At 35.5% G+C, this 72089-nt stretch overlaps 1 non-coding gene across 1 annotated transcript; it reads left to right on the plus strand.

Annotated features, from left to right (window-relative positions):
- The first annotated feature begins 39463 nt into the window (after window positions 1–39463).
- LOC141722748 (small nucleolar RNA R71) lies at window positions 39464–39570 on the plus strand. The gene has a single exon (XR_012575753.1). It is a non-coding gene; the product is annotated as a small nucleolar RNA R71 (small nucleolar RNA).
- The last annotated feature ends 32519 nt before the right edge of the window (window positions 39571–72089 follow it).

Genomic DNA, 72089 nt, shown 5'->3' on the forward strand with positions numbered 1-72089 from the left:
TCTTTTTCAATACTTTTTCCCTAGTTGTTGAATCGTTGATATTCATCATTGACGACCCCTCAAGTATAAGGATAGTTCTTCTTTTTATAAGAATATCGTAATCCGAATTCTTTGATTGTTGATCGTAGTCTTATTAGTTGGAATCCCTAAAAGATTGATATGATTCTTTCATGCCTTAAGAACTTTTGAAATGTTATTCTTTCTGGCATCTAATTCTTATAAAAATGCAAAGTTTTTAAAAGTTGAATTGCCAAAGGGGCAAAAAAATTTCTTGAGAATTGCCAAAGGGGAATTTTTTTTCTTAACTTAGTGGATTGGACCTAGACGCAAGTCCTTTTCACACTTATTGATAGGATCATACATAGCCTAGGGATCCCATTATATTTGAGAACCCAGCGCGGTTCGGGATTACTTCGCGGCTGATCACCGGCTGAAATCCATAGCGTCATAAAATGATTTTGAGCAATGATTTGGTTAAAAAGTTTTGATTTGAATAATGATGCCATGGTACCATATATCTTGTTCCATGATATTATTTTGCTTTTCTGATATGATTTCTACTATTGAATTGCAATGAATGTCGGCTTTCACCATATCTTGATCCTTGATCCTTGATTCTTGATTCTTGAAAGCCCCAAACCTTTCTTCATAACCTTTGTATAGCCAAAGATATAAATCTGCCACATAGAGATTTATAAGTAGAATGCCTCAGATTTTTCTATTGTTATTATTATTGCTTTATAGAACTGCTATGTAGTTTTTGCTGAGCTTTTGTGCTCATTTATATTTGCTTTGCTCTAACCATGGCAGTTAAGAAAGAAGATGGCCAGACTTAGGCGTTCAGCTCACATGAGCATTCCTGGAAGTCCCTACTATGTCATAGGTTTCCAGATGCCAGAGCAGGTAGCAGTGAGTGTGAGCATTCGTAGTAGATGGAAGGATTCTTTAAGTTGGTTCATATACAATGGGTTATCTGTCGGTTCCATTTAGGAATCGAATGAAATTGAATTCATTAATATTTTGGGTTGTAATATATTTATTTTGGTTGGTAGTTGTAATCTTGTCTCAAACTTAATCCTGTGTAGATCCTGTTAGTAGTTAATCAGAGTTTAATATATCTGTTGATATTATTAGTTTAATGGTGTGTGAGTCCTCATTTCCTAACCCCGAGATTGAGGTCGTCACATGTTTGGTATTAAAGCCACATGATCTAGTCCCTGAGACAAGTGAGGATAAAGGGTATTTGAGATATTATATTACAAGATTGTTCGACTCATATAGAGTTGAGTTAGACTATTAGGTATAGTCTAAGTGAATAGGATAAGAGCGTGAATAGAGTTAGGGCTTTGAGTCAGTTGGAGGTTTATTTAACCATAATGTTTCTCGTGGCTACTATTTTATGTCTTCTTTTAGGACCCTAGTTCAGACGATAACAGTTTTAATTTTAGTTTCTGATTGATGTTGATACTTAGGTTGTTGTTAAATATCAAAAGTGGTATTAATATAGATGATTGATGTTAACTTCAGTATGGGATGTTGTGAGCATCAAAGTTCATATTGATATCTAATTTGATATGACATCAAAATGAGTATTAATATCAAGAGTTGAGAGCTTTGGTGGAGCAGTTTACTGGAGGAGATTGGACGAGGGACCATCCACCAGTGATGCAGATGCTGAGGCTCGGAGGGTTTATAAGATCATTCGTTGGATGTAGTCCGTATTGAGAGATATATTGGATAGTTAGATGGTGATGACCATATAGGACTCTTGGTGGAGCAGTAGTTATCGATGTTGTTGTATTATGTTTGGTTTTTTATGGTTGTAGTCAGTAGAGGCTAGGTAGAAGTTGAAGGTAGGAAGGGGGATGTTTTCCAGTTTTTCCTCTATTTTATCCTATTGTATCACTGTACCTTATGCCCAAACTTATTGTACCTAAACTTCTTTATTATGCACAGTTGAAGCCTTATATAAATCTTTTGCCTTGTAAACCCTGCAAATCTTTATCAACTCTTTTATATACCATGTTTCTAAATACCTTGTAAATCATATCTTGTACCATGTGAGGACCATAATTGAGGAGCGAATTATGTAGTAATAGGATTGCATGTGCAAGTGGTTAAATCTTAAAACCCATAAATGGTTTCAAAAAGAATCTTTATTGTTATATATGCCATGTTATCGTATTACTAAATAATTGCTCAATCAGAATTGTAAAGAATGGTCACATCACCAAACCACCAATCAAAAACTCAAACCCAAGACCAAGAACCAAAATACTCCTATGATGAACCGACTTGTTCAACTTTTGGAACAACATGTAGCCCCTAAAGTCGGAAACTTTAAACATTTTCAGTCCGTGCATCCCCCATAGTTTGTAGGATTTCCAGAACCGATTAAAGCTCAGTCGTGGTTGAGAGAAATGGAAAAGAGTTTGAGTTAGTGGAAGTTAAGGATGAGAAAAAGGTGCATTACGCAGTTTATTACCTTTAGGTTGAGGCAAGTTATAGGTACAAATCTTCAAAGGCGCTGCTTGAAGGAAAAGTTATAATCCGGGAGAAGTTTACGGAGATGTTTTAGAGAAGTATTTTCCAAATTATATGCAAGACCGGTTGGAGATGAGGTTTTTGAATCTGAGACAAGAAGACGTGATTTGTTTTAAGTACAATCAAGAAGGTCATTATTCGACGGAATGCCCAAGTGAAGCACGGAAGCCAGAAATGACTTATTTTAAATATGGAAAGGTGGGCCATATGGCAAGGAACTGTAAGGAGCCTGTTTAGAAGGTGAATATGCTTAGGATTACTGGACCATTGCCCTCTGCAGCACTAGCAGCTCAGCCAAGGGCAAGAACGTTCAACATGACAATGAAAGATGTTGTGCAAAATGTGGATGTGGTGGCAGGTATGCTTGATATAAACTCAGTAGAAGTTAAAGTGTTAATGGATTCTGGAGAAAGTAGATCCTTTATTGTTGAAAGTGTTATTGCTAGATTAAAGTGTGTTGCATACCCTCTCAAACCTAATTTGATTAGAGAAGTAGCGAATCAAGAAAGAGTTACTACCAAGAGAATCTGTCCCATTTGTGATAGGATTATAGAAGGTCGGCACTTTTCCACTGACTTAATTCTTTTAAAGTTAGGAGAATTTGACATTCTATTAGGGATGGATTGGTTTTCAAACCACTATGTGCAAATCGAATGTAGAAGCAAGAAAGTGAAAGAGATATGTCCTAAGTCCAATCATGTATGAGGATTTAGAAATAACTTTTATGTAATCTGTTTTGATTTCGTTGATATTAATAAAAGACTTGTTTTATTTTTATTGCGGGCTCTATCTATTTAAGTGTTTAAATAAGATATACCACAGTTTAGAGTAAAGCTTTTTATGGATTGTGATGAGATCATAATAATGAGACCTAAAAGATGATAACTCTAAACTTAAATAGTTCCTGGTCGTAGGATTACTAACTGGTAATCAATAATCCGCAAATATCGGTACATACTATGCTTCCTTCATTATGAAGGATGTCTGTTCTCATAGATATTTGTGTGGTGACACTATAGCTAGTATGTAGGTGTTTATTATAGAATAAGTTCACTGAACATGACTCACACAGTTGAACAACTGATGGAGTTCACTCACGTGTCAGCAGTTGTTCACATAGTGATAGTTGTACAAGTATCCTTAGACTTGAGGTCATCATAGTCATCTTGTGTACACTGAACTATGCTTTGGTTTAGTTCTTAGTCTCTAGGGATAATTATAAGGGCTCTACTGGGTATAGAAATTTGTACACGAAGATAGTGTTTGATCAATAAAGGATCTACCCCTTCCAGTGAAGGAAGCAAATGTTCAATGCTGATCCACTTATGCTAGTTCAGGAATCTCTGGCCAGAGTGAATGAAATTAGAAAGGAGTTTCTAATTTACATTAAATAAAACAAAGCATAGTGAATGGGAAAGCAAGTGATTAAATAAGATAGGCTTGACACAAGTTCCATGCCTTATATTTAATGTGACATTGCAGGGTAGAAGGAATTAATTGTACGGTAACTATTCACTGAATAGGTTCTTGGTATTCTAAGCAGTGAATTCGTATTATCCGGATAGTCGCAATATGCTGAGAAGTATCCCTTACGATGTAGAATAAATATGATTAATTAATTAATCATATTTAATGAATTAGAGAATTTATATAAATAATGATAAAATAGTTTTATTATTATTTACTTCTACTACCGGCTTAATATTGAACCTACATGGTCACACCATAAAAGAGAATGATTTAATGGTGGAGGAATTAATTAATAATGGCTGATAATTATTTATTTATGAAATAAATAATTAATTGGCAAATTTAATAATTGATTAAATGAGATTCAATTGATTATAAATTATTTAAGAAAAAGTTCTTAATATTATTAATTAAGAATTTAATTTTTGGAAATTAAATCAAGTGAGAGAATTATTTCGAAAGTGTTTAGGAAAAGGATTAATAATTAAAAGGTGTTTTAATTATTAATGAGAATAATAAAGGGTTAATAATAATAATATTTTATGGGAAAATTTTCAGCTGAAAATTTTGCCTATAAATATACTATTATAAACCCTATTTTTGCCACAACCCAAAGATTTACAAAACCCTAATTCTCTCCACCTCATCCTCCTTCATTACATCGTTTTCTTAGTGGATACCGGTGGAGTGCTTCACACTTGAGGAGCAGCTGCTAAGGATCGTCGCTCTTTATTCTTGGATCGCTTTTATAGGTTAGAAATCGATCCCTCGATTTTATTTACGAACTGTATGCATATTATATGGATTTTATATGTGTAAATTTTTTTTACGATGCTTCCATGATAGATAAAATCCTACAATGGTATCAGAGCATAGGTTGTATGCATATAGATCTGTGGTAAAAATTTCAGAATTATATGTGCTTGTATGAATTAATTATGATTTTTACAAGTTATATCATGGATTAATTATGACTGATTAGAAATTGTTTCTCAGAATTATTTTGACTGTAGATCTGGGTTCTACAAGTGTTGTAGATCGTCTGGGTATTTTTTTCATAATTTTATGATGTACAGATTAATTGTTATGAATTTTTGAAGTTGTTTTAATTAAATTCGTAATTAAATATATATATATATATAATCTGTAAAGTATATACATATATATATTTTGGCTGCTGTGCAAAAGCACTGTTATGGTGTACTGTTATGGTGCACGGGAAAAGAGATAACGGTAGAAAAGGTACGATGATTGTCAGAAAAAGCAACGGCGGTGGCAACTGTCAGAACAGGGGGAGGAGCGCGCGTCTAACGTGCGCGCGTGGGGCACACGCGCTCGTGTGTCACGCGCGGCGCGTGTCAGACACGCGCGGGTCAATGGTCAGCGTATTACTAATGTCATGCTGATATCAGCAGATGACGTCATGCTGGCGTCAGCTTAGGGTTTAGGGCGCATGAAGCGCGCACGCGAGGGGGCGCGTGGAGGACAGTCACACACGCGCCTGACAGCGCGTAGGGGCGCGTGGATTTGCTTCTTTCGGCACGTGCGGGCGCGTGCTTTGTCAGAATGAGGCGTTTTTGGTGCCGTTGGATTCGTCTTTTCGAGACGCATCTAATGGTATATTATATGATATTTTCTGAAATAGTTTCGAACTGTTTATAGGTAACAATAGTGTTTTAAAGCTGTTTTTGACTGTTTTAATTGCTTTTAAATGCCTCATGTGATACATAGAGATGTATAATGCTTAGACCAATATGCTACATGATGTAACATGCTTACCTTGATATTTATTAATGCTTATATATGTGATATATGCTTAGTTTATCATACGATGATAGATTTAGGTGAACTTAATTAATATAAGGCGTTTGTTAGACAATCTAGTATAGTGAAATTGTTTCATGACCTTAATATAAATATTATGAATACAATCATGAGATTCTTGTGTTTATGAAACACGTAATTGAATATGAATTTTCAATATTGAGAGAAAGGATGGTTCTGTCAACAACAGATTTCTATCTGTAAGAAAGGGTTATTAAGTGACGCCTCTTGACAATGCTCCACCCGATCTGGGAATCATCTGATTATCGATTATTGATTTGAAATATTTAATTTAAAAGGAAGAATCTCTTTATTATATGATTATGATTGTAACGTAATATAATCCCTCTAAAATTAAATAATATCAAGTAGTAATTGGCCAATGACACAACGGGCTTGTGTCGGTCATAGCCTTCCAACATGATAGAAAGTGGTTCTTATTTTTAAATCATTGTCGTTTCGTGCTACAGCCGAGGGCTTTGATTTTGAAATAAGAAATACTTGTCTATTACATAGAGATGTGTACATTGAATTAGAATCTAAAGGTCGTTACGTGCTACAGCCGTGGGCTGTTGGAGACTGATTCAATTGTACGAAATGTTGGGTTAGACTTGACTTAGAATATTGAGTTTGTCGTGCCACAGTCGTGACTCAATTATTCAAGAGGCTAAAGTTATATTAGGGAATAACATAAGATGTAATTGACAAGAGTTGTCTACCTATTGAACATCACATGACGTTTCGTGCCACAGCCGAGGTTGCGTGATGGAATGTAGGATCCCTATTCCCACTAGCATTATGAATGCTTAATTTTCACTTAGGGGTTGAATAAATTAGATAAACTAGTGGGAGACACTTATGAATAAAGACCCGATTTATATAGTGTTTTGAAATGAAATTGAATATTTGCTAAGTGTTGTTATGTGTTTATCATTTACAGATTTACTATATTCGTCATGTCTTCTGCACTATCACTCCGAAGCATACTAGATGCTCACAAGTTGACTGGTCCTAATTTAGCTGTTTGCTTTCACTGAAACAAAATGGGGCACTGGAAGAGGAACTGCAAGGTTTACCTTGCAGAATTGAATAAGAAGAAGGGTAGTGAGACTACCGCTTCTGATTCAGGCACGTTAATGATCGAAGTTAATATGTCACTAGGTCAAATTTCAACTTGGGTATTAGATACCGCCAGTGGTTCTCATATTTGCAATTCGTTGCAAGGACTAAAGGGAAGTAGGACTTTTGAAAGTGATGAGGTGATTCTACGTATGGGCAATGGAGCAAGGGTTGCGGCCATATCTGTAGGATCATTTAGTTTACATATGCCTACGGGCAAGACTATTATTTTGAATAATTGTTATTACGTTCCCACTATTGTGAGGAATATTATTTATATTCCTATGTTGGATTTGGATGGTTTTTCATTTATTATTAAGAATAATGAATGTTCCATTCTTAGAGATAATATTCTTTATAGACGTGGTATTTTAAATTATGGTCTGTATGTATGTGACGTAGAGCATGATTTACTTCAGATTGAACAAACTAATAAAAGAAAACGAGATGAAGAAAATCTGGCCTATTTATGGCACTATAGGCTAGGTCATATTAGTGAAAATAGACTGCAGATATTGCATAAGGAAGGGTTACTTGACCCCTTTGATTTTGAATCATATCCTACATGCGAGTCTTGTCTATTGGGTAAAATGACCAAATCTCCATTTAGTGGACATGGAGAGAGGGCTGCAGATTTGCTATGATTGGTACACACAGATTTATGTGGACCAATGTCTAAGCAAGTCATGGGTGGATTTTCATACTTCATTACTTTCATAGATTATAGTTCTAGATTCGGATATGTGTATTTGATGAAACACAAGTCTGAAGCCTTTGAAAAGTTCAAAGAATATAAGTATGAAGTGGAGAAACAAACCAAACAAAGTATTATAACTCTTCAATCAGATCGAGGTGGTGAATACTTGAATGGAGAGTTTCTAGATTATCTCAAAGAAAATGGTATAGTCTCCCAGTGGACTCCTCCATATACTCCACAGTTAAATGGGGTATCTGAAAGGAGAAATAGAACTTTGTTAGACATGGTTCGGTCCATGATGAGCTATGCGAATCTTCTAGTATTCCTATGGGGTTATGCATTGGAAACCTCAGCATATTTACTGAATAAGGTGCCTTCCAAATCTGTTCCTCAAACTCCATATGAGATATGGAAAGAAAGGAAACCGAGTCTTAAACACGTTAAGATTTGGGGATGTCCAGCTTATATCAAGAAAGTTAACCCAGATAAGCTGGAATCTCGATCCGTAAAATGTAATTTGTGGGATATCCTAAAGAGACTGGGGATTACTTTTACACCGATCATTGGGTGTTTGTCTCCAGACATGCTACCTTCTTGGAAAAGCAGTTTATCCTTGAAGGAAACAGTGGGAGCAAAATTGAACTTGATGAAGTTCAAGAAGCACAAACTACTACGGATCAAGTGGAAACACCTGTTCAGACTGAACAACCTTCTGTGGAACAGCCCATTCGTAGGACAGGGAGAGTGTCTCGCCAACCTGAGAGGTATTATGGCCTCGTCATTGAGAATGGCAATGAGTTGTCAATCATTGATGATGACGACCCTGTGACCTATAATGAGGCTATGAGTAGTGTTGACTCAGAGAAATGGCATAGTGCCATGAAATCCAAAATGGAATCTATGTATACCAACCAAGTATGGACTCTGGTTGAGGCGCCTGAAGGTGTTAAGCCTATTGGGTGCAAGTGGGTATACAAAAGAAAGATTGGAACAGATGGCCAGGTGGAGACCTATAAGGCCAGGCTCGTGGTAAAAGGATTTAAACAGAGGCAAGGGATTGACTTTGATGAAACTTTTTCGCCTGTAGCCCTGTTAAAATCAATTCGGATTTTGCTTGCGATAGCTGCTTACTACGACTATGAGATCTGGCAAATAGACGTGAAAACGGCCTTCCTCAATAGGGAACTTGAGGAGGAACTGTATATAACACAACCAGAGGGTTTTCTTTCCAAGGGAAATGAACACCTAGTGTGTAAGCTGCTGCGAACCATATATGGTTTAAGGCAAGCTTCTCGTAGATGGAACATCCGTTTTGATGAGACAATCAAAGAGTTTGGTTTTATCAAAAACATAGATGAACCATGTGTCTACAAGAAGGTTAGTGGGAGCACGGTAACATTTCTTGTATTGTATATGGATGATATACTTCTTATAGGAAATGATATACCGATTCTGCAATCAGTCAAAGTATGGCTATCAAAGAACTTCACCATGAAGGACTTGGGAGAAACATCATACATTCTCGGTATGAAGATCTATAGAGATAGATCTAGAAGAATGATAGGTCTTACCCAGGGTACATACATCCAGGAAGTGCTTAAAAGGTTTAGCATGGAAAACTGCAAAAGAGGTCTCATACGGATGAGCCATGGAGTGTCCCTTTCCGAGAAAATGTCTCCTAAGACACCTGAGGAAAGAGAGCGTATGAGTATAATTCCTTATGCTTCAGCAATAGGATCTATCATGTACACGATGTTATGTACTAGGCCTGATGTTGCTTATTCGATTAGTGTGACGAGCAGATATCAGTCCAATCCAGGTGAAGACCACTGGAAAGCAGTGAAAAACATCCTTAAGTACTTGCGAAGGACTCAGGACATTTTTCTTATTTTTGGTGGTGAATCTGAGTTGAAAATAGAGGGTTATACTGACTCTAGTTTTCAATCAGAAAGTGATAGCAAATCCATGTCAGGGTACGTGTTTACTCTGAATGGTGGTGCGATTAGTTGGAAGAGTTCCAAACAGTCTACAACGGCTGACTCCACAGCGGAAGCAGAATATATTGCTACAAGTGAGGTTGCAAAAGAAGTCGTTTGGATGAGGAAATTTATTTCTGAGTTGGGTGTTGTTCCTAGCGTTGAAGAGCCTATTGTGTTGCATTGTGATAACAACGCAGCAATAGCACAAGCCAAGGAACCTAGCTCTCATAAAAATTCCAATCATGTCCTGCGGCGCTTTCATCTGATTAGGGAGATTGTTGAAAGAGGAGATGTCAACGTTGAGAGAGTTGACACACATAACAACGTAGCATACCCACTCACAAAGCCACTTTCTCAAAGTCACTTTGATCATCATAAAGACAAGATGGGTATTAGATACCAGAGTGATTGGCTTTAGTACAAGTGCGAGATTGAAAGAGATATGTCCTAAGTCCAATCATGTATGAGGATTTAGGAATAACTTTTATGTAATCTGTTTTGATTTCATTGATATTAATAAAAGACTTGTTTTGTTTTTATTGCGGGCTCTATCTATTTAAGTGTTTAAATAAGATATACCACAGTTTAGAGTAAAGCTTTTTATGGATTGTGATGAGATCATAATAATGAGACCTAAAAGATGATAACTCTAAACTTAAATAGTTCCTGGTCGTAGGATTACTAACTGGTAATTAATAATCCGCAAAGATCGGTACATACTATGCTTGCTTTATTATGAAGGATGTATGTTCTCATAGACATTTGTGTGGTGACACTATAGCTAGTATGTAGGTGCTTATTATAGAATAAGTTCACTGAACATGACTCACACAGCTGAACAACTGATGGACTTCACTCACGTGTCAGAAGTTGTTCACATAGTGATAGTTGTACAAGTATCCTTAGACTTGAGGTCATCATAGTCATCTTGTGTACATTGAACTATGCTTTGGTATAGTTCTTAGTCTCCAGGGACAATTATAAGGGCTCTACTAGGTATAGGAATTTGTACACGAAGATAGTGTATGATCAATAAAGGATCTACCCCTTCCAGTGAAGGAAGAGAATTTTCAATGCTGATCCACTTATGTTAGTTCAGGAATCTCTGGCCATAGTGAATGAAATTAGAAAGGAGTTTCTAATTTACATTAAATAGAACTAAGCATAGTGAATGGGAAAGCAAGTGATTAAATAAGATAGGCTTGACACAAGTTCCATGACTTATATTTAATCGTGACATTGCAGGGTATAAGGAATTAATTGTACGGTAACTATTCACTGAATAGGTTCTTGGTATTCTAAGCAGTGAATTCGTATTATCCGGATAGTCGCGATATGCTAAGAAGTATCCCTCACGATGTAGAATAAATATGATTAATTAATTAATCATACTTAATGAATTAGAGAATTTATATAAATAATAATAAAATGGTTTTATTATTATTTATTTCTACTATCGGCTTAATATTGAACCTACAGGGTCACACCATAAAAGAGAATGATTTAATGGTGGAAGAATTAATTAATAATGGCTGATAATTATTTATTTATGAAATAAATAATTAATTGGCAAATTTAATAATTGATTAAATGAGATTAAATTGATTATAAATTAATTAAGAAAAAGTTCTTAATATTATTAATTAAGAATTTAATTTTTGGAAATTAAATCAAGTGAGAGAATTATTTTTAAAGTGTTTAGGAAAAGGATTAATAATTAAAAGGTGTTTTAATTATTAATGAGAATAATAAAGGGTTAATAATAATAATATTTATGGGAAAATTTTCAGCTGAAAATTTTGCCTATAAATATACTATTATAAACCCTATTTTTGCCTCAACCCAAAGATTTACAAAACCCTAATTCTCTCCACCTCCTCCTCCTTCATTACATCGTTTTCTTGGTGGATACCGGTGGAGTGGTTCACACTTGAGGAGCAGCTGCTAAGGATCTCCGCTCGTTGTTCTTGGATCACTTTTAAAGATTAGAAATCGATCCCTCGATTTTATTTACGAACTGTATGCATATTATATCAATTTTATATGTGTAAAATTGTTTTACCATGCTTCCGTGATAGATAAAATCCTACAGAAAGTAAAATTAGAGACCACAGATGGTATTGAAGAGATATTCAAAGGAAAGTAGCAAGAGAAGAAGTTTCTAATGGATATCCAAACGAAGATACTATTACGACATGGGCGTGAAGCGTATTTAGCACATGTGAAGGATGTAGAAAAGTAGTCCTTAAGGATTGAAGATATTCCAGTAGTTAAAGATTTTCCTGATTTGCTTCCAGATGAATTACCTAGACTACGTCCAGATCGAGAGGTCGAGTTCACGATTTATTTGGCTCCTGGAACGGAATCAATATCGAATGCTCCCTATCGAATGGCGCATGTCGAGATAAAAGAGTTAACGATGTAGTTGCAGGAATTGCTGGATAAAGGAGTTATTTGCCTGAGTGTATCCCTGAGGGGTGCACCAGTGCTATTTGTAAATAAGAAAGATGAAAGTCTGAGGCTGTGTATCAATTATCGCGAATTGAATGAGTTGAGGAATAAGAATAAGTATCCTCTACCACGAATCGATGACTTGCTTTGATAAATGGGAAGGAGCTACTTGTTTCTCAAAGATTAACTTAAGATCTGGGTATCATCAGCTAAAGATTAAGCGGACAATATACCCAAGACGGTGTTTGGAACAAGATATGGACACTATGAGTTCTTGTGATGGCGTTTGGATTGACAAATGTGCCAGCTGCATTTATGGATTTCGGGAATAGAGTATTCAAGGAATATTTAGATAATTTCGTGATCGTATTATTTATTGACGATATCTTGATATACTACAAGATGGAGGAAGAATACATGGAACATTTGAGGATTTCTTTGGAGATTTTGAGGAAAGAGAAGTTATATGCAAAGTTTTTGAAGCGTGAGTTTTGGTTAAAGAAAGTTCAATTTCTTGGACATGTAGTTAACAGTAAAGGTATTAAAAGTAGACCCGGCCAAAATAGAAGTTGTGACGAATTGGGATAGGCCTAAGACTCCTATTGAAGTCATAAGCTTTCTTGGATTAACAGGGTATTACAGGAGATTTGTGCAAGATTTTTCTAAGATTGTTGTCCCTTTGACTAAGTTGACAAGGAAGAATGAAAAGTTTTTTTGAACGGATAAGTGTGATGGAAGCTTTCAAAAGTTAAAGAAAAGGTTGGTAACTGCATCAGTGTAGGTTTCACCCGACGAAAAGGTAAGTTTGTGATCTACGTCAATCCTTCGTATAAAGGCCTAGGTTGTGTGTTAATGCAACACGGGGAAGTGATAGTATTTGTGACAAGGAAATTAAAGCCACACGAGCAGAAATATCTTACGCATGATCTAGAATTAGCAGCGATTATATTTGCCCTTAAGATTTGGAGGCCTTATTCGTATGGTGTAAAGTGTGAGATTTATATGGACCACAAAAGCTTAAAGTATATTATTACGTAGAAAGAATTGACTATGTGGCGAAGGATATGGTTGGAATTGATCAAATATTACTACGGTATTATCAGTTATCCTCCCGGAAAGGCGAATGTTGCAGCAGATGCACTAAGCTGTAAAGAAGGGTTGAATGTGTTAAACTTCGTTTGAGGAATTAATCAAGGATTTTGGGAAGATGGAAATAGAAGTGCGAATTCCAGAAATGGGAAGTGAGGTAATGTATGTAATGACTTTTCAGCCGGAAATTTTAGAAAAGATTTGACGTCATCAAGAATAAATGATGAACCACGAGAAGGATAAGTTATCTGGAAAAGAAATTAAGGCTCAAAAGGATAATAAAGGAATATACCAAGTTTCCCACGTATCTGAAATTTTTCATGTTATGGAATTGAAACACGAGATTCTTCATAAAGTGCATAACTCAAGATTATCGATTAATCATAAAAGTTTGTTAGGTCACACAACACTATAGAAGGGGTTAAATATAGTGTTTATACAATCAAATCGATTTCGAACATAAGTATGTAACAGTAATCAAGTATATTCAATATAATAAACTCTGTTACAATAGAACAGTTGTTCTCTCTCAGTGATGAACAATATCAATAAGAGCTGCTAGGTTACAATGTATAATCTTTCTCGTGAATGATAACACATATAGTGTAAACCCTAAGATGTGTTTATATAGTACACAGTTACAAGATATCTTCTAATTGATATGAAATATAATTTCGTCTCCTAAAATATATCAATCATATATTATCTTCTACAAGTCTTGTAGTATTCTAACTCTCCATGCATATCTTTTATTGTTTTAGTCACGATCATTTCATGTAAATCAACTACTTTCCTTATCTGAAGTATCCGCACTTAAGTCCTGATATAAATCCTAACGACCTTAAGTTCTGATATAAGTTCCGACTTCAGTAAGTTCTGATTTCCAGTAAGTCCTGATATTAATTTCTGAAACTAAACACAACATATTAGACATGACATCTCAAATATATCTAACAATCTCCCCCAGCTTGTAAATTATGAAAAATATACAAGTTAATAGATTTGATGATGTCAAAAACATTTAAGTACAAATGCAATGAGAGTTTAATTCGACAACTAACTACAACTTACAGTCCTTGTAACTTTTACCAATTTACTGAGTCAATCTGAATTTAAAGTGATTCTTGACAAAGTTTGATATCAGCTTCTCTTCTGCATTCCTCAGGACTTGAGCTAGTGTAGCTTTGACTTGCTTCAATTCTTCACCCTGACTTCTAATCTGGTAAATTGTAGTCCTAAGTGCTGAGATATGATTTCTTTCTAAACCATCACCAAGTCTGATTACCCTTGGATGAGATGAGTTTTCATTATAGCATAAGCATTTTTCTTTCAGAATAACTTCAAGTTTTGCAGAATCCTTCTTCATTGGAATTTCACTTCCATCATCTTCAACTATATTTGGAATGAATTCTGTAAACCTTGATCCAGAAATTCTTGCTTTATCCATTATGGTCTTCATGATGAAATTTGACCATATTCTAGTAATCTCAGACTTTATCTCCAAAAGATAATGAAAGAATTGAATTTCTTTCAGAGATTTGTTCAACACATCTGATTCTGACATTCTGTATGTTCTTCCATCTTCAAGAAATAGAATCAGCTTTTCTTTGACATTACTTTTATTATGAGCATCCAGTACCACTTGAACAGATATAACCTTATCAAGGTGTTTCTGTGTAACTTCTTCAAGAGGTTTGTCAGTCAATAAGAAATGATCTCTTATAAGTACTTCAACTCATGTCTTGATCGTGGCTTCTTCAGAACCTAATACAGCTATGTCTCTTGCTTCTCTGGCTTTCAATCCAACAGTCATGAAATCAGATAGCAACTGGCTTTTCTTAGGATCTGATGGATTAACATTCTTCCATAGGAGTTTTCTCTTATCAGTAACTGTCATTTTGTTCAAATCAACTTGAGCACTGTCAGAGGTTGATGTCTTGATGACTTAATCAAAATTTGTTGTTTCTTCTATAGCTTGTTGTTCTTCACTCTGAACAACTCGAGCTTTGTCAGAGGTTGTCTTAGATTCTTCAATTATCTTCCTTCTTTTCAGAGTTTCAACAGTTTCATCTTCAGCAGCTGTATCATCAAAAACTTTAACCATTTTGCACACTGGTTTCATCAAGATTTGAGGAATCTTCATCTCCTTTGGCTTTATTGGTTCATCAATCTTTCCTTTCCCTTTATCCTTGGGATCAATTTCAACTTGTGATCTTATCTCGGGCTTTGAAGCCTCAGAGCTTTCCTTGATCACAATGTCTTTTGTCTTAGGCCTTGGAGGTTTCTTTGCATTAGAAGCTTTAGACTTGAGATTTCTCTTCTCAGCTGCAAATCTAGCTTTTTCCTCCTTTAAAGCCTCTAAATCAATTCCATGATTATGCTTGAGAAAAAATCTTCTGGCAATTTCTTCATCAAGTGTGTGAATCTTGGGATCTTTATAATAGACTGTAGTCTCCCTTCCCTTGAGCTTCAGAGTTTGTAAAAACTTTTTTGAATCTTGACCATCACCTTGAATGAGAAGATCAGAACTTGATATCAGACTTTGATCATCAGAACTTACTTTCAGAGTTTGAGCATTTACAGCTTCAGAACTTGTCTTCTTCTATGTTGAAGATTTGTTAGAGTCAGAGTTTAGTTTCCTTGAAGAAACTTTGCTGCTTTGCCCTTGACCTTGACCCTTGCTTGGGTTTCCCTGGTCATCTTCCTTATCATCCTTCTTCTTCAGTACTTGACTAAATGAGCATTTGGACTTCATTACCTTCTCCCCCTTTTTGGCATCATCTGGTAGGAGTAAATATAGAAGAAGTTCTACTGAAGATTGAATTTCATTCAGTTGAGCTTGTTGAGAGGCTTGATTCTGCAGGACCTTAGTCAGTTGGGCATGTTGCTTTTCTTGAACCTTCTCAATAGCCACTACTTTCTCATGAATAGGTCTGATAAACCTGTTCTTGTCCAGCTTGATCATCAGGTCCAGCTTATCAGCATTTTCCTGTAGTTTATCAACCTTGGCATGAGTAATGGAGTGTTGACCTTGAAGGCTTTTAGTACTGAGAGCTGTGACTTTAAGTTGAGCTTTAAAGTCAGAATTTGTCATCAACTCATCTGCTTTAGCAATATGATCTGTCAGAACTTTGGAGCTTGGAATAAAATCAGATTCATTCCACTTCTTGGTCCATTCAACTCTTCTATGAGTTTCTTCCCATGGAACATGAGCATCTTGTTCAACAAACTTTTTAATCAATGCCTCCTTTCCAAGAACTTGAGCTGGTGTGTTAACTGGAGCTGACTCTCCAGAACTTGTAAGAAACTCTTCATCTTCCGACAACACAAGTGTGTGTGTGTGGCTATTGGAGATTCTGGTACAACATCATCTGTTTCAACATCTAGAATGAGAGTATTTGGAACTTCAGCATGTGGATAAACAGGTGGAGTTGTCACTTGTCCTTGTAGAGCTTCCAGAAATAAGACATATGGAATGATCAGCCTATGAAGGTGAATTTCAGGACTTAATCCTGAATCTTCAACTGGAACATTTTCTTTGATTGGAGAGACAGGAGGTGTGATCACTGTGGCTGGAATAGTTTCTTTAGAGTGAGGTGGAGGTGGCAAAGCTTCAATGACTATTGGTCATGTTGAGATCAGAGATTCATGATCCCCTTCCTCAGCTTCTTGAGCATCCTCAAATGGAGGTTGTGCCATATGCCTTCATGATCTCATTTTCTTTGATCTCCTGGATGGTGGAGAAACATGATCTGTATCAGAATTTGCAGATCTTTTCCTTTTCTGAATTTCAGACCCTTCAGTTTCTACTGTCACAGGTTCTGATGCATGAACCTGGACTTGCTGCTCTTCTTCATCAGACTCATCCCTTAGAATCATCCTTCTTCTCCTTGGTGGAGGTTTAGGAACAAATTTTGCTTTTGAAGGTTTGGGTCTTGATGTTGTAACAGATGGTTGTGGGTGAGATGACTGTGCAGGTTGAAAATAAATTCTGATGGTAAGATGTGGTTGAGGTTGAGAGGATTGAGCTGGTTGTGTATTGGTTGTAGGTGTTGATGGAGGTTGAGATGGTGCTACATTATGATATATGGTACTGTATATGAGAGGATCATAATTTACTAAGAACTGTTTGACTGATTGAGGAATTTGGAGGGGTCTTAGTACATTCTTCTTATTATCAGTAGATAATAAGTCAGTAAAAGCCCTTTTGTGTAACTTAAAGGGTTCAATTGTCTCACTAAAGTTTTGTGGTGAATCAGGACAACAAAAATTATAAATAAGTTGACAAAATCTAGAAAAATAGACTATATTTCTATCTTCTTTCATCCTATAACCAATAGACCCTAAAACAACACTTGCATAATCAAAATGTGTTTGATTCAAAAGGGCATACCCGATTTGCTGACTCATTATGGGTATAGCATCAAAGTTTGAGCACTTGTTGGCAAAAGCTTTTGTAATATAGTCAATGAAAAAACTCCACCCCCTCCTGATGTGGGGTCTCTTCAATTGTCCCAGCTTTACCAAAGACTTTTCATAGCCTAGATTTTCCATAATTTGTTGAAGAGCTGGCTCCTCAACTGATGAATTGAAGGTGCAATCTTCTGGCAAATATAGTGTTTGTCGAACAGTTGACAAGGTCACCACATGCTCATCCTCCCCTGTTAGAAAGATAATACTTGGGGACCCAGCTTTTCCACCATCATCATAAACACCAGACCGCCAAAACTTCAGAATATGCTTGCCTGAGAGAACCTGGGGTTGGGTCAGTGCATAGCCTATTTCACTTCGAGCAAGAAGGTCTTGGATGAAATGAAGTTCTGAATGAGCCTCGTCCTTAGAAAGAATAGCCATATATTTATTAGGAACAAACTTGGATCCATCATAGATTAGACCTTTGGGTGCCATTTCTGTAAAGAAATAAGTGAGAAAATGTGTGTTCACAAGGTGTTTGTTAAAATGCCTGTAAGAAAAAGCTTCAGAGAATATTAGAGAGTGAGAGAGAGAATAAGAGAGTTTAGAAAATAATAAAATAGTAGGTAAAAGATTGTAAAATCTTTTAAATCTCTATTTATACACTCCACATGACAACGGTTAATTTTGTGAAGCAGAACAGTCTTTTTACACCTGACAGCATGGAAACAGTTAAAAAGTAATGAGTGGGCACGGTAAACGTGCAGTAATTATTGCTCACATGCTGTTACCAAAACAAACACGCAACCCATAAACCAAATGATTATCACTGTTTTTATCTCACTTAATTATTTTCTGACAAAATATAACTGTTACAGTAAATACTAAAAATAAGCCAAGTAATTAAATAATGTCACGTAAGCATCAGAATTTCCATCAGGATTTACATCAGAACTTGACTATTATCAGAATTTAACGGTCATCAGAACATGGATTCTGTACTCAAAAAGTGAATGTATTTCTCTGTGATTCTTCACATAAATACTGACTGGTTTTTCAGAGTTTAGTCATCAGAACTTTCATCAGAACTTGTCCTTAGAATTTATGCAAATAATACTTAACTATTTGTCAAAAACAACTTAATCACCACAGTAATTTTCATCATTCATATGGAGTGAGAGCGTGTGCATGTGCAAATGATCAGATAATGATTAAAGTCTGATAAACTTCAGATATCTTAGAAATAAAGCATAACTAAGAAAAATGCTTAAAATCTGTCTTTAATTTTGAAGTCTACTATAGAATAAATTTATGCAAGAGTCCACCTCAACAGTTTGTGCTCATTTTATGCATCTTTTGACATTCTTTTTACAGTGGCTTCTCAGTGTAAATGAGTCACAACTGCTATCAGAATTTATGCTATTATCAGAGTATTTCTCCAGTAATTAGAATTTGACAAAGAAGAAGCAATAATCTAGTTTGTGACTTAGTAATAAGATACACAAAGTAAATTTGACTAAGATCAGAATCAGAGTTTGCTTGTGTTATGGATTTCCACATAAATAACTAATTCAAACATGGGATACATAGTGTGTTAAAGACTACTAAGTCAGCATCTAACAAATAATCCTCATTGGATTGAATAGTCACAAAACATTCAAAACACTATCAGAGTATATTAAATCACATCATATAACAATCAATATTTAATATATTACAATTTAAGCACATATTACATTGAGATAACACAATCTGTAAACACTGATCATAAAGTCTGATGCATGAGAACAAAAACTAAGCAGATTTTGAGAAAGAACCTGAAACCTTTCCAAGTTTATTTACCAGTCTTGTAAAAGTAGCTTCACATAGTGGTTTTGTGAAGATATCTGCTAGTTGTTAATCTATTGGAACAAAATGTAATTCCACTATACCTTCCATCACATGTTCCCTTATGAAATGGTACCTAATGCTGATATGCTTTGTCATTGAGTGTTGAACTGGATTACTTGTCATAGAAATATCACTTTGATTATCACAGAAAATAGGTATTTTAGAAAATTCTAACCCATAGTCCAGTAGCTCATTCTTCATCCAAAGAATCTGTGCACAACAGCTTCATGCAGCAATATATTCTGCTTTTGCAGTTGATGTGGAAATTGATTTTTGTTTCTTGCTAAACCAAGAAACCAATCTGCCTTCAAGACACTGACAGCTTCCACTAGTGCTTTTCCTCTCTATTTTGCATCCTGTGAAATCTGCATCTGAGTAACCTATTAGCTTAAAATCTGATTCCCTAGGATATCACAATCCTAGATCAGCTGTACCCTTGAGGTACTTGAAAATTCTTTTTACAACTATTAGATGAGGTTCTCTTGGATCATCCTGAAATCTTGCACAAAGACAGGTAGCATACATGATATCAGGTCTACTTGCAGTTAAATAGAGTAAGGAGCCAATCATACATCTGTAGTTAGTAATATCTACTGATGCTCCAGTATCTTTATCTAACTTGGTTTCAGTGGCCATGGGAGTTGATGCAGTTGAACAGTCTTGCATTCCAAATTTCTTGAGTAAATTTCTGGTGTACTTTGATTTATTTATGAAAGTACCTTCTTCATTTTGCCTGACTTGAAGTCCCAGAAAATAACTAAGTTCTCCCATCATACTCATTTAATATCTTGATTGCATTAGCTTTGCAAACCTTTCATAGAGTTTGGCATTTATAGAACCAAAGATGATATTATCAACATATATCTGTACCAAAAGTAAGTCCTTTCCATGGTTGAGGTAGAACAGTGTTTTATCAATTGTGCCCCTGTTAAATCCACTTTCCAGAAGGAATTGAGCTAAAGTCTCATAACATGCTCTTGGAGCTTGCTTAAGGCCATAAAGTGTTTTGTCTAGTCTATAGACATGATTAGGAAATTTTGGATCTACAAATCCTGGAGGTTGTTCAACATATACCTCTTCTTCCAATTCTCCATTGAGAAAAGCACTTTTCAAATCCATTTGAAAGACTTTAAACTTCTTGTGAGCAGCATAAGCCAAAAAGATTCTTATCACTTCCAATCTAGCAATTAGAGCAAATGTTTCATCATAGTTAATACCCTCCTGTTGAGAGTAACCTTTAGCAACCAGCCTTGCTTTATTTCTTGTAATTATGCCATCACTGTCAGTTTTGTTTGTGAACACCCATTTTGTGCCAACAATGGATCTGTTCTTTGGTCTCGGCACTAGGGTCCAGACTTTATTTCTTTCAAATTCAATTAACTCTTCCTGCATTGCTTGCACCCAATCAGCATCTTGAAGAGCTTCTTCCACTTTCTTTGGTTCAGTCTGAGATAGAAAGGAATGATAGAGACATTCATTTGATGTTGCAGTTCTAGTTCTGACACCTGCTTTAGGATCTCCAATTATTAAGTCAGGTGTATGTGATTTGGTCCACTTCCTTGCAGATGGAAGTTGAACTCTAGAACTGGATCCTCCCCCATGATCCATGTTGTCTCTATCAGCATTTTCTGATGCCCCCTTGAAGTTATGCTCTCTGAAATTTCCGAATTTGAGTTGGATCCTTCAGGAATTGAAGAATCAGAGTTTTCATAATTATCAGAATTTGGCTCATCAGAACTTGATGAATCAGAACTTGAAGAACCATGTCACACCCCCAACTTAAACAGCAAAATAAATATAGCTATTACAACATTTTAAGGGAAGAATACACAACCAACTCCAAGATCTTACAGTTTAGGGTTTGGAACAGCCCAACTCTACCAACTATTACATCTGATTACAACTACTGAGTCCTCACACAAACTATTATTACTTATTCTACCTGAGCTCGAACATAAGCATCAGCATCACAGGTCTTACGGGCAGTCTGCTTGAATCTAACCATAGCTGCTAGCTGTAATATCAGGTTAAAGCAAGAAGTGAGCCAAATGCTCAACAAGTGCTAATAGTACGATACAAACATAAATTGAGATATACCTTTAAGAATGATAATGGAAAGACATAACCAATGATAACGAGAGATAAAACTTATATGAGATGGCATCATTTTGCTTGTATCAAAATAATTTTAAAATCATGTCTTAATTAAAATCATTTTATGACGCTACGGATTACAGCCGGTGATCAGCCGCGAAGTAATCCCGAACCTCGCTGGGTTCTAAAACATTAACGGGAATCCCTAGGCAACTTTTAAGCCTAATATAAGTGTGGAAAGGACTCGCGTCTCAGTCCAGATCCACTATTCAAGGAAAACATTTATCCCCCTTTGGGACTGAAAACCCATATTTTATTTATTTCAAAAACTGATGCCGAATTATAACAAAATCTCTTTTAACAGTAAACATTTTTATTAAGGGATTATAGATCAACTCGAAACACGGGAAATATGGTACTAAATCTCAGGGCCATGATTCACAAAACTTTACTCTATTAGGGTAACCAAAAAGGTTTTCATATGTCAGAAGTTGGACAGGAAAATTTGGTGGGACTAATGGATAATATGAAGGGGTATTGCCAAACTGGGCTTAAAGCAATGGTTTCTCGTCAAGGTTCAAGTGTTGGATCATCAAGGAGGTAAGCTTCATGAATACTAAGGGTGTTAAGGTATGAAGAAATGATTTTTAGCTCAGGATATATCAGAATTGTCAAGCTTTAGAATAAGAAAGAGGGGTATCAATCAATGAGGAATCACTTTGATAAGTATCTGACTTTCAGGGTTCAAGGTAAGGTTCTATAGGGGTTCAAGTATCAGGATGAGATATCAATACTTAGGAATCATCAGCATGTTAATCAAGAGGATCAATCAAGTAATATAATAACTCTTCATTTTATCATGGCATTTAACTATCATGAAAAGACTTTTGAACTACTTGCAATACATACTCGAGGGTTCATGGCATTTCTATATAATTCAAAGATAAACGAAAGATACACTTGATTTAAACATATCAAAATGACTCAGGATAATGGCATCAATAAATATGAACTGTTTATAGTAAATACGAAGGTCAAGTTGAATCACTTGCCTTGAGAAAGGCTGATCTGGTCTGAATGGTAGGAGCAACAACTGGAGCTTCACTCGACCTTTATGGCAAGTTTTCCCTCGTCTCGAGATCCTACATAAATAATAATCCTCATTATAATATATTCTTACCATCTTAACCTGTTTATAACCCGAAATTAAACACAGATGGCACTTAGGCCTATATGCACTTAATTTTATATTCACCTTTAAATTACAAAAGTACACACATAGCCACATATTCTCATATCATATATTAATACCAAATAACACCATATACACCATAATGCGACACTAGGCTTGGATGATCTCGACTCACAACTTAAATCATTTGGTCGCTAAACTAGACAAGGTCTTCTAATTTTAGCTTCCTAACTCGATGTGCCTTTCCTAAATTATCCAAAACCTATTGACCCTCACTTGTGCCTTTTGCTCTACAGACCTTATACTATCTTATAACTATGGTGGTCGACCTAATACTCACTTCTAAGTATTCTAAAACTATGTGATAAGTGAAAGTGCTCACTGGTGCAAATTTCAGAATGACAACTATAGTTTCTTGAGTGCATTAGACACTCTTAAACTACAATTTTTCCTTCAAAACTTTTACACAAGACTCTCCTGACCTAAGGTCATCTCACAAACTTGATGTGGCTCAAGGGCCTGGCTTGGGCCTTCTTGGGCCTAAGCTAAAAGTCCAAGGTTCCCCTATTTTTCTGGGCAAAAAACGCCCCGACTTGAATTAACTTGTGACACATGGTTCTAAACCATATCTTATGAACTATGGTTGGAAAAACTTCTCTGACACTCTCTCAAACTAAGGCCCAATAGGGCCTAATGAGGGCCTACCATTGACATGGTCAAATCTTCCTATTTCTAAGTTACAACAAAACTGTCCTCTGCTGGACAGATTTTGTTATTCTACTTGTGCACCTAACCAAATGGCATGCAAACCTCCAACCAACTCCTAAAACCTTTTATATACTCCCAATACTAACTTCTGGTAGCTTGGGCCTCAAAGTTCACATCAATGACATGGTCAAAACTCATTCTAAACCTCAGGATACTAAACTGATTTTCTGCAGAAACTATAACTCTCATTTTCCCAGGTTTTTGACTTGACAAACTCAACTAACAACAACTCAATACTTAAACCAAGACTTATACATGGTAATCTACTGAACTAACTCCCTTATTCTCAAAATAACCTTGGTTGAGATCATCCTTACCTAAGGTACAATTATGGAAAAACAAAAGAAACTACACTTCACAAATCACAAATCTTCATGCTTTTGAAACAACAAGATATGCATTTTTATAAAAGATAACCACGAATTTTTACCATGCAACAAGAAGCATAAATCAATATTAACACATTATTCCTACTGAAATTAAGGCTTTCTAACAAAATCTTTCCAAATGATCAAAATCTTACAACATTCTAGGAGAAATCCACATGCATGCATGTCCTCGGGTTTTGCAAACCAAAACAACACATTTTCTACTTATATTCTATCATAAAATTGACATAAAAACCTAGCATAAGATATAACTAGATGATCACTTAGCATGCAAAGAGTTTTATCCAATTTTCACCATAAAATTCAAGTTATTATCACAAAAACATGCAAAAATTGAGTTAAGCAACAAGAATAGTCTTAATGACCATTCATTCGGCTCCCATATGGTCATGGCCGAATGAAATGAATGGGAATGGCCATTTAATCATCAAGAGTTTCACTCTCAAGACTTGGCACTTATCCAATCCTTGTAGTCCTCTCAAAAACAACCCTAAACTCAAAAGAATCAAGGTTGTACTTTGAGTTCCAACTAGAACCTTAACATGCAACTTCAAAACTTAAATTTTCTATTCAAAACTCTTTGAAATATGAGTGATCATGGTATGGGAAGTAACATTTACTTGTGTAAAGAGTGGAAGCTTGGTTGAGGATTGAAGAAAAAAAAATGGGGAGGGGTTTTCAGCTTTTAGCCGAGAGTGAGAGGGGAGAGCCGAGAGGAGGGGAAAAAGAAGGAGGGAGGTGTGGAATGGTGGAGTGAAAAATTAAGTGGTAATCATATTTGTTTGGTTTTTATGCTTTTGATTTGACCCCAAGTGAGTGGATCTAAGAAATGACATAAGTATCCTTCTAGCTAAAGTTAGGTAGATTTGCATGCAAGGACAAAGTGGTAACTTGGTTAGTAAAATGAAAGTGAGTGGGGTTGGAAATGTCTTCCTTGCCCCTTAGTTAAATGGAAGAGTATTTGCATGCAAGGATAGCTATGTAATTTGCTAATTATAATAAATAAAATTTGTAAAGATTTATTTTTATAAAATAAAATACAAGTTCAAAAATTATAAAATTTATACCATAAAATAACTTGGATTTTTAGAGACTTTTTAAAATCATTTTTAAAATTTGTGAACAAATCCCTTTTAAAAGAAAATTTTTCCAAGGCTTAGAATATTCCTTATAAATCAAAAATAAAGAATTTAAATAAATTCTTGCTTTAAAAAAATCATATACTACATAAAGCAAATTTATAATGCAGAAATTTTCACTCACACAAGCGTACAATCATTGAATATATTTCATTCGGCTTTAATATTATACCAAATCCACAAATAATATTACACGAAAATACCGGTTGTAACAAACCAGTGACAGGTTCCGATGCTTCTTGAGAGTCTTGAGATGTGGTAGGATCATTAACTTGCTCCCCGTGAACAGGTGCATTTTCCTTTGGAGTAATTACCACATTTTCAATGACATCAGAGTTTAACCAGTCAGAACTTACAGGATCAGGATTTAGGTCATCATAATTTACAAAATCAGAATTTAAATCTTCATTTTTAAATCTCAGCTGATCATGATCATTGAAATCTTCAAGTCCAGTATTCGTTTTATCATCAAACGATACATTGATAGCTTCCATGACAACCCTTGTTCTTAAATTGTAGACTCTGAAGGCTTTTGTGGAAAGTGGATATCCAACAAAAATTTCTTCATCAGCTTTTAAAAAAATTTTGACAGCTGTTCCGGATGAGTCTTAAGAACAAAACACTTGCATCCAAATACATGAAAGTATTTCATATTTGGATTCTTTTTCTTCACCATCTCATATGGTGTTTTTCCATGCTTGTTTATTAGTGTAACATTCTGTGTAAAACAAGCAGTCTGCACAGCTTCAGCCCAAAAGTAGGTTGGAAGCTTTGCTTTATCAAGCATAGTTCATGCAGCTTCAATGAGATTCTTGTTCTTTCTTTCTACAACTCCATTCTGCTGTAGAGTTCCGGGTGCAGAAAATTCCTGCTTTATTCCATGCTCTTTGCAGAACTCTTCCATGATTGAATTCTTGAACTCAGTGCCATTATCACTTCTTATGATTTTAACAGAATCTTTAACCAACTTATCCTGCTGTCTGACATGATCAGTTAGAGTAGATGCAATTTCATTTTTCTTGTGCAAGAAATACAACCAAGTGTATCTTGTGAACTCATCCACTATAACCATAGCATATTTCTTCTTTGCAATAGACATCACATTGACTGGACCAAATAGAGCAACATGCAGTAAGTGATAAGGCTCAAGAATTGAGGATTCAGTTTTGCTCTTAAATGAAGATTTTCTTTCTTTTTCCTTTTGACATGAATCATAAAGGCCATCAGGAGCAAATACTGATTTTGGCAGTCCTCTCACAAGATCTTTCTTTACTAGCTCATTTATGTTGTTAAAATTTAAATGAGAGGGTCTCTTGTACCAATTCCAGCTTTCTTCGACTGATGCTCTGCTTAACAGATAGATTGCAGAACCATCAGAGTTTGTTGAAAGTCTGGCTTCATATATGTTACCATGTTTGTAACCTTTCAGAACCATTTTTCCTGTAGAATTACTTACAACTTCACAGTGTTCTTTAAAGAAATCTACATGATAACCTCTGTCACAGATTTGACTCACACATAGCAGATTGTGTTTAAGTCCTGAGACAAGAGCTACTGATTCAATTATGACATTCCCAAGATTGATATTGCCATATCCCAGAGTTTTTCCCATGTTGCCATCTCCATAAGAAACTCCTGGGCCAGCTTTCTCCATAAAGTCTAATAGCAGGGCTTTATTTCCAGTCATATGTCCTGAACATCCACTGTCCAGAACTAGGATGTTTTTCCTGTTGCCCTGCAATCACAAAGACCACTATTGGTTAGTTTTAAGGACCCAGACTTGCTTGGATCCTTTGGCCTTTTTAAGTTTGTTAGCATTTGTAGCGGATTTAATTTCGGATTTTATGCTAACTTGCTTTTTATCAGACTTTATATCAGACTTTGCAACACAATTAACACTAGAAGGAATTACATTAACTTTCTTCAAAGAAGGTTTTATTTGATAATAATCATAGTACAAACTATGATATTCCTTACAAGTATAAATAGAAAGCCATAAACTACCACAATGAAAACAAGGATTTTATGGTTTAAACCTAATAGACTGACTCTTAACTCCTGATTTAGGAGGTAAAAAGTTTATATCTTTATTTTTCCTGCAAAAAGAAGGAAGATGGTTAGAGTTTCCACAGTTATAGCATTTCTTTCTAGGAGCATTAGGAACAGGCATATAATTATTGCTTTTATTCACACCTTCCTTTCCATTCTTATTTTTCCTAGCTTCTTTTACCTTGTTCACATTTTTAATCTCTTTCAGCTTATGCTTAAGCCGCTTCTTTGTCATTAAACCTATGTTTACTTCAGCTGGTTTATCCTATTTCAATTTGTCAGAAGTTGACTTTTCTTTGACTTCTGTTTTAGAATCATTCATCTTTTCAGATTTTGACACATCAGTTTTTTCTACAAATTTAATAGGATTAACTTTAGGATTTTCAGCTTTCTTGGTAAAGTTTAGTTTAGATGACACGGTTTCCTTTTCTTCTTTATCATTTAGATAACCTAGTTCTTCTTTCCAATTTCCATTTTCTAAGATTTTCTGAGTTGTTCTTCCAGAGTTAGTCCAAGTTTTGATTATCTCCTTTTCCTTTTCAAGTTATGATTTAAGAGATTTATTCAATTTTAGCACTTCATCTCTAACATACAAAGCCTCATCTCTTTCTTTCTGAGTTGATGAAGTATAACTAACTCTTTTTCTAAATAGTCATTTCTGTTTCTAAGAGCAAGACTTTCAGATGTTAATCTTTCATTTGTTAAAGTCTGATCTCTAAAACTAATGAACATGGTTTTCAGATATAATCTTAGCTCAGAAATATCATTAGTATGAAAAGCAAGAGTTGATTGAGGTACCTTTAATTCAGCAGCATCAGAACTGCTATCAACATTTGCCATCAAGGCATAGTTCACCTCATCTTCAGAATCTGAAGTGTCTGCCCAGTTTTTCTTCTTTGTGATAAGTGCCTGGACTTTATCACTTTTTCCTTTCTTGCAGTCAGGAGAGATGTGGCCTCTTTCACCACAATTGTAATACTTGACATTTGAGTTGTCTCCCCGGTCACACATTCCTCCTTTGCCATCAGACTTTCTGAACCCTTTCTTTTCATAACTTCCACCTTTCCTGGAAAACTTCTTGCCCTTTCTGAATTTCTTGTAGGCTATCTTTGTGATACCCTTCATCATAAGAGCACACAGTTGTATCATCTATGCATCAACATCAACTTCAGATAAATTTTAAGATTCTGAATCATCATCATCAAAATATGATGACTCTGAATCAGACTATATGATGAGAGCCTTTCTTTTGCCCCTCTTTGAGACAATCACTTTAGGATATTCCTCCTCAGCTTTAAGAGCAACTGTCTTTGACTTTCTTCCATGCATTTTGCTCCTTTGATCCATCTCAAGTTCATGAGTCTTGAGCATACCATAAATTTCATCAAGAGTAGTTTCAATGAGGTCATAGTTATCTCTTATAGTAGTAGACTTCAAATCCCAATTTTCAGGAAGAGCTAAAAGGAATTTTAGATTTGAATCTTCAAGATCATATTCCTTGTCCACCAGTGACAGATCATTCAAGAGTTTGGCAAACCTGTCATATAAATCAGTTAATGACTCATCAGCTTTTGAGTCAAAGTACTCATAATCTTGTGTGAGTATAGTCTTCCTGTTCTTTTTGATTGCATCCAATTACCCTGTTTGACATGAAATTGTCAATTGCACTATGCAGCAGATGCCTTACCCTTGCATCTTTGGCAATAGATGAGATGTCTTCAGTTGTGTACTCACTTTTCTCCTTTGGTATCATCTTTGCAGGATGATCAGCAACTGCAACAGAAAGCTTGGTAGGCTTATATGGTCCATCATTAATTTTATCAAGGTATTCTGGATCTGTGGCTTCCAGAAACATAGCCATCTTTACCTTCCATATAGGATACTCAGATGCTCTCAGTATGGGAACCCTAATGGTTTCATATCGAATACGGGTTTGATCGTTTTGAGTATCTTGAGTTTTGGTGGGCTTCGTAGGAGTTTGTGTTTCTTCAGACATGATTGTAGACTGGATCTTACTGTTTGTAAATCAACAAAGAGGCTCTGATACCACTTATTAGGTCACACAACACTATAGAAGGGGGTTGAATATAGTGTTTATACAATCAAATCTATTTCGAACACAAGTATGTAACAGTAATCAAGTATATTCAATATAATAAACTCTGTTACAATAGAACAGTTGTTCTCTCTCAGTGATGAACAATATCAATAAGAGCTGCTAGGTTACAATGTATATTCTTTCTCGTTAATGATAACACATATAATGTAAACCCTAAGCTGTGTTTATATAGTACGCAGTTACAAGATATCTTCTAATTGATATGGAATATAATTTTGTCTCCTAAATTATATCAATCAGATATTATCTTCTATAAGTCTTCTAGTCTTCTAACTCTCCATGCATATCTTCTATTGTTTTAGTCACGATCCTTTCCTGTAAATCAGCTGTTTTCCTTATCTGAAGCATCCGCACTTAAGTCCTGATATAAATCCTGACAGCCTTAAGTTCTGATATAAGTTCTGACTTCAGTAAGTTCCGATTTCCAGTAAGTCCTGATATTAAGTTCTGAAACTAAACACAACAGATTAGACATGACATCTCAAATATATCTAACAAAGTACAAAAATATAAAAGGACTTAAAAGAAAGTTATTGGTGACCAAATATGAAAAAGGAAGATTGCGAAATGGATAAGTAAATGTTATACATGCCAGAAAGTAAAAGCGGAACATTAGCGACCGAGTGGATTGCTTCAACCACTAGACTTACCTGAACGGAAATGGGAGCTTATCGCGATGAATTTCGTGGTAAGATTACCAAAAGCTAAGTCTTATCATGATACAATATGGGTAATAATTGATCGATTGACAAGGTCAGCGCGTTTCTTACATATCAGTGAAAGATTCTCATTGGAAAATTTTAGTTAAGATGTATGTGGATGAAATTGTGATGCGTCACGGAGTTTCAGTGTCTATCGTATCCGGTAGAGGTCCGAAATTTAACTCGAGATCTTGGCCACAATTTCGTGATCATTTGGAAGCTAAATTGAAAAATGAGTACGGCATATCATCCGCAGAACATCGGACAAAGCGAAAGGACTATTCAAACAATCGAAGATCCCCTACCTACTGGGACAAAGTTGGCGAACGCAAATTATTAGCCCGTAGTTGATACAACAGACAGAAGAGAAAATGGATGTCATTCGCAAAAGGCTGATTGCTGCTCAAGATCGATAAAAAAAGATGCAGATTAAAATAAGAAAGGATGTGATGTTCGAATCCACAATCAAAGTATTGTTAAAGATCCCTTCATGGAAAGGTCTATCTAGATTCGGGAAGAACGGCATGCTGAATCCTAAATATACTGGACCATTCGAAGTGCTAAGGCAAATTGGAAAAGTAGCATATAAGTTAGCGTTACCTCCGCAGATGCAACATCTTCATAACGTGTTTCACGTTTCTCTTCTAAAGAAGTATAATGCTGATGCTAGTCATGTGATTGAGCTAGGACCTGTGCAAATTCAATGAGATCTATCATATGTGGAGCATCCAGTATAAATTCTAGATCGTAAAGAAAAAGCGCTTAAAAATAAAGTGGTGCCTCTATTAGAGTTTTTTGGAGAAATCCCAGGATAGAAGAGTCAGCTTGGAAATTAAAAAGTGAATTGCAGGAGAAATATCCCCATTCTATTTGTTTAGATTAGATTCTGAGGACAAAATCCTTTTAAGGGGGGTAGAATGTAACGACTGGGAATTTTGGTGAATTAATTATGCGAGTAAAGTGTAATTATGTGAAGTATGTCTTATTATATGAGAATGAAAATATTTAAATAAATATTATATTCCAGTTTGACGTGTCAGCTAGTATAAAGAAAATGATTGTGAAGCATAGATGAAAATGCTCAGTATCGGGCCGTTAGTCAGGACGCGACCCGTTACGCGAAGAATGAATATTAGTAAAAAGGAAAATTTTATGATTAAGTATATTTCATTACGATACGTGATATGTGAATCTATGTTGTTAACTATTAAGGTACATGATTATGTGATTATATGCTTGTATGGTATTATTTGGAATTTTAGAAAATAAGAAGTGCATTAATTGCTATTTATATAGGTTATAAATGCATTTTTATTCTTTAAGAAAAATAGTTTTTTAAATTATTTTTATTATAAATTTAGAATTTGATTTTATTAAATTCCTAAAATTCTAAGCTATTTTATGATGTTACTCTTATAATTTATAGATTTATGGTTTTATTTATAAAATGTATTCTTTGTAATTAATTAGATTAATAATTATGTGATTACCAAGTTGCCCTTGCATGCATGTAAAGTCCTAAGTGTAATCAAGTTATATTTTGTTTGATTTGGAAAGAAGATGGGTTAAATGATTAGATCATGGGTTTAATTAAGTTGGATTTGTGATTTAGAGTATTCCATGCTGAGTTGATTGATTGCATGTCGATTCTACAAGTTGTTTTGTTGTTAATTGGGTTATTGTTTAATTTGGAAATAGAATTTGGTTTATATTGCATATATGAGTAGGTAAGTATGAATAAGTTATGTTTTGATTATTAAAAGCATGGATTTCATTCGGTTTTCAAAGGAATATATGATTGGATTTATGTATGTTAAGATTTTGTTAAAAAATAATGTTTTGGTTCAGTTTTTGATTTAAAAGAAATGATTTTAAGAAGTGTTCTTGTTTGGAATGGATTAAAATAGGTTTAAATTTTAATTGTAACCTTTCATGTCGATATTTGATAAATTGTTTGTGTTTTATTGAAAAAGCCAAATGGTATATGGTATTAAAAAGGGTTGATTCAAGTTGTTTGATCAATTTGATTTTAGAGCCTAATTATATGGTTTGTGTAAGATTGATTTGGGTTTAAAAGATTGGTTAGTTGCATGTCAAGTTAAGTGGTTGCATGTTGATTTCTTGGATTGGTACCATTTGTTTTGGTTCGAATTTATAGTTACAAATGAAGGAATAGTTGTTTGGTTGTCGAGTTATTTAGATCGTGATTGTTTCGTTAAGATATAGATTTAAGTATACAAGTATATACCCACTGTATGTTATATGAGTACTCTATGATTATGCTTGAATATACGAGTTAAGTATATAAGTATATAAGTATATACTACTAAGTGCTATATGAAAATTCTGTGATTATACTCATGTATATAAGTTAAGCTTTAATGCGAGTTGGGATAATCGTTAGACATTCAGGGAACGTCGACTGCAAATAAGTATCTAATTAGGGATTATGTTTTGTATTGTAGATTCAGATAAAGGAGGCATTCAGGCTAGAAAAGGGAAAGGAAACTTAGGTGGCAGTAGTTCGGCTTCAGTGGTTCAGTTTCTATTTCAGTAAAGCAGGAAAGAGATTTAGGGAAAGTAACTCTGCCTTGTCTTATGAATTGATATTGCTAATGTCATGATAAAGTAGTGATTTTTTTTATACTTGTGATAAACCTGTTATTGATTTTTGAGAAACCCTAATATTGATTCTTGTGATAACTTGTAATTGAATCTTGTTCGACCGTTTACAACCACTTGATTAATTCATACCCGATTACATTGCCTATTTCCTTTGTCACCTTATGATCTCGTAAACCCTAAGAGAACCTTTGTGAATTCCCTTGCGAAATGTCTTGAGTAACCTGAATTCCTCATTAACTTGAATACCTTTACGTTGTTGCTTAATTCTCTTGAATACCTTTGCCTTGATGATTAATTCTCTTGAATACCTCGAACTTGATTTCTAGTATTGCTTCAATAATTCCCTATATTGACCATTACTTATAATTCGAATTCCTTGAACTAAATTTATTTGATAACTATCCTTTATTTCCATATTTAAACTTTGTAACTGGATGTACGCCATGTACTACACTTAATATCAGACACCCCTACTTTTGTTGATTATCGTTATAACTCTTTTTCAATACTTCTTCCCTAGTTGTTGAATCATTGATATTCATCCTTGATGACCCCTCTAGTATGAGGATAGTTCTTCTTTTGATAAGAATCTCGTAATCCTAATCCTTTGATTGTTGATCATAGTCTTATTTTTTGGAATCCCTTAAAGATTGATATGATTCTTTCATGCCTTAAGAACTTTTGAAATGTTATTCTTTCTGGCATCTAATTCTTATAAAAATACAAAGTTTTTAAAAGTTGAATTGCCAAAGGGGCAAAATGTTTTCTTAACTTAGTGGATTAGACCTAGACGCAAGTCCTTTTCACACTTATTGATAGGCTCACATATAGCCTAGGGATCCCATTATATTTGAGAACCCAGCGCGGTTCGGGATTACTTCGTGGCTGATCACCGGATGTAATCCGTAGCGTCATAAAATGATTTTGAGCAATGATTTGGTTAAAAAGTTTTGATTTGAATAATGATGCCATGATACATATATCTTGTTCCATGATATTATTATGCTTTTCTAATATGATTTCTGCTATTGATTGTAATGAATGTCGGCTTTCACCCTATCTTGATCCTTGATTCTTGAAAGCCCCAAACGTTTCTTCATAACCTTTGTATAGCCAAAAATAGAAATCTGCCACCTAGAGATTTATAAGTAGAATGCCTCAGATTTTGCTATTGTTATTGTTATTGCTTTATAGAACTGCTATGTAGTTACTTGCTGAGCTTTTGTGCTCATTTATATTCGCTTTGCTCTAACCATGGCAGTTAAGAAAGAAGATGGCCAGACTTAGGCGTTCAGCTCGCTTGAGCATTCCTGAAAATCCCTACCGTGTCATAGGTTTCCAGATGCCAGAGCAGGTAGCAGTGAGTGTGAGCATGCGTAGTAGATGGAAGGATTCTTTAAGTTGGTTCAGATACAATGGGTTAATAGTCAGTTCCATTTAGGAATCGAATGAAATTGAATTCATTAATATTTTGGGTTGTAATATATTTATTTTGGTTGGTAGTTGTAATCTTGTCTCAAACTTAATCCTCTGTAGATCCTATTGGTAGTTAATCAGAGTTTAATATATCTATTGATGTTATTAGTTTAATGATGTGTGAGTCCTCATTTCCTAACCCCGAGATTGAGGTCGTCACATGTGAAGTGGTGGAGAAGTTTCTGTATAAGTGTGTGTATTTATAGGTAGAGAGATGAGAATTAGATATGGAATAGAAGTGGGAATTGATTATAGGAATCGTGGGAATAATGAGTTTGATTTGGAGACGGAAATTTGGGATGTGGAAGAGTAAAATTCAGTTTGGAATTGATTTTGTGAGAAAAATCTTGTTTTTTACTCTTCAAACTGCTGCTTTTTTTTTCTGAGTCGGGACCCCATCGCGGCCGCACGCTTGGACAGCGCAGGCGCGCTCACCTTCTGCCAAATCGGCACGGGCGCGCGTTAGATCAGCGCGGGCGCACTTACCTTATAGAAAAACAGCGCGGGCGCACGCTAGATCAGCGCAGGCGTGCTTGGCTACTGAAGTTGGCCCTGATTTTTTTTTTCTAATATTTTGGTGTTTTTCTCCTTTATTCTTGCTTCCTCTACCTACTAATGTACAACAAACTTGGGTTGCCTCCCTAGAAGCGCTTCTTTTACGTCGCTAGCTCGACGTAGAACCTTGAGCTCAAATGGACAATAGAATGACACGAACCACCTCACGGGTTGCCATGTCACAATAGTAATGCTTCAATCTCTAACCATTTACCTTGAATGCTTGATCACTTTTAAAAATTTCCACCGGCCCATGCGGAAATACAGTTTTGATTATGAAGGGTCCTGACCACCTTGACTTCAACTTTCCAGGAAAAAGACGGAGATGAGAGTTAAACAAAAGAACTTGTTACCCCGGCATAAATGATTTGAGCACTAGACCCCTATCCTGCCACCTCTTGACTTTCTCCTTGTACATTTTGTTATTCTCATAAGCTTGAAGTCGAAACTCATTGAGTTCATTTAATTGAAGAATCCTCTTCTTTCCAGCCGCATCCAAGTCAAGATTCAATTTCTTCAAAGCCCAATACGCCTTATGCCCGAGCTCCATGGGCATATGACACCCCTTACCATACAGACTAACTGAAACAGGGACATTCCCAATGAAGTCTTGTATGTTGTTCTATACGCCCAAACAACTTCATCAAGCTTCAAAGACCAATCTTTCCTCGATGAACACATAACTATCTCTAAAATGTGCTTGATCTCTCTATTAGACACCTCAGCTTGACCATTTGTCTGAGGATGATAAGCCGTAGCAATGCAATGATTCACATTATACCTTTGCATCATAGCAGTAAACTTGTGATTGCAAAAATGCGACCCCTCATCACTGATTATGACTCTTGGAGTTCCAAACCTTGTGAATATCTGCTTGTGAAGAAAATTAAGCACCACTTTCGCATCATTTATTGGCAACACCTTAACTTCAACCCATTTTGACACATAATAAACCGCCAACAAGATGTATTGATTATTACAAGATGAGACAAATGGCCCCATAAAGTCAATTCCCCAAACATCGAAGACCTCAACCTCGAGAAGCACATTAAGAGGCATCTCATCCCTCTTAGACATATTACCCACACGTTGACATTGATCACATTTCAAAAAGAACTGGTGAGCATCGTTAAACAAGGTTGGCTAAAAGAAACCTGCTTGGATAATACGAGCTGTTATCTTTTTTCCACCATAATGTCCTCCATAAGCCGTTGAGTGGCAATCTCGCAAGATCCCCCTCGTTTCGCTGTAAGGAATACATCTCCTGATGATTTTTGTTAGCTCCTTGTCGAAAAAGAAACGGCTCATCCCACATATACTACTTCACTTCATGTAGAAACTTCTTCCTTTGAGCATGTGATAAGTCGGGAGGCATGATATTACTCACTAGGTAGCTCAAAATGTCTGCAAACCACGGTTCTTCTTCTTACATTCCAAACAGCTGCTCTTCGGGAAAAGACTCATTTATCAATGTCTTATCCAATGAAGTAGCATTAGAGTTCTCTAAACACGAGAGATGATTAATAACTTGATTTTCAGTTCCCTTTATGTCCTTGATCTCTAGTTCAAATTCTTGAAGCAAAAGAACCCATCTAATCAATCTAGGCTTCGAGTCCTTCTTTGAGACGAGATAACGAATTGTAGCGTGATCAGTGAAAACTCTCACTTTAGTCCCAAGTAGATAACATCGAAATTTCTCAAAACCATAGACAATAGCCAAAAGTTCTTTCTCCGTAGTAGTATAATTCAGTTGAGCACTATTTAGGGTCTTTCTAGCGTAGTAGACCACATGAAATATGTTGTTCTTCCTCTGCCCAAGAACTGCTTCAACTGCATAGTCACTTGCATCACACATCATCTCAAAAGGTTCATTACAATCATGTGCAGTTAATACAGGTGCCCTGATTAAACTCTTCTTCAATATTTCAAAAGCTGCAAGGCACTCATCATCAAACTTGAAAGGGACATATTTCTCTAGAAAACTGCACAATGGCTTCGAAATATTTGAAAAGTCCTTGGTGAAACGTCTATAGAAACCCACATAACCAAGAAAACTGCGAATTCCCTTAACAAAAATTGGTGGAGGAAGATTTTCAATGACCCCCACCTGAGCTTTTTTCACCTCAAGACCCTTACTAGAAACCTTGTGCCCAAGAATAATGCCCTGTCGCACCATAAAGTGGCATTTCTCCCAATTGAGAACCAAATTGGTCTCAACAGACCTCTTGAGAATGTGTCCAAGATTTTGCAAGCATTCATCAAAAGAATCCCCAAATATAGAGAAGTCGTCCATGAACACCTCCACATTCTGGCCAATCATATCAGAAACTGAGCTAATAGCCCGTCATGCCATATGGCCATTATGCATCTCTGAAATGTGGCTGGTGTACCACACAGACCAAAAGAAACTCGTCTGAAGGTGAAAGTACCAAATGAACAAGTGAAGGTAGTCTTCTCTTGATCTTCAAGAGTGATACAAATCTGATTATAACCTGAATAACCATCCAGAAGACAGTAGTACTCATGACCAACCAATCTGTCAAGCATCTGATCAATGAAGGGCAAAGGGAAGTGATCTTTCCTAGTGGCTTTCTTCAGCTTCCTGTAGTCCATACAAACTCTCCACCCCGTGACTGTTCGTGTAGGAATAAGCTCATTCTTCTCATTTGCTACCACAGTAATTCCACCTTTCTTTGGCACACATTGAACCCCGGGCTCACCCATAAACTTTTAGAAATAGGTAGATGATCCCTGCATGTAGCCACTTAAGAATTTCCTTCTTCACTACTTTCTTCATGATTGGATTAAGTCTTCTTTATTGCTCGACCGTAGGCTTGCTCTTTTCCTCTAGCAGAATTTTATGCATGCAGTAAGAAGGGCCGATTCCCTTAATATCTGCTATAGTCCAACCTATTGTCGATTTGAACTCTCTCAGAATCCTCAGAAGCTTTTCCTCGTCACTACCTGAAAGGTCAGATGCAATAATCACAGGCAGAGTATATGCATCATCTAAAAAAGCATACCTCAAATGCTCTGGTAAAGGCTTAAGCACAAGAGTGAGAACTTCCTCAATAGATTGCTTGAGGCGTTTAGGAGCTTTGTTCAATTCTTCCATTCCAAGAGATTCAAAAGGCATATCAATCTTCCTCTTCCAGGGAGAAGCATTCAAATATTTCAATTGTTCTTCACCTTCATCATCTTCACTCTCTGAATTCCCCAATAAGGCCTTTTCTAAGGCATCCGACCTTAGCAATTGATCAAGTTCTGAAGTCACCACAGAATCGACCAACTCTACCATTAAGCACTCCTCATTTTCCGTAGGAAATTTCATAGCATTGAACACATTAAAAGTTACATCCCGATCCAGCACTCGAATTGTAAGCTTACCCTTCTACACATCTATCAAGGTTCGACCAGTCGCCAAGAAAGGTCTTCCCAAGATTATGGGAATCTTCTTATCCTCCTCGAAATCAAGAATTACGAAATCAGCAGGGAAGATGAGTTTATCAACCTTGACCAAGAAATCCTCCACAATACCTCACGGATATGTAATAGAACGGTCGGCCAACTGCAAAGTCATATAGGTCGGTTTTGGATCAGGTAAGTCCAACTGCTTGAAGATTGACAAAGGCATTAGATTGATGCTAGCTCCCAAGTCACATAAGCATCTATCGAAAGACATTTTTCCAATAGTACACGGAATAGTGAAGCTTCCCAGATCTTTAAGCTTCGGAGGCAACTTCTGTTGTAGTACAACACTGCATTCCTCCGTGAGAGCGACAATCTCTGAATCATCTAGCTTCACTTTCCGAGAGAGAATACCTTTCATAAACTTTGCGTAAATAGGCATCTGCTCAAGAGCCTCAGCGAAAGGTATGTTGATATGAAGTTTCTTGAACACCTCCAGAAACTTCTCAAATTGCTTGTCCATCTTTTTCTTCTGCAGCCGCTTAGGAAAAGGTGGTGGAGGATAGATCTGTTTCTCCCTTGTATTACCCTCAAGAGGAGTGTGCTCAATAGTAGTCTTCCTTGGTTCCACTTCTGCTTCCTGCTGCACTATTTCCTTTTCATCCCCAGCTTCTTCAGTCGACACTTGAGTTTGTTCGGAATTCACAACCTTTCCAGACCTCAAAGTGATTGCCTTTACCTGCTCATTAGCTTCCCTCTTTCCTGGCACTTTAGTGTCACTAGGTAGTGTACCAGGATGACAATTTAGCAAGGCATTGGAAATTTACCCAATTTCATTTTCTAAGGTCTTGATAGAAATAACTTGGCTCTTGCACATAAGCTTCAGCTCCTCTAGTTTAGATTTTTCATTAGCTTGTTGCAGCTGGAGTTGCTGCCTTGGTGCATATTACGGTTGCTGAAAACCAGGGGTGTTTTATTGCTTAGCTGGATACTGCTGATAAGGTTGTTGAACCGCATTCTAAGTGTTTCTCTAACTGAAATTAGGATGATTGCAGTTGTTGGGATGATAAGTGGCTGGCACAGGTTGCTGCGAACGTTGGAAGTTGCTCACGAACTGAGCTGATTCACTAGAAATTACGCATTGATCAGTCTCATGGGCACCAGCACAAACCTCATAGACACTAGCGATTTGATTAACTCCATAATTAGCCAGAGTGTCCACCTTCAGCGTCAAAGCCTTAAGTTGGGCAGCTATAGCAGTTGCTGCATCCAACTCCAGAATTTCGGCTACTTTCCCCTGAGTCAGTCTCTAGGAAGGATTCTGGTATTCATTAGCAGCCATCAGTTTAATCAATTCATAAGCTTCATCGTAGCTTTTAGCCCACAAGGTTCCTCCTGATGCTACATCGAGCATGGGTCTAGAAGTAGCACCCAATCCATTGTAAAAGCAGTTTATAATCATACAATCAGTCATGCCATGGTGTGGGCACTTCCTTAGCATCTCCTTATATCGATCCCAAGCCTCACACAGAGATTCTCCAGTTTGCTGAGCAAACTGAGTAAGAGCATTCCTGATTGCAGCAGTCTTCCCCATAGGGAAGAATTTAGTGAGAAACTTTTGAGCAAGATCTTCCCAAGTAGTGAGAGACCCTGCTGGTAGAGAATGTAACCATCACTTAGCTTTATCCCTCAAAAAGAATGGGAAGAGTCGCAGCTTGATAGCATCTTCAGTCACATCGTTGAACTTGAAAGTGTCGCAGATCTCGATGAAATCCCTAATTTGCATGTTGGGGTCTTCAATAGGAGAACCCCCAAACTAAACTGAGTTTTGTATCATCTGAATTGTGCTTGACTTGATCTCAAAAGTGTTAGCCCTGATGGCTGGCCTGATGATGCTTGACTGAATGTCATTGATCTTAGGCTGAGAATAGTCCATCAAAGCCTTAGGATTTTCTGCTTAATCTCCCATCACTACTAAAACTGGTTCCTCGACTTTCTCTTCTTCTTCTACCGTCTTTTCTTTTTCAAAAACTTCCCTTCGAACTACCACAACTTCTTCCTCGGCTTTATCCAGTGTTCTCTTACGAGACCGTGAACGCGTATGCATACACCCTCGCTAAAGTACCTGAAATAAGATAAAGAAACAGATAAGTTACAATGTCCGAGTCAATGAACTTTAACGACCATTGATGGAAAACACATAAACTAAAAATTATCACCGAATCCCGGCCAGCGGCGCCAAAAACTTGTTAGTCGCTAAACACGCGCTAAAATTACACGCAAGTATACGCGTTCGCAAGTAGTATAAGATATAAATCAGATTCGTTCCCACAGGGACTGATTTAGGTTAACTTTATAATTTATGCACTTAAGCAACAATGTATGGTTATTATTGAATGCTAAGACGAATGACAAATTGAGGTTGTTTATAACTAAGAATTAAACTAACAATTATAACTAAGAGAATAAGAATGATTGAATTAATATATATGACAAACATGGGATTCTAACTTCATTAAATACTTCATTCAATAACCTTTTCATTCTTAACCTTAGCATGTAATGGTGATGACACTAATCAGATAACACAAAACTGATAAACGCCAACTTTCGTTGCAGGAATACCATACTACCAGACATCCACAAAAGAGATAGAAGCTGAATAGACACCAATTATATTGAGACCCTATATGTCTATAGAATTTGAAAACATAACGGTTTAAGCACAATTTATCTATCTTGATTGCATAGGGCAAGTAGGATGGTTAAAATTACCCATGAATCATGCATAACAAATACATGAACCTATGCTAGCATGGCAAATTCTAAACCCTTAAATTCATTTTTGCTTGATTGAGAATTAACACACTATCTTATAAGTTCGCGACGCTCATAAGATGAATAAGCACAACCAATACTAGGTTATCATACAATCACCACACACTAAGGTATTGAATCAAATCAACTAACGAAATCCATAATTAAATCCGCAAGAACCCCACGATAACGATTAGCCCATAATTGGACTCATCATCAACATGGGTTCCAATGAAAGCATGGTATAATAAACGTAATCTTTATAATGAATAATAAAACAAAGTTAACACAAGAGAATAGGTTCAACAAAACAAGAAACGAGCATCCAAGATTAAAACTCAAAACAAAGATTCACAAGAATAAACTAGATCATCTTCGCCTTTGTTGAATTGTGCTATTGGTCTCTTGCCGTATTCTCCTTAGCTCTGATATGTCTCTTCCTTGATATCTTATGAAAAACGAGCTTTAAATTGTTTATATAGCAGCCCCATACAAAGTAGAAGTCTTTCTCTCAAAAGCCAAGTAGAAACAAGATTCTTTTATCCCGACACGGCACGGGCGTGCGCTTTGACAGTGCGGGCGCGCTGGCTCACTGATCAAAACTTTGACTTCTTCCTTTTTCCTTCTTGATTTGAGATGGTCTTCCACTAGCTTTATTCCAACACCTTCCTGACACCAAATTAGCACCAAAACAATTCTAATTCACCTGATTACCTGGAAAATGCCTGAAAATGCAAAAATACTAGAAAACACATTAAAACACCAATATCTTGAGTACAAATACACCAATTCAAAGCTTTACGGAGCGTAATAAAGTGTCATAAATTTTACTCAACAACTTCATATCATAAAACGCAGAACCTAGAACCAGGCTCTGATGTCAATTGTTGGAACAATATGATCTCGGCCCGGCATTTTATGATATAAATATAATGAGTGCGAATATAACATTAACCTTAATCGCTACGGCGCAAGCGATTCAAATCCACATCTTCTACTATATTCCCTGATTCTCTTTGGATGAAGTGTGGGCTTCGATCTCCCAAGGCGTACCTCTCCTTGAAGCTCCGAAAATTCAAAACCCTAGCTGCTCCTTGAGAAAAATGGCTGCCTCTCGCAAACCCTATGATCTTATTTCATTTTTGTGTTCTAGTATTCTCACCTTTTTTCAGCTTCAGTAGATCATGGACAATTAGGTCGATTCTCCCAATGATATTCTAGGCCATGCCCAATGTCATTAAATATTAATTCAATCCACTAAAGAATTAATATTTGCACTACCTTTCCTAATTTCGTAAATTAATTATTTAATTCTGCTCCCATATTATTTGCTTATTAAATTCCCCATGTTTAAGATATCATATGTCCATTAATTAAATTAATTCCTGACAATTAATTTAATCAATATCTTTTATCCTTGATCATTCACTCAATCTTATAATTGTGCAGGAACAAATCTGCCTGCATGACTAAAGCACAATTATCTTTATGAGCTATTAAGAGGACATCGTCACCCGGATATATTTTTCGGACACAGTTTCCTTTTATAGTCAATATCCCACTCTGTATATAATGTCATTTCCCAATACATAAATTCACAATTTAAAATAAATTACTTAATGTATGAATCAAGGCATGTGCATTAAATACTAATGTCAATCACTGTATCCAGATTAAGAACCTAAGCAATAATAAAAAAATCTTAGTTTTTCTTTATTGTTAGAATAAAAGAAAGAATTATTCTACTATTTTGATCCCGTTCAATATACACAAAGTATACAGGCAATATTCAATAGTAAATATATACTATTTCTAAATAATACTTCAGCCCTTCCAGTGGTTTGTTTAACACTACTTAGACTGTGAATCTTTATTATATTATACAAGGAGCTTGACAATATAATCTTCTGTTATCCCATTTGATACTAATTTGTCTACAATATATAATATACAAACAATATGAAAATATGCATTCAAGATTCTCAAATGATTATTATAATAGTATATACTTCAAACAAATAGTTCAGTATAAACCTCAACATCTCTACCCCTCCCTTGTCCTTTTAAGAATCCTATCATATACTTGGAACATCGAACTATATCAAAGTTTCCCCAAGCGTTTTGCTTGTTAATAGGCACAACTCATCTTATATATATACATATATACTTCTGAGAATTTTTAGAGGATGTACTAAGATAATGTGAGTTGACCGTTGTCAACAGATAAATAAATAAGGGGGAGTTTCTTTTGAAACTATATTAAAAATATTTAAAATACGTCGAGATAATATTTTTGACGATCCGAAATAACTAGAATGATTTTCTGAATCTTCAGAGATTCAGAAAATATTTTAAAATAGGTTTTATGAATTTTAAACCATATTAAATTATTTAATAAATATTTAATAATTAAATAATAATTATTATATAATTAAACCTCGAATAATTATATTTTAAAAGAATGTTTGGCTTAACATTCCTCAACTAATTTATGTTTAAATAATTAAAGTAATCTTTAATAGATATTAGAATCGAATTCGAAATAAATAATTGTTGAAGAATACTTCTCCTATTTAAAATGAATATCCGAAATAATATTCATTGCCCGATTGATTAAATTTAGTTTAGGGAATACGATCTTTCAAAATCATTTTAAATAAATTCGAGGTATTCAATACTTCGCAAGTGGACGTTGAGTCCCTTGGAATAAAATAAGTATGAACTTTTGATCATCCATACATCACCAGGATGATTCCCGGATTTTTGTTTCATAGCTCCGACCGACTCTCAGTCTTATGATTTATACATCATGCTTTAGGGTAGCATTAAAATATTCTATGATATATATATTGTAACTCAATCGTTATTATCATGGAAAATATGGAATTTGTACGAAAGACAGTAAATCAATTTTTCACAACACAACAGTATATGGAGTTGGGTTCGTAAACCTTCCTGGGTACTTTGAAGTGGAGGGTGCTCTAGGGTCCACCCAGAAATCTATAATTATAAACAATTTCGGTTCGTTAGATCCCGTTCGTATTTATTGCTAGTTGTAGATATGCGATACTTATTAATCATTCACGCAACTTACTTTACTCTTATTATTCCAATAAGTACAAGTACTCGTCATATTTGCTTTCTTTCCGAAATCCCTTATGTCCATTAACATCTTTTACATTTCGACTCTCGGATCCGCTCACGATTCTTAAGGGTTTCTATTTGCGCGGACTCGGCTCCGATATTTTTATAAAATTGGAAACTTCATATTTTCACTTGATATTTCTATGGACGTTAATAAACTCTATTTCTTACTCTCTGTAAAAAATTTATGATTTTTGAATATTCTTAAGTCGCTCATTTCTATTTCCAAAGTTCGTGATTCGTAGCAGTTTTTATCGCGTAAATCATTTTTACTAAAATGGTTGTAACTTTTGATCCATAAATCGAAATTAAGTGATTCAAGCGCCTAAATGATTCTCATAACATTTTATATCATAATCATTTCTTATTTATCAAGAAACTACACTTTATACTTTCTGTAACTCTGAAGAAAACTTATAGTTATGTTTTGTTCGGTTTAACGACGTTACGACTACGATCCAAGTTTCGTTTACGCTCTAAATCATTATTCAACCATCAACAATCATCATACCATCATCTCAAAACTAACTCCTCTCAAAAAAATCATTTTATTGAGGCAACAAATATCAACCGTAATACTAACTAACTAAACATCAAGAAAATAACAAAATAACTACCAAAACTAGGTTTATAGCTAAGATCTTAAAGTTTTTTGAAACTTAAACCTTAAACAAAGTTTGGTCAAGGATTTATACCTTTATTTAAAGCTTGGGATGTGTTCATCTGGATGGTGGAATCTTGGGGATGCTTGGTTGTGCTTAAGGAACCTAGATCATGCCATAAAAATTAAAAAATCAAGAAAAGTTACTATTCCTCACTATTCATCATCACTTTCATGAATTTATTTCACCAATCAAACCTTAATGAAATGCTCAAAAATTTATCTTACCTTAGTTTAAGATGTAGGAAGCTTAGGATTTAATTGTAGAATTTTTCCATGGCTAGAAATTGAATTTTTAATTTTGATTTCTTACTTTTTCTTTGTTAGATATATTTGAGATGTCATATCTAATATGATTTGTGTTTAGTTTTCAGAAATTAACAACATGACATATCAGGACTTACTGAAATTAGGACTTACTGAAGTCAGAGCTTAATATCAGAACTTAAGATACATATCAGTACTTAAGTGCGGGAAGACTTTCAGTTAAGGAATGAAGCTGATTTACAGGAGAAGATCGAGACTAAAACAATAGAACATATGCATACAAAGAGTTAGAGGACTAGAAGACTTGTAGAAGATATCTGATTGATATATTTTAGGAGACAGAATTATATTCCATATCAATTAGAAGTTATCTTGTAACTGTTTACTATATAAACACAGACTTAGGGTTTACACTATATGTGTTATCATTATCGAGAAACATTATTCATTGTAACCTAGCAGCTCTTAGTGATATTTGTTCATCACTGAGAGAGAACAACAGTTCATATTGTAACAGAGTTTATTGAATATACTTGATCTTTGTTACATACTTGTGTTAAAATCGATTTGATTGTATAACCACTATATTCAACCCCCTTCTACAGTGTTGTGTGACCTAACAAGTGGTATCAGAGCTAACCTGATAACACATATACAGTAAAGATCCAAACAATCATGTCTGAAGAAACACAAACCCCAACTAAGCCCACCAAAACTCAAGAAACTCAAATCACGCAAACCCACAGTCGATATGAGACTATTAGGGTTCCCATACTGAGACCTTCTGAGTATCCCATATGGAAAGTGAAGATGGCTATGTTTCTGGAAGCTACAAATCCAGAATACCTTGACAGAATTAATGAAGGACCATATAATCCTATGAAGCTCTCTGTTGCATTTGCTGATCAACCAGCAAAGTCCATACCAAAGGAGAAAGGTGATTACACAGCTGAAGACATCTCATCTATTGCCAAGGATGCAAGGGTAAGGCATTTGATGCATAGTGCCATTGATAATGTTATATCAAATAGGGTAATTAATTGCAAGACTGCAAAGGAGATATGAGATGCTTTGGAGACAAGATGCCAGGGAACTGATGCAATCAAAAAGAACAGAAGGACGATACTTACTCAAGAGTATGAGCACTTTGACTCAAAAGCTGATGAGTCATTAACAGACTTATATGACAGGTTTGTCAAAATCTTGAATGATCTGTCACTGGTGGACAAGGAATATTCTCTTGAAGATTCAAATCTAAAACTCCTTTTAGCTCTTCCTGAAAATTGGTATTTGAAGTCTACTACCATAAGAGACAACTATGACCTTACTGAAACTACTCTTGATGAAATATATGGTATGCTCAAGACTTATGAACTTCAGATGGATCAAAGGAGCAAGATGTGACGGCCTCAACCCCGGGGTCAGGAGTTGATGTCGTCAACGACAGTAATAAAAATCATAATTCAGTCCAACTCATTAATAATACATAACTACGACCCATTTCCCAAGACCTTTTCCAGGTTTAAGTATGACTTAGGTTACCCAACTAACACAACTCAAACTTACAACAATCATCTCGATGCAGCTAACTTAACACAGCAACTCAACAAACCACCCTTGGTCCCGCACAACCATCTCAAAGGAGTTTGACACGAAGGGAACTGGAACTCTGCCCTGACTATCACGGAAGAATCTCCTAGGCATCTGCAATACATGTATAAAACATTCTGCAAGGGTGAGCAATTGCTTGCTCAGCAGTACCGCTATTTGAATAACAGGTTAAACAATTTATGATAAAACGATTATGGGAACATAAATTATAATTTTATGCACATCAAGTAAAAACATAGGTAAACTGGATATTCAAAACTAGCATGCTTTGTAAAACAATATCATCAGTAGTGTGCTGTGTGGCGCCCTCCAAACCCGGGTCAGAAGTTTGGGGTCCACACACACCTTATTTATAACCTGCTTATAACAATAATAATAATAATAATAATATGCAGTGACCCTACTTACCAACCACCACGGACCGCAACAGGTTAAAGTATGCACACAAGCCAAACACACTATTATATTACAAACGTTCAAATCCCAACTATTCCAAACTCAAAATTGAGTATTTAACATTATTACAAACTTTTATAGACTTAAATTATCCCAAAAGAAGCCTACTAGCTCAGCTCAATCAACCTGAACCCCTAGCTCTCGCGCTGGACTGGGGATCCTCGGTACCAACCGGTTCCTTTTTAACTGGAAAAAAATAGAAACAATATCGCACAAATGAGCTAACTAGCTCAGCAAGTCACAATGACAAAACTGAGAATAATGATCATCAGGTGAACATGGTTATGATATCAAGTGCACAATGGATTATGATTTAGAATTGGATATTATATTTTCATGTTAAAAACCAAGGTTAGGCTGCTGATCAGTCACGCACTAACCCCGAGCAAAGCACACAGCACTGCTCTAACTACTGGATCCAAGGCACACATTGGCCTAACTTGACCATTATATGGTCTGACCACGAATCTGGTCCACAATTTTATAAAAACAATCCAATTCTAACATAATAACAGAATAAACAATAATAAACAATAACCAGAATCATTAACAACATTTGATGTTCCATAATGAAATGGTTTTAATCTGCATAAGGATCAAAAGAGTATTTTCAAAGTTTGGATGCTAGGTAATGAAAGAATTGGATAACAATGAATCAATGTTTCAGGGTTTCAAGGATTTGGTCTTTCAAAGCGTAAAATACAAAGGTTTGAATGTGTAAGAATTCTGGTTCAGTGTTTAATATTTAGTTTGTATGTATTTGTGGAGTAGTATCGTATATTTGAGGTTCGTGTTTTGGTATACGACAATCAATAGTCTAGAAAGAATCAAGTTACGGCTCAAGATCAATAACTGGAATCAAGGTTTAGGGTTTAGTGCTTCAAAGCACTTACAATATAAAACAGGAATATCAATCACGATAATATCTCGAGAAAGTTCAGAACACTTGCCTGGTATTAGCTTACTACACTGCACTCGCTTCCAATCTCAACCGTCTTACTCCTTAACTACCTGTTTCCCTTTCCTATGTCTTGCCTCTTCTGCTCACATATCATAAGTATCTATCAATATTCAACACATATGATTCTATTTAACACATACTTCTAGCTACCCTTCGTTTCACCCAAATCCGATTAACGGATTGAAAGTTACGCAATAAACAGTAAACATCGAATATATAGACCGACAGTCAACCAACATGTCACATATAACACATAATACGTCACATAATCAATGACATATCATTTATAAAGACGTTTCGGGTCATAAATAGGCTTTTTGGTATTTAAAATTATTTTTAAAACATTTTTTCGGAATTAAAACGGGCTGTTGGATCAATTTCGGGGTACCAAACAGGGTTTGGTGGGCCAATTCTGGCTTCAAAACAATTTTATAATAATTATTGAGCCTTGGAAATAATTTAGAATAATATTTTAAAGCTCAAAACTATTTTTCGGAATTTTTAAATCATTTTGAAATAATTAAATCTAATTAAATAATTAATTAAAATTAATTAATAATTAATTAAATCAATTAATCATTTAATTTTTGAATTAATTGACCAATTAATCAATTAAAATTAAATGAAATTAATTAACTAATTAATTCAGACTTATTTTTTGAATTTTAAAAACACAGCTCCCTTCGATTCAAACATCCTCTGTTAACGAGCTATATACCAATCGATTGCAAATTTCACAAGGAACACAACCTACTATAAATCAACAGCTAGTAACCCCTAAATGAAAAATCCCCAAATTTCAATTGAAAACATTCATACAGGTTATAAACCTTAATTTTAAAATTCGAAAATCAAACTCAAATTTGAACATGTTATTGAACTCCAAATCAGACGTATAATATATCAAAATCATCAGGAAAACAAGCTCTACAACATGCAATCATCAAATCATACAAACAATCATCTGAACAAAAATTCATATTTTTAATAAAATTAATCCGAAAATAAATAAAAATATAGAAAATAAACCTTGATTTATGCAGTAAAACGAAGCTCAGAATCTGATAGAACACTTCGAATCCTTTGGATTGAGTACTCGAGCTTTGAAAACAGAGATCGGTAACGCCTTCGTTTTGCTGTTTGATTCTTAGAACAGTTTATGAAATTAGGGTTTTTCTCTGAAAATTATAAAATTAACTATCTGCAAATGATTTTGATACGAAATAAAATACAGGAAAAGGTTATTTATAATTACGGAAAATTAGTATCCCGTTGGATCATTCCGGATTTAAAACGGTACGTTTATTTATAAAAATTGATCCAAAGGGTATCGGTTTTCGGGATAATTATCCAAACCAGTACAATTTGTACTGCGGTCTTGGTCTCAGCGCCTGGTTACACGTACTACGAGGTGATAATTGGGATATTTTAATAAAAAGCTCATGTTTATCGAAAATACGGGTTTTATTGATTTACCGAAACGAATATTGTATCGAAAATGTTGCGCCGGGACCCGCGCAGAACAAACCGTACGCCGGATCGAAAAAGTCGAAACATGGAATATGCTCGGAATATTACAATTAGTTTAGGAAGGAGTTCTCGGAAGAGTTTCGGGTTCCAAAAACGTAACAACGGCTGACGTCGGTTGGTTCCCGTTTTTATAAAATAGATTTTAAATACTCGGAAAAAGATTTTATAAATTTCATATGATCCTTATAAATCCATAAATTAACATAAAAATAATTAGGAAGATATGACAATTATCTATATTTTATTTTGGACATATAAAAATTAAAATACTCAATTAATATTATTTTTAAATATCCAAACACAGATAAAACTTAACAATTAATTCACAGAATAGATATTGAACACAAATAATAATTACTTAATAGCAAAAATAATTACACGATATATCCCGGATATTACATCCTTCCCCCTTAAAAGGATTCTGTCCTCAGAATCTCTTAAGAAAATAAATGAGGATACGCTTCTCTCATATCACTTTCTAGCTCACAGGTTGACTCTTCAACCTTTGGGTTTTTCCACAATACTCTTACTAGCTTTACCACTTTATTCCTCAATACTTTCTCTATTTCCTCTAGAACTTCTATCGGACTCTCTACATATGACAAATATGTCTGAAGCTCTATTGTCTCATATTCTATTACATGCCTGGAGTCTGGATTATATTTCTTAAGCATTGATACGTGAAAAATATTGTGAATGTGCTTTATGTGCGGGGGTAACGCCAACTCGTAAGCTACTTTGCCAACGCGCTTTAGAATCTCAAAGGGTCCGACATATCTTGGGCTTAGCTTTCCTTTCTTTCCAAATCTCGTTAGTCCTTTCCATGGTGATACTTTCAGTAGTACCAAGTTTCCTTCTTCAAATTCCATGTCTTTTCTTGACTGGTCTGCATATTTCCTTTGACGGTCTTGTGCTGCTATCAATCTTTTCTGGATTATTTCAATAACTTCCTTTGTCTGCTGCACCAATTCAGGTCCAAGTATTTTGCGTTCTCCTACTTCGTCCCAATGCACTGGAGATCTGCATTTGCGTCCATAAAGGGCTTCATAGGGTGGCATCCCAATACTGGCATGATAACTGTTGTTATAAGTAAACTCTACCAGAGGTAAATGTTCATCCCAACTTCCTTTAAAATCAATAGCACATACACGCAACATGTCCTCGATTGTCTGGATCGTTCTTTCACTTTGGCCATCCGTCTGGGGGTGATAGGCCGTACTCATATTCAGTCTTGTTCCCAAACATTCTTGAAAACTCTTCCAAAATCTTGAATTAAATCTTGGATCTCGATCAGATACAATAGACACTGGAACTCCATGACGAACTATGATTTCCTTCAGGTACATATGGACTAACTTGTCGAGCGAAAATCTTTCATTTGTAGGCAGAAAATGAGCTGACTTGGTAAGTCTATCCACTATAACCCAAATGGCATCATGATTAGCCCTTGTCCTTGGTAATCCAACTATGAAATCCATAGTAATATATTCCCACTTCCACTCTGGAATCTCCAATGGCTGTAACAATCCACTTGGTCTCTGATGCTCTGCTTTAACTCTCTGACAAGTATAACATTTGCTAACCCATTCCGTAATTTCCCTCTTCATATCTGGCCACCAATAATTCTCTTTTAAATCTCTGTACATCATGGTACTTCCTGGATGGATGGAATATCTTGAACTATGTGCCTCTTGTAAAATTTCATTCTTTAACTCCGTCACCGGTGGAATCCAAATTCTAGATGAAAATCTCAAAATACCTTGATCATCCTTCTGCGTGCACAATTCCTCACCTACCAAACAATTTATATCTTGATCCATTACATCTTCCTGACACTTCTTTATTTTCTTTAGCAACTCCGGCTGAAAAGTCACAGTGTACACTTTTGCTTCATTAGGCCTGCAAACGTTAATCTCCAATTCCAGTTTCTGAAATTCTTTATATATCTTTTCAGGTACTGATAACTCATTTAACCTTTCCTTCTGACTTAACACGTCTACTACAACGTTCGCTTTACCGGAATGATAATTAATCAAGCAGTCGTAATCCTTGATCAATTCTAATCATCTCCTTTGCCTCATATTGAGTTCCTTCTGTGTGAATATGTACTTTAAGCTTTTGTGATCCGTGAAAATCTCACACTTTTCTCCATACAGATAATGTCTCCAAATCTTCAAAGCGAAAACTATGGCTGCTAGCTCTAAATCATGAGTAAGATACTTTTGTTCGTGTGGTTTCAATTGCCTTGACGCATACGCAATCACCTTTTCGTGCTGCATTAAAACACATCCTAGTCCTTTGTGAAAAACATCGCTATAAATCACGAAATTCCCTTGATCGTCTGGAAGTGACAAAACAGGTGCCGTGATTAATCTTTGCTTTAATTCCTAAAAACTTCCTTCGCACTTTTCGTTCCATATAAACTTTTCATTCTTTTGTGTAAGCTTTGTCATTGGTGTTGCAATCTTTGAGAAATTCTGGATGAATCGACGATAATATCCCGCTAATCCCAAGAAACTTCTTTCCTCGGTGGGTGTTCTCGGTCTCTCCCAATTCGTAATTGCTTCGATCTTTGCCGGGTCCACTTTGATCCCTTCATTACTGACTATATGTCCTAAGAACTGAACTTCCTGTAACCAAAACTCACACTTCGAGAATTTAGCATATAACTTCTTTTTCCTTAAAATCTCCAAAGTCGTTCTCACATGTTCCGTATGATCCTCTTCCGTTTTTGAATAAATTAAAATATCATCTATAAACACAATAACGAACTTTTCCAAATATTCCTTAAAAATTCTATTCATCAGGTCCATAAACGTTGTCGGGGCATTGGTCAATCCAAAAGACATTACTAGAAATTCGTAATGTCCATACCTTGTTCTAAAAGCTGTCTTTGGTATATCTTCTGGCTTGATCTTCAGTTGATGATATCCTGATCTTAAATCAATTTTGGAGAAGTACTTGGCTCCCTTCAATTGGTCAAACAAATCGTCAATTCTAGGTAACGGATACTTGTTCTTGATTGTAAGCTTATTGAGTTCTCTATAGTCGATGCACAGTCTCATGTTTCCATCTTTCTTCTTGACAAATAATATCGGGGCTCCCCACGGGGATACGCTGGGTCTGATTACTCCTTTCTCTAACAACTCCTGCAAATGCTTTGCTAGCTCTTTCATCTCAACAGGCGCCATTCTGTACGGGGCCTTGGATACTGGTTATGTTCCAGGTGCTAAGTCGATCGTAAATTCAATTTCTCTATCTGGAGGAAGTCCTGGTAACTCATCGGGAAACACATCTGGAAATTCATTCACTACTGGAATATCATCAAGTTTTGCTGGCTCCTGATTTCTGTCGATCATATATGCTACGAAATGCTCGCATCCTTGCCGTAATAACTTCTTGGCTTGAATCATTGTTAAGAACTTCTTTACTTGCTTCTGGCCCTTGAACGTTACTATTCTTTCGTCTGGCGTCTTCACCATTACCTTATTATTTCGACAATCTATCTGGGCATCGTGCTTAGATAACCAATCCATTCCTAATATAACGTCAAACTCCCCTAACATAAATGGTATCAAATCAACGCAAAACTTACTACCAGAAATCTCAATCTCATAATTCCCACAAACTTGATTAACAGATACACGTTCTTGATTTGCTAATTGCACAGTCATTATTTCATTTAAACACTCAACTGGACAATTTAACTTGCTAACAAAATCTTGTGAAACAAACGATCGGGTTGCTCCCGAATCTATTAACACTTTGGCACATAAAGGCTTCACATTAAGCGTACCTGCCACGACATCCGTATCCTGGATAGCATCCTTCACAGACATATCAAAAACTCTAGCCCTTGGAGTCTCATTCACTGTTGGGGTAGATCCCATAATCCTTAATGCATTACTGACTGGGGCTGGTGTCTTGCAATCCCTGGCTATATGTCCTGGTTTCCCACATTTAAAGCACGTAAATCCAATGGCTGGAACCTTCACTGCTGGATTCCGGATAGGCTGATACTTATTTGCTGGTTCTCTTGCTGACTGATTTTGGCACTCCCTCGAATAGTGCCCTTTCTGATTGCATTTGAGACAAACTACATTCAACTTATTACAAACTCCCCCATGCTTCTTCCCACATACTTGACAATCCGGAAAAGTTAGTCTTAATTGATTCGGCTGATTTGCATTAACTGGACGGTTTCCCTGGCCTCCGTCGCTTGCATTTTGTCTCCTGAAATTAAAATTCCTCCCTTGCTGAAACTTGCCCTTCTTAAAATTTGGAAACTTTCCTGGTTGTGACTGGCCCTCATTCCCTTCAAATTTCCTTTTCTTGCTTTCCTTTTCCTTCTGGAACATCTCACTCTCTGTCTCTGCAATCATAGCCTTCTGTACCACTCCTGCATAGGTATCCAATTCAAAAATGGCTATCTTCCCTCTGATCCATGGTTTCAAACCTTGCTGGAATCTTTTAGCCTTCTTCCTGTCAGTATCCACATACGACGATACATACCTTGACAATTCTTCAAACTTACCCTCATAATCTGTTACCGACATATTCCCTTGCTTTAATACTAAAAACTTCAGCTCCATTTGATCTTGGACAAACTGAGGAAAATACTTTTCTAAAAACAATTCCTTAAACCTCTCCCAAGTAATAACATCTGTACCTTCCAATGTCTTCACCATCTCCCACCAATAGGTGGCCTCATTCTTCAGATAGTAACTTACAAACTCAACCTTCTGTTCTTCCTTTACTTTTACTAAGGCAAATGCCTTCTCTATTTCCTTTAACCAAACATTTCCTTCAATCGGCTCTAGGGAACCCTTGAATTCTGGTGGGTTTACTGCCTGAAAAGTTTTGAAAGTTACCTGGGGGTTGGTCTGTCTTTGTTGTTGTTGTTCCAGGTGAACTGTTTGTTGGGCCAAGATTTGAAGAATCTGGGCTATTGTTGGGTCCATGGGTCCTGCGTTCACATGTAGATTTGTATCATCTTGGTTGTTATTGTTGTTGGTTTCTTCATTCTGGGTATTGGTGCGGGTATTTCTTCTAGGAGGCATTTTTCTGTAAAGAATCAAACAACTTATTTAGCTTTTAAACCAAATTCTTTGTAGAAAAGAAAAGTTTTATAAAACAAAAATATCTTCTTTTTGAAAACAGTTATAACTAAGTAAATTGCATGCTTCTTTACAGAATATAAACAGTTATGAAAAACAGGGTACATGGTATCACAGGGGTATAACTGGTGCAATAAATAAGGTAAGGTAAAACATGTGCAATAAAGTAAATGACAGTGCTGGAAAGGAAAAAGGTACTGATATATATAGACCAAAAGTTTTAGGTAGCACAAGCGTAAAGACGCTTCAGAAGTAAAAGCAAAAGGGTACAACAACCTACTCACTAGTCAGCATAGCTAGTCTATAAATACAACTCAAAAGTCTACTGATACACACTACACACTACTGTACATACTACATAACCATCACAATACTGCTCAGCATCTCCATCTCTGAATCTCTGACTCAACTCCAAGGAAACTCTGGTCCTGCCAGCCTCTCAAAGTCCTCCATCACCTCAGTAGCCCAGCCCATCAGTGCATCAGGGCCTCTTCCAGGTAGTGTAGCTCCATGTAGCCTAGCCTCAAGAACCCTCCGTGTCATATGAATCTCCTCTCGAAGCTCCCTCACACCACGATCAACATCGGTAGTCCTAATGATATGCTGTAGCTCTCTGATCTGGGCCAACAAGGAATCACGCTCCAATAGAAGAGCCTCATACCGGTAGTAAGGAACTGGGGGCAATGTAGAATGGAATGGGGCACTCACAACTGAATGCCCAGTGGAATCTAAATCAGCTGGTGGGGGTCCTCTAACAGGTGGCCTCATGCTTGGAGGTGGAATAGCCTGCAGTGGTACGGGCTGCAACACAGGTGGAGGTAGTATAGCCAATACTGGTGGAACAACAGGACGTGGATCCGAAGACGGCACTCCAACTGAAGGCTCTGAGTGATCAGCTGATACGAGAATAAAAGAGTCGGCCATCGCTGCTATCTGAAATTATATCGCAATATAAGAATCTCGAACCATAACGCAAATTACACTAATACCTGTTATACCGAAGCACTTGACCTCTCAATGTCTTATCATCCTATTCCATACTTCTAATCCTAACCCTCTACCCATTCCCGTCAACCTAGGCTTGTGTCAGTGACTTATAACCTGTACCTCTGATACCAAACCTATGGCGCCCTCCAAACCCGGGTCAGAAGTTTGGGGTCCACACACACCTTATTTATAACCTACTTATAACAATAATAAAGATAATAATAATATGCAGTGACCCTACTTACCAACCACCACGGACCGCAACAGGTTAAAGTATGCACACAAGCCAAACACACTATTATATTACAAATGTTCAAATCCCAACTATTCCAAACTCAAAACTGAGTATTTAACATTATTACAAACTTTTACAGACTTAAATTATCCCAAAAGAAGCCTACTAGCTCGGCTCAATCAACCTGAACCCCTAGCTCTCGCGCTGGACTGGGGATCCTCGGTACCAACCGGTTCCTTTTTAACTGGGAAAGAACAGAAACAATATCGCATAAATGAGCTAACTAGCTCAGCAAGTCACAATGACAAAACTGAGAATAATGATCATCAGGTGAACATGATTATGACATCAAGTGAACAATGGATTATGATTTAGAATTGGATATTATATTTTCATGTTAAAACCAAGGTTAGGCTGCTGATCAGTCATGCACTAACCCCGACCAAAGCATACAGCACTGCTCTAACTACTGGATCCAAGGCACATATTGGCCTAAGTTGACCATTATATGGTCTGACCACGAATCTGGTCCACAATTTTCTAAAAACAATCCAATTCTAACATAATAACAAAATAAACAATAATAAACAATAACCAGAATCATTAACAACATTTGATGTTCCATAATGAAATGGTTTTAATCTGCATAAGGATCAAAAGAGTATTTTCAAAGTTTGGATGCTAGGTAATGAAAGAATTGGATAACAATGAATCAATGTTTCAGGGTTTCAAGGATTTGGTCTTTCAAAGCGTAAAATACAAAGGTTTGAATGTGTAAGCAATCTGGTTCAGTGTTTAATATTTAGTTTGTATGTATTTGTGGAGTAGTATCGTATATTTGAGGTTCGTGTTTGGGTATACGATAATCAATAGTCTAGAAAGAATCAAGTTACGGCTCAAGATCAATAACTGGAATCAAGGTTTAGGGTTTAGTGCTTCAAAGCACTTACAATATAAAACAGGAATATCAATCATGATAATATCTCGAGAAAGTTCAGAACACTTGCCTAGTATTAGCTTACTACACTGCACTCACTTCCAATCTCAACCGTCTTACTCCTTAACTACCTGTTTCCCTTTCCTACGTCTTGCCTCTTCTGCTCATATATCATAAGTATCTATCAATATTCAACTCATATGATTCTATTTAACAAATACTTCTATCTACCCTTCGTTTCACCCAAATACGATTAACGGATTGAAAGTTACGCAATAAACAATAAACATCGAATATATAGACCGACAGTCAACCAACATGTCACATATAACACATAATACGTTACATAATCAATGACATATCATTTATAAAGACGTTTCGGGTCATAAATAGGCTTTCTGGTATTTAAAATGATTTTTAAAACATTTTTTCGGAATTAAAACGGGCCGTTGGATCAATTTCGGGGTACCAAACAGGGTTCGGTGGGCCAATTCTGGCTTTAAAACAATTTTATAATAATTATCGAGCCTTGGAAATAATTTAGAATAATATTTTAAAGCTCGAAACTATTTTTCTGAATTTTTAAATCATTTTTAAATAATTAAATCTAATTAAATAATTAAATAAAATCAATTAATAATTAATTAAATCAATAAATTTATGAATTAATTGACCAATTAATCAATTAACATTAACTGAAATTAATTAACTAATTAATTCAGATTTATTTTTTGAATTAAAAATAATTTTCGGAATTAAAATAATAACTGTATCGTTTTCAAAACTATAGGTACTAAACTGTAATTTTCCAGGGGGTCGCCGGAAAATAATCGGGGGTGGCCGGAGAACTCGCCTCCGGCATCCGCCCACCACCATCACCTCCAGATTTACTCTACACAACACCAGGAACTTGTTCATGCAACCAAATCATTCAAATAACCCCAGACTTGGCCGGAAATTGGCCAAGAATATCGCAGGTTTCCGGCGAACATCGTGAATTTTAAAAACACAACTCCCTTTGATTCAGACATCCTCTGTTAACGAGCTATATACCAATCGATTGTAAATTTCATAAGGAACACAACCCACTATAAATCAACAGCTAGTAACCCCTAAATCAAAAATCCCCAAATTTCAATTAAAAACATTCATACGGGTTATAAACCCTAATTTTAAAATTCGAAAATCAAACTCAAATTTGAACATGTTATTGAACTCCAAATCAGAGGTATAATATATCAAAATCATCAGGAAAACAAGCTCTACAACCTGCAATCATCAAATCATACAAACAATCATCCGAACAAAAATTCATATTTTTAATAAAATTAATCCGAAAATAAATAAAAATATAGAAAATAAACCTTGATTTCTGTTGTAAAACGAAGCTCAGAATCTGATAGAACACTTGAAATCCTTTGGATTGAGTACTCGAGCTTTGAAAACAGAGATCGGTAACGCCTTCGTTTTGCTGTTTGATTCTTAGAACAGTTTATGAAATTAGGGTTAATCTCTGAAAATTATAAAATTAACTATCTGCAAATGATTTTGATACGAAATAAAATACGGGAAAAGGCTGTTTATAATTACGGAAAATTAGTATCCCGTTGGATCATTCCGGATATAAAACGATACGTTTATTTATAAAAACTGATCCAAACGGTATCGGTTTTCGGGATAATTATCCAAACCAGTACAATTTGTACTGCGGTCTTGGTCTCAGCGCCTGTTTACACGTACTACGAGGTGATAATTGGGATAGTTTAATAAAAACCTCCCGTTTATTGAAAATACGGGTTTTATTGATTTACCAAAACGAATATTGTATCGAAAATGTTGCGCCGGGACCCGCGCAGAACAAACCGTACGCCGGATCGAAAAAGTCGAAACATGGAATATGCTCAGAATATTACAATTAGGTTAGGAAGGAGTTCTCGGAAGAGTTTCGGGTTCCAAAAACGTAACAACGGCTGACGTCGGTTGGTTCCCGTTTTTATAAAATAGATTTTAAATACTCGGAAAAAGATTTTATAAATTTCATATGATCCTTATAAATCCATAAATCAACATAAAAATAATTAGGAAGATATGACAATTATCTATATTTAATTTGGACATAATAAAAATTGAAATACTCAATTAATATTATTTTTAAATATCCAAACACAGATAACACTTAACAATTAATTCACAGAATAGATACTGAACACAGATAATAATTACTTAATAGCAAAAATAATTACACGATATATCCCGGATATTACATGCTGTGTATAAATACCGGAGTTTAATCTTAGCATGCTATCTTCATTTCGAAATCCACTATATAACTTACTTGTTCTGTTACGAGAATCACAAAGCCAAATCAGATACTTACGGATATGTGAAGACAGCTGATCAGGCTATCAACACTGGACGGCTCTCACTACCATCCTATATACCTCTTCCGGAACTCAGAGACTAGCTAGGTCTCTAACCTGCTGGACTAATCGGTTTTATAGTGCGCGCAACCGAATTAGCCATTACGCCACCTCAATAGGTCTACTCTGGCCCCAATGTATCCCATATCTGACCGTTTTATCCAGTTTTCAAAACACTTGTACCTATCTCATTTTCATAATCATTTATTTAACCAGCACATATATAAAATCCATTTCACAAATCATTTCATTCAAGATAGGTACCTTTCGAAGTTACTTTTCACCCAAAATAATTTGAAAACAGTGATTTATAACTACGGGGATACGTAACTTAATACGTTTATGTTCCATTACGAAAATAAAGCATTTAGCTATTCATATGCACTGAACCATAAAAAAATGGTCAGGGGTACTTGCCTTGCAGAGCTTTACAACTATCACTGACTGATTTTGATAGACTTGAACGTTCGGGCTCTCAGGGAAAAAAATAACTGTCTCACTAGAAGACATCCCTGCTTCGCAGCAATCTATCTGAAGATAGTATCCGAGACTCTCAGGGTTCTTCGTGTGGAAACCTCGAGGCACTTGTCAACTGATCACTAGATTATCTTAGTTCGATATCAATTCTTGAGTTCTTCGACTAGAACCTACAGAGCCGAAATACCCTACGTTAGACGTATAGGTATGCTTGATGTGGCGCCCTCCAAACCCGGGTCAGAGGTTTGAGGTCCACAACACATACTCAATATATAAAGCGGTATATAAAATATTATTTGCAATGACCCTGCTTTACATAACCACGGATCGCAACAGGTTAAAGTATGAAAACAAGCCACAACCTTAACTTTTATTACAACGTACCAAATCCCAACTAATTTGATTTACAACTGATATGAAATTATTCTTACAACCTTACTATCTCACTACTGCAATAAGCTCCTGCTAGCTCGATCAATCAAAATCTGGAATCCTAGCTCGAACATTGAACTGGGAAACCTTGCTATCAACCGTATCCTTCTTAACTGTAGAATACATAAAAAGATTCGCAAGAGTGAGCTAACTAGCTCAGCAAGTCATATTATCAATAACTAAGGTTAAACAATAATAAACGAGATGATTCAAAGGAATCAAGTTTCTTGTTAAACAACTAATAGAATTGGATATTCATTTTAAGTCTTTAAAACCAAGGTTAGGGTGCTGATCAGTCACGCACTAACCCCGAGCATAGCACACATCATTGCTCTAACTACTGGATCCAAGGCACACATTGGCCTAACTTGACCATTGATATGGTCTGACCACGAATCTGGTCTACACAAAGAAAACTATCCAATTCTAAAGCAGTTCAATATGATAAACAACAGAATTCAATAAAACCTGATCATAATCAATAATAATAAAACTTTTGTATAAAAGCATGGTAAAAATTCATGGTTACTGAAAAGGTATGTCAAAGTACATGAAATAAGTGGCCTCCAGCCTGCAGGACAATCGAGTATTAGATGAATAATGTTTTTACAGGGTTTTAATACTTTGATGTCACAAGGTATGATTAAGTATAAAAGTTTCTGTATGTTTAAAACAATTTTGTTCCAGTGTTTGGTATGTGATGGTTATATATTTGTGGAGTAGTATCGTATTTATGTGGTTTAATATTTGGTAAATCAACAAGAAATGGTTCACAAAGAATAAGGCTTACAGCTCAAGATCAAATGATGTGGCTCAGGTTCAAGGCTGAAGGATTCAAAATATTTCCAATATAAAACATAGCTATTTTGAGTATTAACAATATGTCACAAGAGAATTTAGAAATATTTGCAATATATCTCGAGAAAGGTTTAAAAGTACTTGCCTTATCATAATCGATTTCAACTTCACTGGTACTTATCTACTGACCCCATTCAACAATCACTCGTCTGCTTTTCTTATGCCTCGCTTCTATTCTCTGATTACTTGCTGTATTTTCTACATGTAAATTCTATTTTCTGATCACCTGCTTCTCTTTCTTACGCCTTGCTTACTCTGCTAGGCATCATAAGTATCTATTAATATTTAACTTATACGATTCTACTCGATATACATTTCTATCTACCCTTCATTTTACCCAAATCCGATTAGCGGATTAAAAGTTACGCTATAAACAAGTAATCACCGAACATATAGACCGACAGTTAACCAACAAGTCACATATAACACATAGCACGTCGCATAATCAATGATATATCATTTATAAAGAAGTCTCGGGTCATAAACAGGCTTTCGAGTATTTAAAATGATTTTTAAAACATTTTTCGGAATTAAAACAGGTCGTTGGATCAATTTCAGAGTAATAAACAAGGTTCGGTTGGCCAATTTTGGTTTCGAAACAATTTTATAGTAATTATCGAGCCTTGGAAATAATTTAAAATAATATTTTAAAGCTCCAAACTATTTTTCGGAATTTTTAAATCATTTTTAAATAAATAAATCTAATTAAATAATTAATTAAAATTAATTAATAAGTAATTAAATTAATTAATCAATTAATTTTTAAATTAATTGACTAATTAAATAATTAAATATTAACTAAAATTAATTAATTACAAATTCAGATTTATTTTTGGATTTAGAAATAATTTTCAGAATTAAAAATAATGATTTTTGGAATTATAAATGAATTTTAGAAAATAATTAATGAATTTATAAATTCTTTTTAAAAAGAAATAACCAGAAACAGGTTTCAGATTTTGAATTAGGGAAAAACTGGATCAAACCCGGGTTATAACCGGGTCGCAATCCGGGTTACCAGGAACTCAGGCGGGTCGGGAAGAACACCGCCGGATATTCTGGGTTTTCCAGAATCCGGCCGGTGAGCCCCAACTCCGGCCGAGTTCCGGTGATTCACAGGCGAGTAAAACAGCACGGTTTCAAGTGTTTTTCAGTCCTGTTTCATTCAGTAACATCCCAACTATACATATATGGAAATATTCACTACAGGTGAGCCGTGGTTCGCGATTTCCGGTGAAAAGCCATGGAAACCGGCGACCTCGAGCTTAGTTCCGGCTAAAACGCCGATGTCCCTCATTACTTAACCAAACTCAATCAATCCAGTGCCAAAATGAAGCTGGGATCATCTATAATACGTTCCTACTATCCAAAACGTTCAACAACACTAAATTAAACCAAGAAATCAATTTAAAAATCTTGTAAAATTCCAAAACTCGTTTTTACTATTCACTGAACCAAATCACGCAAATAATATATGAAACTCATCCTTAGAACCCCTACAATCATAATCAACCAACGAAATCATCAAACAATTCCTTTAAATCAAAATCCGAATTTAAGTCTAAATAATTAAAAACTGAAAAATGTGAAATTGAAAAATAAATACCCTTATTCGAAGATTTTGATACGGTTACGATTGTCTCGTCGAGGGCTTCGTTTTGACTATTCATACGCCTCCATCGGATTCCAATAACGTCTTCAAATTCTCGTTTGATTGTTAAGAACACGAAGAACACGGTTCGTTTCTCTGGATAATTATCTATTTAACTGTTTACAAATGATTTTCGGTACAACATAAAATACGGTAGATGCTATTTATACTTACGAAAAATTAGTATCCCGTTGGATCATTCCGGATATAAAACGGTACAATTATTTTTAAAAACTGATCCAAACGGTACCGGTTTTCGAGATAATTATCCAAATCAGTAGAATTTGTACTGCGGTATTGGTCTCAGCGCCTGGTTACACGTATTACGAGGTGATAATTGTGATAGTTTAATAAAAAGCTCCCGTTTCTCGAAAATACGAGTTTTATTGATTTACCGAAACGAATATTGTATCGAAAATATTGCGCCGGGACCCGCGCAGGACAAACCGTACGCCGGATCGAAAAAGTCGAAACATGGAAGATGCTCGGAATATTGCAATTAGGTTAGGAAGGAGTTCTCTGAAGAATTTCAGGTTCTAAAAACGTAAAAACGGTTAACGGTGGTTGGTTCCCGTTTTTATAAAATAGATTTTAAATACCCGGAAAAAGATTTTATAACATTCATATAATTCCTATAAATTCATAAATCAACAAAAAAATAAATAGGAAGATATGACAATTATCTATATTTTATTTTGGACATATAAAAATTAAAATACTCAATTAATAATATTTTTAAACGTCCAAACACATTTAACACTTAACAAATAATTCACAGAATAGATACTGAACACATATAGTAATTATTTAATAGCAAAAATAATTGCACGATATATCCCGGATATTACATCCTTCCCCCCTTAAAAGGATTCTGTCCTCAGAATCTCCTAAGAAAATAAATGAGGGTACCTTTCTTTCATATCTTTTTCTAACTCCGAGGTTGACTCTTCAACCTTTGGGTTTTCCACAATACTCTTACTATCTTTATTACTTTATTCCTCAATACTTTCTCTCTTTCCTCTAGAATCTCTATAGGACTCTTTACATATGACAAATCTGCCTGGAGCTTTATTGGCTCCTACTTTATTACATGTTTGGAGTTTGGATTATACCTCTTAAGCATCAAGTACGTGAAAAACATTGTGAATTTGCTCCATGTGCGGAGGTAATGACAACTCATAAACTACTTTACCAACGTGCTTTAAAATGTCAAAAGGTCCGTCATATCTTGGGCTCGGTTTTCCTTTCTTTCCAAACCTCGTTAATCCCTTCCACGGTGATACTTTTAGTAATATCAAATTCCCTTCTTTGAATTCCATATCTTTTCTTGATTAATCTGCATATTCCCTTTGACTATCTTGTGCTACTATCAATCTTTTCTAGATAACTTTAATAGCTTCCTTTGTCTGCTGCACTAATTTAGGTCCATGTACTTTGCGTTCTCTAACTTCATCCTAATACACTGGAGATCCGTATTTGCATCCCTAAAGGGCTTTATGGAGTGGCATCCCAACACAGGCGTGATAATTGCTGCTGTAAGCAAATTCTACCAGAGGTAAATGCTCGTCCCAACTTCTTCTAACATCAATAGTACACACGTGCAACATGTCCTCGATTATCTGGATCGTTCTTTTACTTTGGTCGTCCGTCTGCGGTTGGTACGGCCGGTTGGTAAGCCATACTCATATTCTGTCTCGTTCCCAAACATCCTTGAAAACTCTCCCATAATCTTGAATTAAATCTTAGATCTTGACCGGATACGATGGACACAGGAACTCCATGACGAACTACGATTTCCTTTGAGTACTGATTTGTTCGGTGAAAATCTCCTATTTATAGACAGAAAATGAGCTGACTCGGCAAATCTATCCATTATAATCCAAATGGTATCATGATTACTTTTGTGATTGGTAACCCCAACTATGAAATTCATGGTGATATGCTCCCACTTCCACTCTGGAACCTCTAATGACTGTAGCAATTCACTTGATCTCTGATGCTCTACTTTAACTCTGTTGACATATATAATATCTGCTAATTTATTCCGCAATTTCCCGCTTCATATCTAACCACCTATAATTTCCTTTAAATCTCTATACATTTTGGTACTCCCTGAATGAATTGAATACCTCGAATTATGAACTGCCTGTAAAATTTCATCCTTCAATTCCGTCACTGGTGGAATCCAAATTCTAGAAGAAAGCCTCAGAATACCTTGATCGTCCTTTTCGCGTGCACAAATTTTTTTTTTTACCTACTAAATGATTTATATCCCGATCCATTATCTCTTCCTGACACTTCTTTATCTTTTCTAACAATTCTGATTGAAAAGTTATCCTTATACATTCTTATTCCTTTTTAGATCATGAACTCTGACCTCCAATTCCAACTGCTAGAATTCCATAGATAATTCCGCTGGTATAGTCGCTATGTTCATTCTCCCTCTTTCTTACCCATCTCTTGCCACTACATTTGCTTTTCCTCGGGAGTTCATACTTCAAACTCTTATGGTCCGTATATATCTTCATCTTTCTCTATACTTATAATATTTCCTAATCTTTCAAAACAAATATTATGGTTGCTTGTAATTCCCGGTTATGAGTAGGGTACTTCTGCTCATAAAGTTTCGGTTGTCTGGATGCATATGCAATAACGGTATTACTTTGCATCAGCACACATCCTATTCCCTTACGAGAAGTATCACTATAAACTATCAAATCTCCCTGATTCTTTTAAAGTGATAAAATAGGTGTTATAATCATTCTTTCATTTAACTCCATAAAATTTTCTTCATCCTTCTCCATTTCATATATCTTCCTTGCTTTTCCTGGTTAACCTCATCCAAAATATTGCAACTTTCAAGAATCTTGCACAATCTCTGATAATAACTGGTCCACGATAAAACTTCTTACTTTTATTGGTACCTCTGGTCTTTCTTCATTCATACTATCTTTAAACTCTTCTGCTGAATCCTTTTTTTGTCTCCTCCTTACTGACTGTCTATACTAAGAATTATACTTCCTGCCATTAAAGTTTTCACCTGGTAAACTTTTTATATCGCTTCTTCCTTCTTTGACTCCTCAGCTATCATTATATAAGTTGCATGGTTCTTCTTAAGTAATACAAGTACGTCTTATCCAGATTCCTCCTTCAAGATTCTACTTGTCAAATTTAAATATCACTGGTATATCAGTTCATCCAACTAACATTTCTAGAATTTTGACAACAGTACTGAGTTCTGAAAATTATCTTTGATATGTCCATAAGTTAAATTTTCACCTGGTAATATACCCAGTCTTAAATTAATCTTATAGAAATACCTTGCTTCGTTCATTTAATTAAACAAATCATTGGTGCGAGGTAACAGATATCTGCTCTTGAGAGTAAATTTGTTGAGCTTTCGCTAACACATAATCTCACCCTTCCATCCTTTTTATTAACACATCATGCCGGTGCATTTTAGGGGGTACTCTAGGTCCAATTGCTTTTTCTTCTAATCATCTCATGCGTTTGCTCTGGTAACTTCTTCATTTTATCTGGTGTCATTCTGTACGGGGCTTTGAACACTGGCTTCCTTTCAAGTGCTAAATCAATCATAAACACATTTTCTTTATCTAAAGGAAATATTGGTAACTCATCTGGAAATATATCTTGTGACTGTAAAATCTTCAAGTTCGGTTTGCTCCTGACTCTTATTTATAATCGCCATAGCACTTATATTCTAGTCGCTGTAATCCTAAATCATTCTTAACAAATTCTTTACTTTCCTTTGTCCTTTAAACTTCTTCATGTTCTCATTTGGCGTCTTCAGAACTATCTTTCATCACGACGGTCTACCTGAGTATCACACTTAAATAGTTAATCCACTTCTTAGAATAATGTCAAATCCTCTTATCTCAAATGATAGCAATTCTTCGCAACTTATTTCCAGAAATATCGATTCCGCCATTGGTACTTATTCAATGACTGCACGTTCTTAACTTGCTAGTCGTTTAGTCATCAAATTATTGATTCGACTGGATAATTTATCTTATCAATAAAACCTTGAAAAATATATGATCAAATTGCTCCCACATCTTTTAATACTTTAACGCATAAGGTATCCACGATAATCTTCCACGTTATCATATTCATATTCTAAATAACATATTTCTCAGGAAAATCATAAATTCTCGTTCTCGGAGATGTATTCCTTATTAAAGTAGATTCCCTTGACTCGTAATGCATTCCTGGCTAGGGCCAGTGATTCGTAATTCTCACCATATGCCTTTGTTTCCTTTCCATACATGAGAGATAGATGAGACTTTGCCCACTGGGTGTATAATATATTGACTTTTGTTTGAAAAGCTCTCGTAAGAACAACGGTACAATGAAACAACTAGAAGAATTCAAAATTTTAATAAACTTAGAGTTGAAAAGAAAGAAGAAGTAATGATTTGAATATGAGTGAGACAACCACATTAGTACTTAAGATGGCCAGCCTTTCATACCGTATGGCATACAACACATGATTAGGTGGCGTCCCACCCGACTCTTCGTCATTCCGATAAAGTGTCTCATCATAACACTGTTTGTCTCAATCAGAAAACAAAACCCGAGGGGAATAATTAAATTTGAAAGGAATGCAAAATCCTCCTTTTTGATATCATCAGAAAGAATTTATTAAGAAAAGGAGTTGAGACATTTTAGGAATTAAAAAGGAATATACGCTGTAATGTTGAGGACGAGGATGATACCATTGGTCACTATCCACATTGCACTTGTATTCATTTTTCGAGCTTGCTCGATCATTTCCCAATTGTATCACATAACAACTTTAGAAGTATGCTAAAATTGCCCTCGCAACTAAGCATGATGGTAGATTCTTACTTGTTAAGTCTCGCGTCTGTAATGTCGCACCTACACGTGTAATACTTTAACAATTCAATCATAATGGCGTTCTTATCAGATAACTTTGAGTTTCCTCTTTTTAATTTGGAATAACCATGAATCATTCAACATAGCGATCATTTTATTAATAATATTCTTCCTTTAGAAAAGTCTGAAAATTTTCTCAATCTTCTTCAATCATGCTCAGGCTTCTGTTTAATTAATGAATTCTTCGAATTCTGATAATCCCAGTAATTGGATGAATAGTTCCTCCGTACGCTAGTTCTGTTGTTAATCCTATCAGATAATACTTGCATCCACTTCTTTGTAATCGCAGGTTATCTCATTCTCCGAATTAACAATACAGAAGCTGAAACAACATTCTTCCAGATAATCCGGGTCCTTTAACAAACAAGAAACTCAAGTAGTAACTTGACAACCAAGGTTTAAAACTTATTTTATTCAAAAAGGCTTTTGGAAATTTTGTGAGGAAAATCTTTTTCGAAAACTTGTTAAAATTTTTGAAAATTTTGAAAATCACACCTCAGGTTGTCCTTACTGTATGAGTTGGTTGTTGTCCTTCTTATGACTAGATACCAAGTTAAAGAAACAATCACTCAAGGGTCCGTTCACTTCCATTTATCTCTTTTCCTTCATTGGGGTCTATTATTCTCCGTAAATAAATGAAAACTTCCGCTATCGTTGTACGTTATCTTATTCGTAGCTTCACATTAAGGCTCCCATACTGGTAGTATCCCCATTAACCACTTTGTAATTATTAAATAGAACAGACTATCCAATAGTCAACAAGTTAGCTAATGTCGCATCATCTTGTTAGAATATATATATAGCATATCATTACAACACCATTTCCTAATTTCGAGAAATATCCAGATCCCTAATCTCCTCTAACTCTCTCTCTTTAACACTTATCTACTCCATTCCACAAGCTAATCATGAGTGGCCTAATTACCAATAGCTTCTTGTAATCTGATAACAGCCATCCTCCAGAACACTTGAATCTTCTTTCTAAACTCCTTTCTCACCTTGATTTGTATCTCAATACTCACCATTTACTGCAGCTATCGTGTCCCTTCTCGCAAATGCTGTTATTTCATTGAAAAGGTTTTTAAACTAAGGATATAGAATATAGTATATAGTAAACAGAAAAGATGCATTCATGGTTGAATGTTCAAAAGAACAAGAATAAGCAAATGAAGGTTCTTGAATAGGTAGTCTCGTATCGAGAAATGATAGAATAGCGCTGAATAACTTGGAGAGGCGCAACTGTCATAACAGAAAATAATACCGCTAATACTGATAGAAGAACAAGGCGCAAATTGAATCTGGGAGAAGATGACGATCCTTAAACGGAAGGCTCCAAACGATCAGTTGATGCAGGGAAATCAGGATCTGCCATTGCCGCGCCTGGATATCACGTCGCTAGTTGAGAATCCCGAATCGCAACACGACCCGTGTCGGAGACCTACTATACATTCGCACTCAAATTCACGATAACCTATCTTTCTATTTCCTATTCCTAATCCTAACCCTTTACCCAATCCCGACAATCTAGGCTTGTTTCAGTGACTTATAATCTGTAGCTCTGATACCAACCTGTGGCGCCCTCCAAACCCGGGTCAGAGGTTTGAGGTCCACAACACATACTCAATATATAAAGCGGTATATAAAATATTATTTGCAATGACCCTACTTTACATAACCACGGATCGCAACAGGTTAAAGTATGAAAACAAGCCACAACCTTAACTTTTATTACAATGTACCAAATCCCAACTAATTTGATTTACAACTGATATGAAATTATTCTTACAACCTTACTATCTCACTACTGCAATAAGCTCCTGCTAGCTCGATCAATCAAAATCTGGAATCCTAGCTCGAACATTGAACTGGGAAACATTGCTATCAACCGTATCCTTCTTAACTGTAGAATACATAAAAAGATTCGCAAGAGTGAGCTAACTAGCTCAGCAAGTCATATTATCAATAACTAAGGTTAAACAATAATAAACGAGATGATTCAAAGGAATCAAGTTTCTTGTTAAACAACTAATAGAATTGGATATTCATTTTAAGTCTTTAAAACCAAGGTTAGGCTGCTGATCAGTCACGCACTAACCCCGAGCATAGCACACAGCATTGCTCTAACTACTGGATCCAAGGCACACATTGGCCTAACTTGACCATTGATATGGTCTGACCACGAATCTGGTCTACACAAAGAAAACTATCCAATTCTAAAGCAGTTCAATATAATAAACAACAGAATTAAATAAAACCTGATCATAATCAATAACAATAAAACTTTTATATAAAAGCATGGTAAAAATTCATGGTTACTGAAAAGGTATGTCAAAGTACATGAAAGAAGTGGCATCCAGCCTGCAGGACAATCGAGTATTAGATGAATAATGTTTTTACAGGGTTTTAATACTTTGATGTCACAAGGTATGATTAAGTATAAAAGTTTCTGTATGTTTAAAACAATTTTGTTCCAGTGTTTGGTATGTGATGGTTATATATTTGTGGAGTAGTATCGTATTTATGTGGTTTAATATTTGGTAAATTAACAAGAAACGGTTCACAAAGAATAAGGCTTACAGCTCAAGATCAAATGATGTGGCTCAGGTTCAAGGCTGGAGGATTCAAAATATTTCCAATATAAAACAGAGCTATTTTGAGTATTAACAATATGTCACAAGAGAATTTAGAAATATTTGCAATATATCTCGAGAAAGGTTTAAAAGTACTTGCCTTATCATAATCGATTTCAACTTCACTGGTACTTATCTACTAACCCCATTCAACAATCACTCGTCTGCTTTTCTTATGCCTCGCTTCTATTTTCTGATTACTTGCTGTATTTTCTACATGTAAATTCTATTTTCTGATCACCTACTTCTCTTTCTTACGCCTTGCTTACTCTGCTAGGCATCATAAGTATCTATTAATATTTAACTTATACGATTCTACTCGACATACATTTCTATCTACCCTTCGTTTTACCCAAATCCGATTAGCGGATTAAAAGTTACGCTATAAACAAGTAATCACCGAACATATAGACCGACAGTTAAGCAACAAGTCACATATAACACATATCACGTCCCATAATCAATGATATATCATTTATAAAGAAGTCTCGGGTCATAAACAGGCTTTCGAGTATTTAAAATGATTTTTAAAACATTTTTCGGAATTAAAACAGGTCATTGGATCAATTTCAGAGTAATAAACAAGGTTCGGTTGGCCAATTTTGGTTTCGAAACAATTTTATAGTAATTATCGAGCCTTGGAAATAATTTAAAATAATATTTTAAAGCTCCAAACTATTTTTCGGAATTTTTAAATCATTTTTAAATAACTAAATCTAATTAAATAATTAATTAAAATTAATTAATAAGTAATTAAATTAATTAATCAATTAATTTTTAAATTAATTGACTAATTAAATGATTAATTATTAACTAAAATTAATTAATTACAAATTCAGATTTATTTTTGGATTTAGAAATAATTTTCAAAATTAAAAATAATGATTTTTGGAATTATAAATGAATTTTAGAAAATAAATAATGAATTTATAAATTCTTTTTAAAAAGAAATAACCAGAAACAGGTTTCAGATTTTGAATTAGGGAAAAACTGGATCAAACCCGGGCTATAACCGGGTCGCAATCCGGGTTACCAGGAACTCAGGCGGGTCGGGAAGAACACCGCCGGAAATTCTGGGTTTTCCAGATTCCGGCCGGTGAGCCCCAACTCCGGCCGAGTTCCGGTGATTCACAAGCGAGTAAAACAGCACGGTTTCAAGTGTTTTTCAGTCCTGTTTCATTCAGTAACATCCCAGCTATACATATATGGAAATATTCACTACAGGTGAGCCGTGGTTCGCGATTTCCGGCGAAAAGCCATGGAAACCGGCGACCTCGAGCTCAGTTCCGGCTAAAACGCCGATGTCCCTGATTACTTAACCAAACTCAATCAATCCAGTGTCAAAATGAAGCTGGGATCATCTATAATACGTTCCTACTATCCAAAACATTCAACAACACTAAATTAAACCAAGAAATCAATTTAAAAATCTTGTAAAATTCCAAAACTCGTTTTTACTATTCACTGAACCAAATCACGCAAATAATATATGAAACTCATCCTTAGAACCCCTACAATCATAATCAACCAACGAAATCATCAAACAATTCCTTTAAATCAAAATCCAAATTTAAGTCTAAATAATTAAAAACTGAAAAATGTGAAATTGAAAAATAAATACCCTTATTCGAAGATTTTGATACGGTTACGATTGTCTCGTCGAGGGCTTCGTTTTGACTATTCATACGCCTCCATCGGATTCCAATAACGTCTTCAAATTCTCGTTTGATTGCTAAGAACACGAAGAACACGGTTCGTTTCTCTGGATAATTATCTATTTAACTGTTTATAAATGATTTTCGGTACAACATAAAATACGGTAGATGCTATTTATACTTACGAAAAATTAGTATCCCGTTGGATCATTCCGGATATAAAACGGTACAATTATTTATAAAAACTGATCCAAACGGTACCGGTTTTCGAGATAATTATCCAAATCAGTACAATTTGTACTGCGGTATTGGTCTCAGCGCCTGGTTACACGTAT

The sequence above is a fragment of the Apium graveolens genome, chromosome 4 (genome assembly GCF_009905375.1).
Source record: "Apium graveolens cultivar Ventura chromosome 4, ASM990537v1, whole genome shotgun sequence".
Lineage (NCBI taxonomy): Eukaryota > Viridiplantae > Streptophyta > Magnoliopsida > Apiales > Apiaceae > Apium > Apium graveolens.